The sequence below is a fragment of the Panicum virgatum genome, chromosome 5N (assembly GCF_016808335.1).
Source record: "Panicum virgatum strain AP13 chromosome 5N, P.virgatum_v5, whole genome shotgun sequence".
In the NCBI taxonomy this organism is placed as follows: Eukaryota; Viridiplantae; Streptophyta; class Magnoliopsida; order Poales; family Poaceae; genus Panicum; species Panicum virgatum.
The window spans coordinates 61,114,137-61,184,483 of record NC_053149.1 but is presented as its reverse complement, the minus strand read 5'-3'; the positions used below and the strand labels follow the sequence as shown (position 1 = coordinate 61,184,483).

General features: G+C 46.2%; 5 protein-coding genes across 7 annotated transcripts in view; 2 read left to right on the top strand and 3 right to left on the bottom strand.

Annotated features, from left to right (window-relative positions):
- Positions 1–791, bottom strand: part of LOC120675025 — an 11,153-nt gene extending 10,362 nt beyond the window's left edge. The window contains exon 1 of the mRNA XM_039956114.1: positions 417–791. Within this exon, the coding sequence (XP_039812048.1) occupies positions 417–512 (96 nt within the window). The 5' untranslated portion in view covers positions 513–791. The remainder of the gene's footprint in view (positions 1–416) is intronic.
- A 15,276-nt stretch (positions 792–16,067) lies between these two features.
- LOC120675838 (beta-glucosidase 5-like) lies at positions 16,068–20,342 on the top strand. 3 transcript variants are annotated; one of them, XM_039957047.1, is made up of 13 exons: positions 16,068–16,333; positions 16,526–16,589; positions 16,724–16,782; positions 17,164–17,239; positions 17,326–17,397; positions 17,516–17,603; positions 17,683–17,941; positions 18,156–18,271; positions 18,350–18,564; positions 18,728–18,756; positions 18,949–19,051; positions 19,484–19,589; positions 19,810–20,342. In XM_039957047.1, exons 1-13 carry the CDS (start codon positions 16,202–16,204, stop codon positions 20,039–20,041), a joined length of 1,551 nt encoding a protein of 516 aa, XP_039812981.1. In that variant the 5' UTR covers positions 16,068–16,201; the 3' UTR covers positions 20,042–20,342. The 3 variants fall into 3 exon arrangements, with proteins under 3 accessions (XP_039812981.1, XP_039812982.1, XP_039812983.1); XM_039957048.1 differs by having other exon boundaries at positions 16,069–16,333; positions 19,484–19,571; XM_039957049.1 differs by having other exon boundaries at positions 16,093–16,333; positions 16,682–16,782.
- A 1,321-nt stretch (positions 20,343–21,663) lies between these two features.
- Positions 21,664–24,668, top strand: LOC120675839 (vacuolar protein sorting-associated protein 36-like). Its single transcript, XM_039957050.1, has 8 exons — positions 21,664–22,361; positions 22,440–22,640; positions 23,235–23,328; positions 23,414–23,471; positions 23,654–23,723; positions 23,927–24,062; positions 24,306–24,390; positions 24,468–24,668. The coding sequence occupies exons 1-8, from the start codon at positions 21,726–21,728 to the stop codon at positions 24,523–24,525; spliced, it is 1,338 nt and encodes a 445-aa protein (XP_039812984.1). The 5' UTR covers positions 21,664–21,725; the 3' UTR covers positions 24,526–24,668.
- Positions 24,669–25,060: 392 nt separating this feature from the next.
- On the bottom strand, positions 25,061–28,385 carry LOC120675840 (ADP-ribosylation factor 1). Its single transcript, XM_039957051.1, has 7 exons — positions 28,152–28,385; positions 27,641–27,796; positions 27,133–27,203; positions 26,839–26,958; positions 26,407–26,525; positions 25,958–26,039; positions 25,061–25,422 (listed from the first exon to the last, which is right to left on the bottom strand). The coding sequence occupies exons 2-7, from the start codon at positions 27,786–27,788 to the stop codon at positions 25,417–25,419; spliced, it is 546 nt and encodes a 181-aa protein (XP_039812985.1). The 5' UTR covers positions 27,789–27,796; positions 28,152–28,385; the 3' UTR covers positions 25,061–25,416.
- Positions 28,386–36,148: 7,763 nt separating this feature from the next.
- On the bottom strand, positions 36,149–39,955 carry LOC120675024 (AP2-like ethylene-responsive transcription factor At1g79700). Its single transcript, XM_039956113.1, has 7 exons — positions 39,546–39,955; positions 39,367–39,449; positions 39,122–39,130; positions 38,382–38,479; positions 37,775–37,899; positions 37,062–37,138; positions 36,149–36,741 (listed from the first exon to the last, which is right to left on the bottom strand). Exons 1-7 carry the CDS (start codon positions 39,791–39,793, stop codon positions 36,149–36,151), a joined length of 1,233 nt encoding a protein of 410 aa, XP_039812047.1. The 5' UTR covers positions 39,794–39,955.
- Between the last annotated feature and the right edge of the window lie 30,392 nt (positions 39,956–70,347).

Sequence of the window (70,347 nt, the reverse complement as noted above, 5' to 3'; positions counted from 1 at the left end):
AACATCAATAGCAGTGTTAAAAAAATCGATCAAACAACTATCTATTAACAACCTGATTCAGCAATCGTAAGTTACAAAATGGCAGCAGCATTAACGTGTTACCCAATCTGATGTACCCTAGGGTCCATAGACCTCTCATGCAATCAAAGGGTGAGAGCAATGAGTTCTCTATAATCAGATACAGGAAACAGAGTGCCAAGCTATCATCATTTAACCAACAAATACAACTTGAACGCGTGGACTAATGAGCCAAAGTTCACCGCAAACTTGTTAAAATTTTCGCAAATCTGAGCTAACTGCCTAACATTCCTATAGATGGGGAAAATCCGGCGCCTCCCTGGCAGCGATCCGCGAAGCTGAACATAATAGATGCTCCAATCAGCTTAGCAACGAAGCAAACGGGCGAGAGGGGTTACCACACTGTTGCAATTGATACACTTGCGGTTGGGCGGCAACTTCATGAGGCCGCGGATGATCTTCTCGTTCCTCTCCTCCTCCCTCCTGCTCCCCATCGTGCGCCGCAGAAATCAAACAATCCACCCAGAAAAAACCTAAGGATTCACCCGAAAAGGCCGCCCGGAAATTTCCACGGGCCCGGGCAGAAATCGGCGAGCCCTAGCTCGATTGGGGCCGCGATTCGGACGCTTGTGGGGGATTGGAGGGGTCGGCGGCTAGGGTTTTGCGGAGGTGGAGAAGAGGAGGAGGAGGCGAATGGGAATGGCGGCGAGGGCGAGCCTCGACAGGATGGGAGGGGAGAGGAGAGGAAGGAATGGCTGGAAGCCGACTGGTCCGGGGCCCCTTTTTTTCTAACGTAGGAAAATGTTTTTTTACGGGTTTAGGGAAAAGGTTTTAACGGCGTGGACCGTGGTCACGTCAAATTGGTTTCCTGCGAGGACGACGGCAAGCGAAGTACGCTCCGTGCCATGCCCTAAGCATAACGGTCAAATGCGACCATTTTTGTCTGTTTCCTTCGGGATCATGATCGGCAAGCTGTACATTTTTTTTTTTGCGGGTGATCGGCAACCTGTACATAACGGCCAAAGATTAGCATTTCAAATTGTTCTTATCGGAAAGGAGTTTCTTGAATAAAGTGTATTGTTCATAAAAAAATTGTTAACAACAAAATAATAAGGTGTATTATACCTCTTCCGTCCTATGAGTAGAAAAGGGATGGAGTTAATATATAGAACCTGCAAGGTGTTTATAACTTGGAATGACAAGTTTTATAGAATAAAATTTAAATACCCGACTGATATGCCTTTTACTGAGTATGTTTTCCCAAATAACTTAGATAACCTTCTCTCCATACACCAGTTCAAAATTCGAGTGATGAGTAGCCAACACACAGCTAAACATCCATCATGCATGTACCACATAATTTAGCAAATAACACAAATAATGAGCAACAGAGTGTGGCACCTGGATTTTTGTGGAAATCTCTTGTGCAAAATACTAAAGGTGGCAATGAGCAAGTAACCTACTACAAAGTGACAAAAAAGAGGGGTAAGCCAATAAGATTACGTCGGTACGCTATAGTAGGGATACCCACTCCTACTGCAGCAAGGAGGGGCCTGCGTAGTTATCCGTAACTACTCCCAAAGGACAGAGCAGCCAGGCCCCATGGGTCAGGCTCTAACCTCACCAGGCTAACGGCCCCGGACCCGTTTCCCGCTTGGGATAGGTCCGGAGACGCCACGTGTCCCTGGAGAAGGGAAGCTCTGAGCTGCCAGCCGGGGCCTCGGACCCCCCATAGGGGTCCGGGACCTTCGCACCCATCCGGACCTCCCGTGCAGTAGAACCAACATACCGCCGGGGGGTCCGAAGCCGCCACGTGTCCCGGAGGCACGGGCGCGGGCTCAAGCGCGAGCCTTCCACTGGAAGACTTGCCCTACCATCGCATTCAATACTGGTGGTTGAGGCGTGCTCTGCCACCGCGGCACACGGGGCAGCCTTTGTCAGGCCTCACTATGCACCGCGTATTACCAAGGTACACAGTGCAGCCGCCTGCGCCGCACCCGCGTAGAGCCCGTCTGCTGCATTAATTGGATACGACGGCACGGCGCTTTTCCATCATGCCACCTACGCCGCAAGCTACGTAGCCCGTTCAGCTACGTAGCAGGCGACGCCGCTACCTACGTCTGGCGCCGTTCCGACAAGATAGCGCCTGGACATGCTGAACGGGGGACTCCAGGAGCAGGCAAGGGAATCCAGGAGAGAGATCCCCTCCGCCTGCGACGCCGTAATGTATGAATAGTACAATTATTCTATACCGCACCAGTTGGGCCCCCCTGTCGGGGACCCAACGGACATGTACGCGTCCCCTTGAGATATAAAAGAGAGGCGCTCGTTGTACAGGACAAGGACGGGAGATCACACATTCAGGCTCGCCCAAGCTCTCGCGGGCTCTCGCGAGGCAAGGAAATACAACACACAGTGGACGTAGGGTATTACGCTCCGGCGGCCCGAACCACTCTAAACCCTGGGTGTTCGTCGTGTTCTTGAGCGAGATTGAACTAGCCACTAGCTAACCCCCGAGTACTCACCCTCTGGGCTTAGGCGGGTGCCTTCCGCCACCCGGCTGTGCTTTGCCACACCACGACATTTGGCGCGCCAGGTAGGGGCCGCAGGCTGGTTTCAGTTCAACGCTTGCTCGTCTCCATGGTTCGTGTGGACGACGTGGAGATGACTGAGGGTGTGGCGTCCTCCACGCCACACGCCTCTCGCGTTCCTGCTCCAGGGGCAACTGTGCCCGTGGAGCAGCCACCGTCGGCGGCGGCGCGTGCTACTCGCCGGCAAGAGTCAGGGCGCCCGTCGAGGGCCCCCTCACAAGCTGCGAGCGGCAGAGCGCTGGCGGCAGCTAGAGAGTTGCTTCGCAACCCTCCGGCTGCTGCAGCCTCGCCAGACGCCCTGAGGCAGTGGCGGGACGACGTTGACCGTCTCCTCCATCTGGCTCAGGCCTCCCCCAGTTCTGCAAGGACTGAACAACGACCTCCTCCTGGCAATGCGGTGGTGCCATACCACCAGCGCCAGGGCGGTGCGTCGGCATCTGTGCGCTCCCCCACAGTGAGGGGTGCACGAACAGAAGACCTGCGGGCGGAGCTCAACCGCAGGCGCGCGGGTGAGGACGCCCGCATCTCTGTGGAGAGGGCGCGCGAGCGCCGTCTCAACATCGAAGGCCGCAACCTCAACGCCGACTTGGACGTGGTGGCGCCCAAGCCTCCGGTGAACGCCCGGATACAGTCGGGTGTCCCAGTGGCCGGGGTAGGCTGTGCTGCGCTGGCGGAGCACCTTCGCGTGGTCGCCTGGCCGTCCAAGTTCCGCCCGCACCTGCCGGAGAAGTACGACGGTACCACTAACCCGTCAGAATTCCTGCAGGTGTACGTTACCGCCATCACAGCGGCTGGTGGTAACAACGCCGTCATGGCGAGCTACTTTCATGTAGCCTTGTCTGGGCCAGCCCAGACTTGGCTCATGAACCTTACTCCTGGGACGATCCAGTCCAGGGAGGAGCTCTGTGCGAGGTTCATTGCGAACTTCGCCAGTGCGTACCAGCAACATAGTGTAGAGGCTCACCTCCATGCCGTGAGGCAAAAAACCCAGAGAGACACTCCAGGCCTTCATCTCGCGCTTCACCAAGGTACGGGGCACCATTCCTCGTATCTCCGATGCATCTATTATCACTTCTTTCCGTCAGGGGGTACGTGACGAGAAGATGCTCGAGAAGCTGGCGACGCACGAGGTGGAAAGTGTTACCACGCTTTTCTCCCTGGCAGACAAGTGTGCCAAGGCCGCTGAGGGCAGCGCATGGCACTCAGCCCCCCAAGACGGAGACACCAAAGCTGGTGGCTCCGGTGCTACCGCTCAGGGCGGTAGCAAGAAGAATAAGAACCGGAGTCGCGGGGAGCCACATCCTGGCAGACCAGTTGTTGCGGCAGCGGCGCCGGCAACGGCGTCAGCAGCAGCGGCAGCGGCTGGGGGCCAGAACACGCATGGCAAGCGTCCGCGCCCGCAGGGTGGCAGTGGAGGTTCATGCCCGGTGCATCCCACCGCTCGCCACAGCGCCGCTGACTGCCGCGAGATCCAGAAGCTCGCGAAGCGGGTCAGTGGGTGACGTGAGCAGTCCTCCAAGGACGGCTCACCTCCTCCTCGCCAGTGGCCTAGTAAGGAGAAGGCTTCCGACAGCGGGGCCGCGGCCGGGGAGAAGGAGCTGGGGTATCAATCCCCCGCTTGAGAGCTGAAGGGTGTGTACCACGACGACAACTCCGACTCCGACAATGATGACCACCGCAAGAAGTTGTACGTGAGGTACGGCGGAAGCTGGGAGCTCGTTTCCCGGCGAGACATGAAGACCCTTTGTCGAGAGGTCCTTTCAGTGAAGTCGGGGGTCCCGAAGGCGGCGCCGCACCAGAAGTGGATGAACACCACCATCTCTTTTGGGCCATCCGACTGCCCAGAGAATATGGCTGGGGCCGGTGTACTACCTCTAGTCACCGCCCCTGTCATATCTAACGTGAGGCTCTATCACGTGCTGATCGACGGTGGGGCTGGCCTCAACGTCATCAGCTATGCAGCGTTCAAGCAGCTGCAGATCCCGGAGTCCAAGCTGACTCCCTCTCGCCCATTCTCCGGAGTGGGCCCACATCTGGTGTTCCCTCTGGGGAGCATCACACTGCCGGTTACGTTCGGGACCGAGGAGAACTTCCGCACAGAGAGCGTTCTGTTCGATGTCGCGGAGGTGAACCTCCCGTTCAACGCCATCATTGGTCGGCCGGCACTCTACCGCTTCATGGCCATTGCTCATTACGGGTATTTGGTCTTGAAGATGCCTTCCCCTGCCGGTGTCCTCACCGTGCAGGGCGATCGCACCGCTGCCGTCGCTGCAGTTGAGAGACTGCATGCTCTGGCGACAGAGGCTGCACGTTCCGAGGAGGACCCATCCCCCTCGCAACCCAGGGCGCCTGCAAAGGCACCTAGGGTTCAGCCGTCTGATCCAGACGATGTTCCCGTGAAGACGGTGCAGATTGGAGCGGATTCCACCAGGACCACCCGCATCACGGGGAACCTGGAGGAGAAATAGGAAGACGCGCTCATCGCTTTCCTCCGGGCAAATGTCGACGTGTTCGCCTGGGAACCGTCACAGATGCCCGGCATCCCCAGGGAAGTGATCGAGCACAATCTAAGGATCTACCCTGACGCCACGCCGGTACGCCAGAAGCCTCGGAAACAGTCCATGGAGCGGCAGAACTTCATCCGTGAAGAGGTCTGCAAGCTCCTACATGCTGGTTTCATCGAAGAGGTCCACCACCCCGAGTGGTTGGCCAACCCGGTCGTCGTCCCAAAGGCCAACGGGAAGCTTCGAATGTGCATCGACTACACCAGTCTCAACAAGGCATGTCCTAGAGACCCCTATCCTCTTCCACGTATCGATCAGATCGTGGACTCCACCTCCGGGTGTGACCTTTTGTCTTTCCTAGATGCATACTCTGGTTTCCACCAGATTCAGATGTCTAGAGAGGATAGCAAGCATACTGCTTTTGTAACAGTAGATGGGCTTTATTGCTACATTGTCATGCCGTATGGTCTGAGGAATGCCTTACCCACATTTGTACGAGCTATGAACAAAACCTTCTGTAATCTAATTAGAGATATTGTTGAGGTGTATGTTGATGACATTGTGGTCAAGACTAAGGTAGGGTCAACACTAGTGCATCTTCAGCGTCTCGGCAGGGAAGCTGTTGGGTTTCCTGGTCTCACATCGAGGCATCGAGGCAAACCCAGCCAAGATCAAGGCGATCGAAGCGATGAGGCCTCCCGGCCGCATCAAGGACGTCCAGAAGCTTACTGGATCTCTCGCCGCTCTTAGCCGCTTCATATTGAGGCTGGCTGAGAGGGCCCTTCCCTTCTTCAAGCTATTGAGGAGGTCCGGTCCATTTTCTTGGACTGAAGAAGCTGAACAAGCCTTCCAGTAACTGAAGCGGCATCTCACCTCGCTGCCAATATTGGTGGCTCCAGAGCCAGGTGAGCCGTTGTTTCTGTATCTTGCTGCGTCTGCGGAGGCGGTCAGCATGGTGCTGGTCGCCGAGAGGACGGAGCATGCTCGCCAGAGGGACACCAGGGTCTCTCCGGCCAAGGATGGTGAGCCGGACCCCGGACACGGGGGCCTGTCAGCCTCACCTCTGCCTGAAGCTCCGGAACCCGGACAAGGGGGTCCGGAGGAGCCTCGTACCAGTGGGAACCCAGAACCGCTGGGGGCCCAAGGACCTGACGTGGAGGATAAAGGCGAACCGGACCCGGTCACCAGGGTCCGGACCATCCAAAAGCCAGTCTACTACGTCAGCGAAGTCCTTCACGAGGCAAAGGCCAGGTATCTGGAGACGCATAAGCTTATCTATGCGATACTTATTGCATCCAGGAAGCTGCGCCACTACTTTCAGGCACATCGAGTTGTCGTAGTGACCTCTTACCCACTAAGAGCGATCCTGCACAACTCCAACACCACGGGCAATATCGCCAAGTGGGCAGCAGAGCTGGCTGAGTTCCAACTGGACTTCCAGCCTCGCCACGCAGTCAAGAGCCAGATCCTGGCTGATTTTATAGTGGAGTGGACTCCTTCCCCAAGCAATTCTGGAGGTCCGGACTTCAACGCCGGACCCCCAGAGCCGGGAAACAGGACACCAGTCTTCTCCGGGCCCCACTGGACACTCTTCTTCGACGGGTCCGCCCGCGAGAAGTGGGCCGGAGCTGGTGTGGTTCTCATCGACCCAAACGGAGATCAGCTGAAGTACATGGTGCACCTTGAATTCAAGGCCACCAACAACATGGCGGAATACGAAGCCCTGATCTTTGGCCTGACACAAGCCCTCTCTCTGGGGGTCCGGCAGCTTCTGGTGAAGGGGGATTCTCAGCTAATCATCAAGCAGGTCCGAGAGGATTGCGGCTGCAACAATCCCCAGCTCGCGGCATACCTCATCCACGTGAGGAAGCTCGAGAAGGACTTCGACGCCTTGGAACTGCAACATGTTCCCCGCAAACTCAACTCAGCAGCAGATGATCTCTCCGCGAGAGCATCTACCTGGGCATCCGTGCCCGAGGGCGTCTTCGAAAGACGGCTGCTGAGACCTACCGCCCAGCCTGCCGAACTGGGTGAAGGGGATCAAGCTAGCACCTCGAAGCTAGCGGTCCCGGCGGCATTCCACCTATGGTGCCCGACCTGGGCTGTGTGCTCTGTTGAGGATCCTGGAGACCTCATAGAGCCACCACCACCTGCTCAGGGAAGCCCCGATGCATGGATCTCCGAGATCCGGGGCTACCTGAAAGATAACATCCTCCCTGATGACGATGTGTCCGCTGAGCGCATAGTCCGATTGGCTAAACGCTACGCGGTGGTAGAAGGGGATCTCTACCACCGTGGCACCAATGGTGTCCTCATGCGGTGCATTTCCCAGGAAGAGGGCTGCGAGTTGCTCGCGGATATCCATGGAGGCGAGTGTGGAAGTCATTCCTTATCTCGCACGCTTGTTGGCAAGGCCTTTCGGCATGGGTTCTACTGGCCGACAATGCTCCAGGATGCGACTGAGCTGGTGAAGTCCTGCAAAGCATGCCAGTTCCATGCAAAGCAAATACACACACCGGCACAAGCTCTGCAAATGATTCTGCCCTCATGGCCATTTGTTGTGTGGGGCGTAGATATCCTAGGGCCATTCCCCCGGGCCGTCGGCGGGTACCGGTTCCTCTACGTCGCCATCGACAAGTTCATGAAGTGGCCGGAGGTTACCCCGGTGGTGAACATCACCAAAAAGTCAGTAGTCGCATTCCTCAAGTCCATTGTGTGCAGATTTGGCGTCCCAAACCGCATCATCGCGGACAACGGGACCCAATTCAAAAGCAGACTCTTCCAAGAGTACTGCGAGGACATCGGCATCCAGCTATGCTTTGCGTCCGTAGCACATCCCCGCAGAATTAGGCAGGTTGAGAGAGCGAATTTAGAGATCCTCAGGGGACTCAAGACCCACACCTACAACAGCTTGAAGAAGCATGGTGCCAAATGGGTTGACGAGCTTCCGTGCGTACTATGGGGCAACCGGACAACACCCAACCGAGCCACCGGGGAGACTCCATTCTTCCTGGTCTACGGGGCTGAAGCATGCCTTCCCCCAGAAATTCACCTGGGCTCGCCACGGGTCCAGGCTTTTAACAAGTCCATGCAGGAGCAGCTGCGGCATGACGACGTGGACTTCGTTGACGAGCGAAGGTGGCAAGCAGCAATCCGAAATGCACGCTACAACCAGGCGCTCCGGCGCTATCATCAACGGTTCGTGCATAGTAGGGAGCTCCGGGCTGGCGACCTCGTCCTCAGACGGATCCTGAACTGAGTGGTGCTCCACAAACTTTCCCCCAGCTGGTAGGGGCCCTTCAAGGTCACAGAGGTATGCCGGCCCGGATGCGTTCGCCTCGCCACAGAAGATGGAGTGCCGCTGCCCAACCCATGGAACATAGAGCATCTGCGTAAGTTTTACACCTAGGCAGAGCAGGGAAATAAACTTTTCCTTTGTAATAAGATAGAGTTAGCGTGCGGCCCAGAGCGGTTGGGGTCCACCCTCGTAAACCCGACCTCTGGCATCCATCGCACCGTCGGCTAACGCGCGGCTCAGAGCGGTAGAGGTCCGACCTCGTAAACCCGGCCTCTGGCATCCATCGTGCAAGCCATGTACATCAAGTTGCAAAGGAAAAATTTACCCCAGTTCTGTCTTTGTGTCAAAATTTAATTTCGCACTTCAATTCTCGAAGATTTTACTTTTCTAACTTTCGCGCGGACTTCCACTTTTGTCGCTACACCCAAGATCTGTATTGAGTTGCTGGACTGCCGTCCAGATCCGGACCCTCTTGCTGCTGTAGAGGGGTCCGGACTCCTAGGGACCAGCTCTGGAGAGGGGATGCTTGTTTCCTGGGGTGGTACGGAGTCCTGTGTAGCCGCTTAGCCGGTTCCGTACCCAAAGCCTACACACTCCACCACCCTGTAACGAGTGCCTTAGTACCCAGAGCTGGGTAATTAGGGGCCCGGACCTCGTTCTAGCCCAAGGGTTGGCTTCCTAAGTCCTAAACGGCATGTCCAGCTCCATATCTCAAAGGATCGAGTACGACAAAATGACCTCACCCACTGCTGGGAAGGGTCTGGGGCGTCGAAGCCAGGTCCGGAAAGATCGTGTTGTGTTCCTGGAGTGGTCCGGAGCCCTGTGTAGCGCCTTAGCTTGGTTCCGCACCCTAAGCCTACACCCTCCACCACTTTGTAACAAGCACTGAGCTAACTGGACCTGTGCATCTAGAGCCCCGGACCTGGTACTAGCCTGGGGCCGGTCCGGGATAAGTCCCGCGGGCCTACTACTAAGCTGTAACTTTGAAGTGCTACGCAGGTCAAGCCTTGACTAGTGGTAGCCAGCCTCAAACCATTGAGCCTACCTACCAGGGGGTCCCGGCATCCGCTTTAAGGTTTCATGCAGATCGAGGTCCAATTTCGATGGTAGACAGACTCAAAACAACTGAGTCTATCTCCCAGGGGGCCCGGGGCGTTTGCTTTGAGCCACAAACCAGATCGATCCTGCATACATCGAACAGCTAAGTTGCAGTATCATTGCTTTCATACAAGCGAGTTTGATTCTTCTGTCTGTAGTTTTTTCTGCTACATAGGGAAGAGAATAACACGCTCGCTCGGCTTGCAAACTATGCTACACCTATGCCCAAGGACACTTGCCCAACCTCATACGGGGGTCCGGAGTGTCTTCTATGGCTCGAGTGGCAGATAGGTCCAGACACCTGAACCTATCCGCCAGGGGGCCAGGGCACCGGGGTGCTGTATACCAGCAATGGACAAAAAGCTAAGTTGAAGTTTTCATCTATTCCAAAATTTCAACTAGTACAATGTTTGTTACATAATGCAAAAGATACGAAGGTACAATGCCCAGCTCAAGGCTCTGCAGGCTCCCGCTTGAAGTAGGCGGCGATGAAGTCGACGACCTCCCGCACGCTGTCCCGAGCGGCGGCCTCCGTCTCCACTACAGGACCGTCGACCACGGGCGTCAGTGAGATGGCCGGGTCGTGGCTCCTGAGGCAGGTCAGGATGTGCTCCGCCACCATCCGGATCAGCTCGCGGCCCTCGGCTTCAAGCCGGCCAGCAAGGACTGGCTCCAGATGCCGGAGCCTATCCGAGGCGGAGTTCAGCACTGGGAGGGCGTCAGCTATCGATGCTGGCAGCTCCGCCACTTGGATTGGGCTCAGTCCAAGCGGCACCAGTGCTAAGCTCGCTTTGGACGCCTAGTCAGCAATTTGCTGGGCCCCCGCGCGTTGGTCCTCCTGGAGCTTCCGGACCGCCTCCTGGACTGCCTCCTGCACCCGGGTGTACAGAGCCGCCTTGGCAACCTCCATCTCGCGGGACCTCTCCTCGAGCTCGGCCTTCCTCTTCTCCGCCCACTCCTTCTGCTTCTTGAGGGAGTCCCGCTGGCGCCCAAGTTGCTTCTCCGTGTTGGTGGCGTGGGACTCCCGCCTATCGAGGGACTTCCGGTCCTCCTCCAGCTCCGCCTCGGCAACAGCCAGCTTGCTGGCTTTCTCCTGCAGTTGCTCGCGCCGTCCCTACAGAGTCGCAGAAAGATTGTCGAGCTCCTACCTCCGGACCTCGAGACTCTGGCTGTGAGCCTCCAGCTCGGACTGCTGGGCCGCGAGGCGAGTCTCGAGTTCGGACCGCTGAGCCGCGAAGCTGACAACGATACTGCGAACTCCCAGTCAAACACCTTCCGAAGGTTGACCCGGTAGGCCTCCTGGTCGGCCTTGAGTTTGGACCGAGCTTCCGCAACATGGGAGGCTTCAGCTTTCGTCTGCGCCTCCAGGCGGGTGTGCCAGTCGGAGAGGCGCTGGCGTTCGCTCTCCAGGGCAGCCCACTCCTGCCGGAAGGCCGCCTCAGTGGAGGAGGTTGCCTCCATTATCAACTCCCGGACCTGGACCAGTACCCGGGGAAGCGGAGTCGCTTCCTCCTCCGTGGGACCCTGCAGGAGCTGCCTGCCAAAGACCACCTCCAACTCCTCATCTGCTACAGGATTGGAGCTGGAGGTAGGAACTTCCGGCACAGGCATCGGGGCCTCAGTGGCCGTCGTGCTTGCCGCTGCAGCGCTTGTCGCCGTCGCGCTCGCCGCCCCTGCGTCGGGTGCGGCTGCGCCCAGCACCGGCGCCTCCACCACCGCTGTGTCGGGTGCGGGTACGCCCAGCACCGGTGCCTCCGCCGCCGCTGCGGTGGGTGCGGCTGCGCCCAGCACCGGTGCCTCCGCCGCCGCTGCGTCGGGTGCGGCTGCGCCCAGTACCGGCGCCTCCGAGCCTGGCTGGGACCGACTGTGGCGGCGCTACTGGCCACGGCCTGCTTGCCCTTCGTAGTGGGCCCGGCCCCCACGTTGCTCGGCGTAGCTTGATCCCCGGATGCGCCAGGGATACGGAGCCCACGGTTCGGGTCGCCTCCGGTCTGGCGTGGGGCCAGCCCCCCGTCGTCAAGAGTTGGCAGGGTAGCCAGCACTGCCACCCTCGCAGAGTCCTCGCAGAGGGGGACAACACCCTGGGGGAGGATTAGGTTCTCCGGGATGAAGGTGTCCCCCGTCACCTCTCGCACCAGGACCTCCAAGGCTTCCTGGGTCAGGTCGCTCCCCTCTCCGCGGTGGGTCCTGCTGTAGTCGTTGAGGCCGGTGAAGCTCCAAGCAAGGCGCGGCCACTGCTTCAGGGGGCGATCCGGCGCTTCAGGAAATCTCCGAGAATGTGCCACGAGGTGAGGCCGCTCTCCGCCAGCGACCTGATCTTGCCCAGCACAGAGTCGAATTCCGGCTGCAGGGACGGCTTGGCCCTCCAGGATGCTCGGTCGGTGGCGGGTCCCTCGGTTGGCAAGGCAAGGCGCTCGTTGGCTTCGGTGGTGGCGATCACCCAATCCTTGCACCACTCCTCCCACTTCCCGCCAGTAAGGCCGGGAATGTAAGGCGTCGGCGGGTCGCTCCTTGTCTGGAAATAATACGGCCCCACCTCATCCTTCACCCTCCCGGACTTCACCAGTATGAAGAAGTAGCGGAAAAGGATGACGCAGGGCTGCACTCCCACGAACATCTCGCACAAATGCACGAAGATGGACGTCAGGAGGAGGGAGTGGGGCGTCAGGTGCTGAAGTTGGAGGCCGAAGTCTTCCAGCAGGAACGAAGAGATCGGCAGCCCCACGCCGGTGGAAATGTGCGAGGTGAATAGCACAAACTCCCCGGCGCGGAGGTTGCCAAGGGGAACCGAGCTTGCTCGAATCCCCCAAGCAGTCTCCTGGGCACTCCATCCAAGCAGGCGGCGCACCGTGCTCAGCTCCTCCTCGGACTGGAAACGACGGGGATGAGCAAGGGATGACATTTCTCTGTGGAGGTGGGGAGAAATCTGTGCGGGGGAGCAAGGGGCAAGGAAGCTCGAAGGCAAAGGGGCGCAAAGGTGGAAGGAAGAAGGCAAATGCGGGAAAGTAGCCGCGGTATGCGGTTCACCCCGTTATAAAGCCTGACTCAACCAGCGCGCCCCGGAACCGTCACCGAAAACCAAGCGACGCCTGCACCTGGTGTTGACTGCCCAGTCCATGACAAGGGGGCCCAGGCCCGCCTGTCAGGTGGGGCGGGTAACAGACAAAGGTGTGAAAAGGCGGGATCTGAACCGTGCGCGTATTAAGCGCTGGCGTGGCCAAGCTTTTCGGGAACTGCGCCGGTAGTAAATATCTCGTTTATCCCGCCGCAACAATGCCGAGCGTCGCGCGCGTGACTAGGTGAACCACTGTATGTGGGGACCATGAGTCAGTAAGCCGTTGCGATGCGATGAGGCAGCAAACAACCCGATAGATCGTCAAAACCGGTCAAGACCCCTGCAGTAAGAAGCTTCAAGCTATGCAGAGCCAAATCGCAGTAGTGGCCCCACCTGCGGGTTCGTACCTCCCCCGAGGTGAGCCCGGGGGCCACTGTCGGTACCTTGTAGCAGGGATACCCACTCCTACTGCAGCAAGGAGGGGCCTGCGTAGTTATCCGTAACTACTCCCAAAGGACAGAGCAGCCAGGCCCCACGGGTCAGGCTCTTACCTCACCAGGCCAACGGCCCCGGACCCGTTCCCCGCTTGGGATAGGTCCGGAGACGCCACGTGTCCCTGGAGAAGGGAAGCTCTGAGCTGCCAGCCAGGGCCTCGGACCCCCTATAGGGGTCCGGGACCTCCGCACCCATCCGGACCTCCCGTGCAGTAGAACCAACATACCGCCGGGGGCTCCGGAGCCGCCACGTGTCCCGGAGGCACGGGCACAGGCTCAAGCGCGAGCCTTCCACTGGAAGACTTGCCCTCCCATCGCATTCAATGCTGGTGGTTGAGGCGTGCTCTGCCACCGCGGCATGCGGGACAGCCTTTGTCAGGCCTCACTATGCACAGCGTATTACCAAGGTACACAGTGCAGCCGCCTGCGCCGCACCCGCGCAGAGCCCGTCTGTTGCATTAATTGGATACGACGGCATGGCGCTTTTCCATCATGCCGACTACGCCGCAAGCTACGCAGCCCGTTCAGCTACATAGCAGGCGACGCTGCTACCTACGTCTGGCGCCGTTCCGACAAGACATCGCCTAGACATGCTGAACGGGGGACTCCAGGAGCAGGCAAGGGAATCCAGGAGAGAGACCCCCTCCGCCTCCGACGCCGTAATGTATGAATAGTACAATTATTCTATACCGCACCAGTTGGGCCCACCTGTCGGGGACCCAACGGCCATGTACGCGTCCCCTTGAGATATAAAAGGGAGGCGCTCGCTGTACAGGACATGGACGAGAGATCACACACTCAGGCTCGCCCAAGCTCTCGCGGGCTCTCGCGAGGCAAGGAAATACAACACACAGTGGACGTAGGGTATTACGCTCCGGCGGCCCGAACCACTCTAAACCCTGGGTGTTCGTCGTGTTCTTGAGCGAGATTGAACTAGCCACTAGCTAACCCCCGAGTACTCACCCTCTGGGCTTAGGCGGGTGCCTTCCGCCACCCGGCTGTGTTTTGCCACACCACGACAATTAGGAGGCTTCAAATCCACAAATTTCAATCACAAATGACAAAACCCTAAACCCCTTAACGTATAAACTATTTGAAGAGGTCTCTCTAAATAAGTCTAAATGGAGAGCTCTTCTCTTTTTCTTTTTTTCTTTTTTTGGAAAGGAGCCATGCACTATCCCTCATAGGCGTATCTAGCGGGTGGCACAGGTATGGTGCGGCATAATCTAAGCGAGTGCGCATACTCCCTTCATCCTAAAATAAGTGTATTTATAAAGCTTAAAATTTATCCCAAAATAAATGCATCTACAAATAGAACAAATTAACTCTAGTTTTTTTATTCGCTCTGTTCGTATCAGCCAACCAGCAGTACTTTTCTTGCACAACAAATCAGCACCACCCACCAACCACAGCTAGCCAGCCGAACAGAGCGACTTTCTCTTCACTCGAGGTACAAGATTACATCTTTATAGGGGTATATATATGCATTGATCTCTTCTCTAAAATTTTAGAGAAGTGCACTTATTTTGGGACGGAAGAGTAGCCTTCGCCTCCTCCGCCCGGGTCTGTAACCCTAGTCCCTTCCTCATGAAAGTTAGGATTCCGCCCAGCACACTCGCTCCACAACTCATCCACTCCCCTGCCCCCCCGGCGCTCCTCGACGATGGTGCCATTGCGACCTTGCCCTGACGCGTCCTGACCCAGACAGGCAGATGACCATACCTGCGGGCGTCAAAACCTGGCTTTGCTCCTAGCCGGCTGCCCGATGCCCAGTCCATGGCGACCTAGCCGGTGCCCTACTTCAATTCTGCTATACCTGCTAGTGAAGTGGCGAGGCGAGCAGCTCTACCATCTGCTTGTTTTGCTTGTTTTGTGCATGTTTTCGGCAAATCTCTAACCTTAACTTTTCGTTAATGTAATCTAAATTTTTAGCTAGTTCTTGTTAGATTTTTTATTTACGGTTGCTAAATGGATTTTACCGATTCACATATGAAAATTTTTGGTTCGGCATACCCCATGCAAAAATTCAGGCTACGCCACTACTATCCCTTGAACTGCTAAAAACAGCAAGCGACTCCAACGTACTCCCTCCGTCCCAAAAAAACAAGTCATTCTAGGATTCAAAATTTGTCCCAAAAAACAAGTCGTCTTACCCTATTTTGAAAGTGCATATGCATGCAAGAATCAATTAGTGCCAAATATGGGAAATAAATAGGGGCAAACATGGTCATTTTACTCTTTTGTTAATTTGTTCTAAAATTTCTAGGATACCTTATTTTTTGGGACGGAGGGAGTAAACCACACCGGCACCAAAGCAATGGGCAGTCCGTCAGTCCCGCTTACCTCTCCGCTCTCTATACACGATACTGCCGCAGTGACATCGAATGCTCATCAAAAGATGAGGCCGACGAGGCTTGCATGCACATCATTGCTAACCAATTTTAGTGCAAGTTTGAATTGATATTATTTTGAAGCTCTTATCGAGATGAATATAATAATATAATCGTACTTTGATTTGGATGTATGGTTAAAAAACTATTGATTTTTTTTAGAGCTGAGACCGATATGCATTTAGGCAAGAGAGTGGGTTATTTTCTAACATGGGCAGGCGCGCTCAAGAGGAGGTGGGTTTATTTTCCATTTCGATATGCAACTAGATAAAAATGGAAAAGTGTGGGGCTCCTCCCTTAGTGCCAAACGGATAGGCTTCTCCGTATAGTTATCTCCGCCTCTTAAATACTAGTAAACCGCTAAAACGTGGAGCTCACAGGAGAAGATCAGGTTCAGTGTACCTTTCTCCTTTTCTTTGTTTTCTTTGCAAAATCTTCCCCTATCTATTCCATGGATTCGACTGCTAACAACTGATACCCTGATTGATCATAGCTCCGAATAAGCCACGCGAGTCGTCTCTACGATTTGCGACTGACATCGACGTGGCATGCGGAAGTCTAGTGGCTAACTGCTTGCTGCGTGTGACAGTGACACGAGTCGCACTGATTGCACTATCTATCTGGTGGGGGGCAGCAGGGCGCCGCATACCACACAAGCGCCGAAGCGCGCGTGCCAACAACAAGCGAAGCCTGCCGACGAGTGCCGGCAGCCCGGCACCTCCAATACTCTCCCTGAGCGCCATAAGGATAGACATGGCTGCCGCCGTCGCCGCCGTCTCCCTCCTGCTGTTCCTCTCCGCCCAGGGCGCGGCTCCCGTTCTTGGCTTCACGAGGGGGGACTTCCCCGAGGATTTCGTCTTCGGATCCGCTACCTCTGCTTATCAGGTAACGGATGCTCCGATCATTGATCAATGCTTCCGTGCATGGAACTCAAGTTTTTTTTTTTGAAACTAAGACTCAAGGGGTTTTCTTTCGTGCTCCACTCGAAGCCGATTAAGTTGGTGTATCCGCGACTCATGGATCATCTTGGCACCTATCCTTTACTCTTTTTTTGATGATCTCTACTGGCTACTGCAGTATGAGGGTGCTGTTGCAGAGGATGGCAGGAGCCCAAGCATCTGGGATACCTTCACTCACGCAGGTCCGCTTAATTTTCTGCAAATGAAGAAATTAAAACTGGACATTAATGTCAATGATTCATGTCAATTTTATTGATTTAAGCTAACCGTGCAGCTTGATGACGTATTACGGATCATGTTTTCATCTCTGTAACAGGGAGAATGCCGGACAAAAGCAATGGCGATATAGCCACCGACGGGTATCACAAGTACAAGGTGAAAAATTGGCTAAACCTCCCTTGTTTGCTGCCGTCAAATCCTAAACAATTATCTACTCTGGATCCTTCCCTAGCCTATAGACATGTAGAGCACGATCTCTCTGAACTTTTCTTAACTGCGGGGCAATTTTTTTTTGGTTGATAGAGCTGGGGATTTTTTAGTTTGCCTAACACACTAACCTTGTGCCGTTCTCTAAATACATGTTTAAGAACATTTAAACTCTAAATATAGAAAATTATTATCCTTATTCCTAAAAATATAATTCATTGTTTTAAGCAATATTACTACTGAAATTTGGAGGGTCAATTTTTCAGCATTAATTCTGAAACGGAAATGCTTGATTTGTCATTTTCCTTACCTGACCACCTGATGTTTCAGGATGATGTCAAGCTCGTAACTGACACTAACCTGGAGGCTTATAGATTCTCCATCTCCTGGTCCAGGCTTATACCAAGTAAACCGTTTTTTGTATTAAAAAATTACTGTTGTTCTAAGCAATTCAGGATGTTTATTTAAACTTTCTTGAATTGAAATATACAGAAGGAAGGGGAACTGTCAATCCAAAAGGGTTAGAGTACTACAACAATCTTATAGATGAACTAGTGAGACATGGTAGGTCAATTGCAGATAATCTTCAAATAGTTTTATTCTGGTAAAACATAAACATATTTCATGACAGTAAATCAATAATGTGAGCATTAGCAATAGTGATAATTATTTGGTTCTTCAGGTGTTCAAGTCCACGTTATGATGTACCAGCTGGATCTCCCTCAGGTTTTGGAAGACGAGTATGGTGGATGGTTAAACCCCAGAATTGTGTAGGATCCGGTGACTTTAGCTGTTACAGATACTTTCCAAGAATGAACTTCTGATTGCCAATGGCACTGCATAATGCAGGGAGGATTTCACAGCATATGCAGATGTGTGCTTCAAGGAGTTCGGTGATAGGGTTTCGTACTGGACTACTCTGGATGAAGTCAATGTCGCTGCAGTCGGGTCGTATGATATTGGACAAATCCCACCTGCGCGATGTTCTGATCCATTCGGAGTAACAAAATGTACAGTGGGGAACTCAAGTGTGGAACCATATATAGCAGCTCATAACATGTTATTGGCACATGCATCAGCTACCAGACTGTACAGAGCAAAATATCAAGTGAGTAATCTTGTGCCTGAAAACAGCACTAGTGTTATAGCATTAGCAATTTGTTGACATCCGAGATTGATCCTTATAAAGAGATGTCACATTTTGCTCATGAGCCAAGGCGTTAGTTTTTCTTCTAACTACACCAATACCATTCCCTTTGGTTTCTCCAATTCTATTATCAGATTGAGTTTCTAGGCACCTATAAAATTATTTTGGCTTGTAGGCTGTGCAAAAAGGAGTTGTTGGCATAAATATATACACAATGTGGCCATACCCATTAACAAACTCCACTGCCGATTTAGAAGCAACTCAAAGATTTCGGGACTTCTATTTTGGCTGGTATCTTTTCGACTCCTGTTGCATCAGAAATGTGAAACACTTACAGAGCTAATGGGAAATAAGATGTATGGATTGTAGGATAGTAGAACCCTTGGTGTTTGGAGATTATCCACAGGCAGTGAAGAAGAATGTTGGTTCTCGCCTTCCATCGTTCACAAAAGTACAATCTGAAGCCATCAGGGGTACTCTAGACTTCATTGGAATAAATCACTATTATTCTTTCTATGTGAACGACCGCCCGTTAGAAAAAGGCATCCGCGACTTCGCACTGGACATCTCTGCTGAGTATAGAGGTAAAACAATTCGTTGGTTAATACATGATTATCATTTACTGCTCATAATTCTGTTATATCCCTGGGTTTTTTTATCATTTATTGATATGTTTGGAACTTATTTGCAATGCTACAAAATTGTCGAGCCAAATGGTACATCTAACAAAACAATTCTCTGGAGCAGGTTCAAGAACAGATCCACCCATTGGTCAGGTAAAATTTCTTGTCGACAATTATTCAGAGACACTGATGACTTCACCTGTTTCAGACATTATGTTGTGCAGTTAGGTTTATAATGCGAGAGATTAGATAAAAAATCCATTGAAAGATCCTCTTATTTGAAATGATTAATATTTGGAACTTTTTCAAAGCTGTGACAGATACAGCCTTTTTATTTTATTGCAGCACGCCCCAACATCCATTCCGGCTGATCCCAAAGGATTGCAACTTTTGGTGGAGTACCTGAATAAAGCCTACGGGAATCTTCCCGTTTATATCCAAGAGACAGGCATGTCTATTTCCCTGCTTTAGGTCTCGAAAATTTTGGCTCAGATATTCTAAGAAATGCCTTTGAACCATTATGCAGATATCTGTTCCCGAAAATAGAAAAACACTATCCAGACATCAATGCATCCCGTATATGCCATATTTTCTAGAACATATACTTCATCTGGTCAAAATACTTGTTTTTTTTTCTCGAACAGGTCAAAAATACATAATGGATTTTACTTTTCACATCTTCATGTGCTACTTTGATCATCAATATAACAAATTTATGAGATTATCTAGGTATTGTTTAAGGCAAATCTTCCATATGCTTTATATGTTTCCTGGTAATTTAAAAAGTTATTGACAGTTAAAATTTTGAAAGGTTTGGTCGGATCTTGTCCATCGAGTGCATTTATTTATATCTTCTTCCCTCTCTCCTTTCTTTCTTCAGGCTATGCGACCAAAAATGGTAGTCTCCATGATACTGACAGGGTCGATTACATGAAGAACCACATAAGGAGCACATTGACTGCACTAAGGTGTGAAATGTCAAATCAGTAAGAGGATTTTATGGTCCTTAGATGGTACCTAAATTTTAACTCGATTTAGCAGCTTTCTGAGGATGATAAAAAGGCACAGCCACAACTCACAAAACTCAGAAATATCATATCAGTCCGTCGACAGATTTCATGAATTGTTCAGACAGAACCTTCTTTTCAGGAAGAAGTATTGTTCCGATAGATCATAGATTTATCCTTAACCTACCTCCCTCTGCAGGAACGGAGCCAATGTGAAAGGCTACTTCGCGTGGTGCTTCATGGACGTCTTCGAGTACCTTACAGGATTCAAGTCGCAGTACGGCCTGTACCGCGTCGACTTCAAGGACCAGGTGCTTCCAAGGCAAGCTAGGCTCTCTGCTCGCTGGTACTCCGAATTCCTCAGGAACAAGGAGATCCAGATCCGTGAAGAGAATGAGCTAGACGATGCAGGATCGCACGCTCAGCAATGACTCGTGTAGTTCACTGCGGTGATTTATCATTTCTCAACATACTATGGCAGCCTTCGGAAGAAGAACCATATTTTATTTAAGTAAAATAAAAACTGGCACTCTGGCAGGAGTTTTACCAGATTTGCGTTAATAAAGAAGCAGGGGACTTACCAGATTGCGTTAATAAAGAAAGAGGTTTACATAGGCCTAGAGACTAGAGAGAGATGGAAAAAATTGTACATGAAACGACACATGACAGGTTAGCGCTTCAGTCGGAGTAGAAAGAGATTTTGCTCTTGTAATTTGATCAGAGCTCAATGCATCCATACTCCTCGTAAAGATATAGATAAACACGGTCATCGTCCTAATGTCGCCAGACACAACTATTTAAATCCTAGCTCTCTATTGTTAAAATGAAATCTGATATCGCATCTATTGTTCATAGGGTAATAATGTCTGCATTTAATCAAATTTGGTGCGAAAACCAAGTATAACTTGAATAGTTTATAAGCCACCGTGATTGCACCCTTCCCACTAAGAATCGAACTCAAGGTTTAGGTTTCTTATGTGTCTTATAAAGTTATAATATGGTTATTTATTTATTTAATGGTAAGTGATATGGACTGATAGCAAGGCATTAGCTTATCATGATTTCACCAATCTTAAGATCTATTTTATGAAAAAACAATTTTAAGATCTATCAGCCGGATGTCCTTTAGATATTTATAGCGGCGGTAATGTCCGTGTTTGTGAGCACCTGGTTTGTACTTTTTGTGCCAACTATTTTCATTTCAATTTAGCACATCTCAGTACTTAATTCTTTACCTACGTTTTATAGCTCCATCCCGAGCATATACTTCTTTTTCAAATGGTTCTTGAGTGCAATTTTGGCAATGTCTCCTTCTACATCTCCTCTGGCCTCTTTTGTTGTGCGCGACCATGACTCACAAATACGATTTGAACTACCTTTTCCACAGCCCCAGCATAAAAGTCCCTAATTCACTAGTTTGGCATCCTCTTCCTTATCATCAATTGTCAACATCCATAGTTCCATACTAAATGATTGCGAGGGCCAGAAGACCGAGAAACCCAATGATAAAGGCCCTGTTTAGTTCCCAAAAACTTTCAAGATTCCCCGTCACATTGAATTTTTAGACACATGCATGGAGTATTAAATGTAGTTTTTAAAAAATAACTAATTGCACAGTTTAGCTGGAAATGATGAGAAGAATCTTTTGAGTCTAATTAGTTCATGATTGGATACTAATTACCAAATAAAAACGAAAGTGATATAGTAGCCAAACCCAAAAAATTTCGCGAACTAAACACGCCCAAAATTGCTATCTCACTGTTCTTACAAAGGCGCAAAGCGTATCTTCAAAGTTCAAACGAATGCAAAAGTGAGAGCGTCTTCCGAAAAAGAATGCAAAAGTGAGAGCGTCCGAATGCTTTTCTCTAAAATTTCTAATCAGGTAAAATCACTGTTGATGTCCTTAGAGAAGATAAACTAAGCACAAAACTCCAATTTCAAAACAAACCCAAAGTGAGGAACTCGAATATCTTCCACAAAAGTTTCACTGACATAGAAGGAACTGCGGCGGGGAAAAAAAACAAACAAATTGCTCTGTCCTGGTTATTCTTCCTCAAAGTTTGATGATTGGCCCGGCCCAAACCCACTGCAGTGCCGCACCAGATCACCGTCGCCATGTCCGCCGCCGCAGCCGACTGGCTGCCGTCAGCGTCCGTGACGGCCTCCGGCCGCCCGGTGCTGTCCGCCGGCGAGGTGGAGCGGAACCTACTCCCGCTCGTCGACCTCGAGCCCGAGGAGAACCCGCGCCTCGCGCCCCTCCGCGGCTGCCTCCTCGCGCTCACCTCCCACCGCCTCATCTTCCTCCACGAGCCCTCCCGCTCCGCGCGTGGGCTCCCGCTCGCCACCGTCGTCCACGCCTACCCTCCGCACCGCAGGCACAACCACAACCCCCTCCGCTCCCTCTTCTCCTCGTCCTCGTCTTCCTCGTCGCAGCACCACCGCATCCGCCTCCAGATCTCCATGCCGCCCGCGCGATCGGAGGTCGTCGCCATCGTAGTGACCTGCAAGGCTGACGTGGATGTCTTCTTCGGGAGGCTGCTCGAGGCCATCCGCGCGAGGGCCTGGGAGATGACACCCGCGGCTGCTCCGGCGAGCGGCGCCCCGGTGGCGGAGGGGGCCGCGCCGGCGGAGGACATCGCGATCCGGATGCCCGTTGTTGGGGTCTCGGGGATATTGCGAATGGAGCAGGAGTCGTGGGAGAGCGCTGGGCAGAACTTGCAGGATGCCTTCCAGGATCTCAACGCCCTCATGGTTCGAATTGCATAGCTATCATCTCAGATCGATTACCATGGTCTAATCTGAACTCAATTATTATTTTCCCTGGTCCAGAGCAAAGCTAAGGAAATGATGCAGCTAGCAGAGAAAATGAGGCTAAAGCTATTAACAAACTCATCAGCTGAATCAAATTCCAATGACGAAGAGATGGGTTCTAAGCAAGACATGCAGGATTTGCTATTGAGTGTTGGCATTGTGTCTCCTGTGACGAAAGAAACTGCTGGTGCTTTGTATCATCAGCAGCTGTCACTACAGGTAGCTTGCACTTGCTTGTTTATGCGGTTCCAATTTTCTTCATGTAAGAATTAAGTTATTACTGATCGTTAGCTTTATTTGGACTGCCAATTGGCTTTCGTAGTGCATGAGTTTTGTAAGTTGATGTAGGTTGGACCAAATATTCAGTTTAGGACTTCATCGCCATATGGCTTATGCACAGCATTATATTACAGTATAAACTGCTTGATAATCATGTCTTCCTCCATTCGCTAGGAACCTTAACTTCTATATGCCTAGGCCATTTTACCATGTGTCAGCTATATGCCTAGGCCATTTTACCGAATTTAGCCAAGAGCTATGGCTTTATCTTCATCAATGGGAAAAGGGTACATTACATGAGAATCTCTAGGATATTATCATTTATTATCACATCAATAATCAAGAAACTGTAAGATTCACAGTCTTGTATATTCAATTGCCAGGAAGGTAGGGATAAAAAAATTGTCCATGCCTTCAGAGTTTCCTTCTAATCTGGGAGACGTGGTTGCACATTCTCCTCTTCTCCTTAAGCTGCGCTATACTATGAGTTAGATTTGTTATTTATTAATGATTATTTTGTCCGTTCATTGCCAGCTGGCGGACTTTGTAAGAATACCGCTTGAGAAAGCAGGGGGTATGATGGCACTAGTCGATGTCTATTGTCTCTTCAATCGTGCCAGGGGAACAGGTCTTTGTTTTTTCTATTACTAATATCTAAATAGAATTCCCTTGGTACCCGTGTTCTGAAATCAGTTTTGTTTATTTTTTTGTAGAGTTAATCTCACCAGAGGATCTTTTGCAAGCGTGTTCGCTCTGGGAGAAAGTTGATGTGTATGTATATGGTGCTTTTGATGATTACTAAACTACCAAAAATCTCTAGTTTTCTGAACAGAATCTAAACATGATGGGAATAACAAAGAGTAGTTAGTTTAGTAACTTTCCAGCTGGCTCATCACCAGCCATTGATCACGGTTTTGATGTTTTGCTTATAGATGTTGATTTGTAATGAGCAGCCCAGTCATGCTCAGGAAATTTGACAGTGGAGTGAAGGTGATCCAGACCAAGACGCATAGTGATGAAGAGGTAAACCATTGCAACAATAAGTATTAATGCATACTGAATGGCCACTAAACCGCACATTGCAGATAATCAGAATTGACTCTGTTAGTGGGTTATCGTTAACCGCCACCACTATTTTCTGCACCTGTCTACATTTGTACTACCACTAGCATTGTTTTTAGCACTAGGCACTAGTAGGCGCTGATCTTTTTCCTCAACAAACATAGGTATTTGCAAGAATCTCGTCACTTGCTCAAAAGCCAGATGCTCTTCAGAAAGGGATTAGCCCAAGTGATGCTGCTTTTACTCTGGGAATTGCACCAGCTTTAGCAAAGGAGCATCTTCTAAATGCAGAAAATAAAGGTATGATATGGCCTATACTTACTCTATCCTAAATTATTAGTCGTTTTAGCTTTTCTAGGTGCATAATTTTTGCAATGCATCTAGATATATAACATGTCTAGGTGTATAGTAACATCAATGTATCTAGAAAAGCCAAAACGATTAATAATTTGGGAGGGAGGGGAGTACCTTTGAAGTATTTTCAATTTTGCAAGTTATGTGTTTGATTCAGAAATGAAACTTAACTACCACTGTTTCTCTCAGGCTTGTTGTGCAGGGATGTCAGTCCAGATGGATTCCGCTTCTTTGTCAATTTGTTTAATGAGATTGATGCCCAAAGTATTTATACGTGAGTAGGATCACACCTTGCCTCCCTGCAGGTTCCTTTTGAGAGATTATGCCTGTATTGATTTGTGTGTTTTTCAGGCAAAAAACACATGGACTGTACCACGCTTGGATCTCTGTTGCCATGGCGTCTCAGTGACACTGGTCTGATCAGCTGGAGCATATTGCTGCAACCTTTTGAAAACGTTTGATCAAAGTATTGGCTGAATATCCCACCATTGTGTATCATGTAACACACCTAAAGACGTGATGTAACACATTCATGTATTTTGTTGAATGAAAGAGAATTTGAGTGCGATGTACTCTCTCTCTCTCTCTCTCTCTCTCTCTCTCTCTCTCTCTCTCTCCTCTCTCTCTCTCTCTCTCTCCTTTGGGATTAGATTCATTAGAATACACGAGGATTGCGTAAGTGCTTCCTTCCATGTTACATAATGTAAGCCACGCATTCGGCAGGATCCAATCACTACGTGGTAGACTGGTAGTGTTGCCTTTTGATCTCAGAAACATTTAGCAATTCATACCAGGCACAGCGCTGAATTGGCAGAACAGAATGTAACTATGTAAGGCAGGCGTGTTGATTGCCATCTCCAAAAAGAACAGGAAGCATCTCAAAAGAACAGGATGTTTGCGGTACATACCCACCAAGATGCAACAGTGAGGGGCAAAAGTTAATGTACACTTGTACAAAGCATCTCGGATATGTGATCCAACAAAAAATCTAGCAATCCACATCTGGCATAGCAATGTATCGGCAAAGATCTATGGCAAAGTATGTAAATTTAATTTACCACACATCTCCGAATATAAGTACACATGATTGACAGAGTCAGTTCTGTGAAACTGGACAGGTGATAATACCGAGCCAAAAACAAAAACATACGAATCTGGCACTAGCCCCTCAAAAGAGAGCTAGTTTCTTTTTCTTCACAAACACCCACACTATCTATTGTAGATTGTATAATTATAATATGTAATAAGGCAGCAATAAGTTCAGACATCTTCCTCTTCCTGGGAGCCCTGCCGAAAAGCTTCAAGCCTGGGCAAACAGATGGAAAGAAAATACTGTCAGTTTCCAGCAACAATTTTTTGAAGTCAAGTCACTGACAGCTATAGCCGGTCATGTACAAGGAATTCGATGCTATGCAGAAATGCTAGTATGGTGTACAGGTAGTGTATAACAGAGGAAAATGTCTGTCCAAGATAGTTCAACTTTGTTCTATGCCTAACAAAACTGTTAAGACAGGCAGCTGGCCCCTTTGGTCCATGGGTGTCTTGCTGCACCAGGACTTTTGAGTCCTTTTACAAGCCTGGTTGATGGTTAGATAGGCGAGGATCTCCAGCGTTAATTCGGTTTCTATAAGCCAAACCCTAGGAGCCCTTGCCTATATATTAATCAATCTATTATCACCGTGTTCCAATCTCACTTACAGAAGCACTAAAATCCTGACTACTATAACAGAGCTACTATGCATGCCTATTTCAGCTTTGAACATATAATCAGAACAAGCCCAACATCTCATCGGAGTATTCAGGCAAAGCACAAACAAGTCATTAGCATACAGCTATCTTACCTTGTTGGCGATGTTGTTGGAAAGCCAATCAAGCCCCTCGTACAACCCTTCACCAGATGTAGCACAAGTGCTCTGGATGTACCTGCATTCCAGGGGATAGTTTTATTAATATTTGCACAGATATATCTTTAGATTCCAGAAAGGCAACAGTGACATTGACAATTATTTGAGGACTGTCAAATACAGCACTGCAATGTAGATAAAGATTCAGCCCAATCACAGTATCTCAAGTGGTGTGAATTAATGCAACATTGGTGGGTCCCAATGAAAAGATTGGATAATATTCATATATCTTCACATCCTATAGAAATGATAATTGAAACAAAAACACTTCAAATATACGATGTACTTTATACTTACAAAACATGTCCAATACAGACTCCAACAAATTTCAGAATGTCAGGGCAACTTCAACCATGCTATGTGAAGATGAAAATAAAGTTTCTTACCAGTGCCGCTGGCGCAGGGAATGCAGGCCAAGCTTGTCAGTAATTTCAGCAGCATTCATAGCATTAGGAAGATCTTGTTTGTTTGCAAACACAAGCAGCACAGCATCACGCAGCTCATCCTACAACATAGAAAGATATCTAAATCATTAGGAATTAGGTCAATTAGATTGGATAAAGGAGCAGAAAAGTTCTACCCAATAAGCACTTTGAAGGAAACAAAAATCTATGAATTCAGCAGCAGAAAAAAAGCATGCATCATAAGCTTGCTCAGAGGGCTCTAAGAAACTTTGTTTGGCAAGCCAATTTTAATATCCAAATTCATTATTGCAATATTCTTGAAACCAAAACTTCTTTTTTTGAAATAAATAAATCTTTTATAGACTGGACATTTGCAAAGTGGAACTTTTTACTAAAATAACACTAGCATGTTACCTCATTCAGCATCCTGTGGAGCTCATCCCTAGCCTCAACAACACGCTCCCTGTCATTGCTGTCCACAACAAAAATGAGACCCTGCGTGTTCTGGAAGTAGTGCCTCCACAGGGGCCTGATCTGTTTTGAGTTTTTGGCACAAAGAATCAATAAACAGCTAATCCACTGAAAGTTTTTTTTAGAAAATAATAATGCTATGGATCTTGACAGCAGAAACTATTTGCTAAGAGTTCAGATTATGATAGTCCATTTGAGATATAGCTCAATTATAAGCACATTCAACTATTTAAGTACCTTGTCCTGGCCACCAACATCCCAAACAGTAAAGCTAATGTTCTTGTACTCGACAGTTTCAACGTTGAATCCTGCAAATTTCAAAGATAAGCCACCCTGTAAGTTGTAGCAAATATATTTCATATTTTACCAATTTCAGATATACTAGCACGTGTTCTGTATGTCTTAACAAGTATTACCAATCGAATGTTCCTAAAAATATGATGTGTCCTTCAGAAGGCCTTCAGGTTTGTCAAGTTACTATTGTAACAAAACCTTTTTTACACGAAAATGAGTGAATGAAATAGAACAATGTTCAGGAATCATGATTGAGTTTGCTCGAGTTTTACATGGCTAAAACCATTATAATCGGATTACAGCAAACTGGGTAATTTTCTCAAACTGTCAGAAAATGTAAGCCCGAAATGTGAAATGTCACCATGTTTGAGTTTACAGTTCAGAAATTAAATGCGCTGTACAGTTACATCTTCCCGTGCAAAGGAGAGCATATGGTGGAAGAAGGGCTCACCGATGGTGGGGATGGTAGTGACGATCTCGCCGAGCTTGAGCTTGTAGAGGATGGTGGTCTTACCGGCGGCATCAAGCCCGACCATGAGGATCCTCATCTCCTTCTTGGCGAAGAGGCGGCTGAACAGCTTCCCGAACGAGAGCCCCATCTCTTCCTCTGCCACAACACAAGACCAAACAGGTTTCAGCCAACCGCGTACAGATCCACATCCACAGACACTCGCTTCGATTCCGACGCGCGTAAACAAGCACATCCCACAGAAATCCCGCAGAATGGATCCCAGGTCACGAGATCCAAAGCAAGGCGCGGGATCGAATCGGATTCGCGGAAAAAAAAAGCAGAGACACGCGAGGGGACATATATTCGCCAACGCTAGCGTGCAGCCGAAGCTGAATCATGCCATAGCGGGAAAAACGGCACCGCGATCGCCGGCCAAACGATCGGCGGGATCAGATCCGCGAGGGACGGGGCGGAATTCGTAACAGCACCAAGGAGAGGCAGGAGCACTCACCGAGACGGTGGCGAACGCCTTCCTCCTCCGCCGCCGCGCGAGCTCCCTCCCTCGCTCGATCCCCTTTGCCCCTGCGCCGCCGGGCTTCGGCGATCTGCGTGCGCGGATCGGCGGAGGCGGGAGCACCGGGCGGGAGCGACGACGCGAGAGAGCGAGCGAATGCGACGGGAGCCTGTGGCTGGCTGCGGCCTGCGGTGCGGTGCGAGCGGCTGGCCCGAGGCGGGCTGCGATAAAATAGAGAGGAGGAGCGCTCGCGCGGGGCCCGGCCGAATCGACCCGCGGCGGGCGGATGGAGCCAGCTCCTGACCGGGACGCTTCGCTGTGAGGCTGCCGTGTGGGGGGCTTCCAGGCATGGGCCCAAATGGAGGCTAGACAAAATGGGCTAGTGGCGTGTGGCGCGGTGCGGATTCGATCTTAGCCGCTCTTTATTCGGCGGGCCGGGAAGTGGGCAAGTTTGGGCCGTCTTTTTTATTTTTGTATTTTTTTTAAAAAATTTACAGAAATATATTTTTAGTTTTAGATTTTACAGAACTATACCTCTACCGCCCAGCAGGGGGTGGCAGGGGGCCTACCGCCCCCCTGCAGGGCGGTAGGCCCCTATATGTAAATAATTTTTTTTTGCGTAGAGGTCCTTGGCGGGAGCTTGCCGCCCCCCTGCCGGGCGGCAGGCCCCCTGCCACCAACTGGTGGGGCGGCAGGGGGCCTGCCGCCCGGCAGGGGGGCGGCAGGCTCCCACCCCAAATATAAAACTCCGCCCCTTCCCTCTGCGCCCTCATTTTCTGCCCACGAGATCCAGAGAGGGGAGAGGGAGAGAGGAGGGGTGAGGGAGGTAATTCCACCGGCGAAGCCCTGCCGGATTTTGGATCCAAACCGCAGGTAACCAATATTTGTCAACTTTGTCATTCTAGATTTTTTGTATATTTAATTTTATGATTAGTATTTTTTATTATTGTAAGCACTTAGGGTTCGGATTAGTGATTATAATTGAAGCCATAGTATATTTGTAGATATTAGATTAATTAAAATGAAGTCTTTGCATGGCCAGATATGTCGAGCAAAGTGGCATTTCAAGTTCATTACGGTGACTTCTATAGAATTACTCATGATTCCTATGGAGTAAATCTATCAGCATTGGAAAGAAGACAGTGCAGTCTAAATAAACCCCTAGAGAGGAGTTTTGAGTCCATACAGAAATGTCTTCACAAGATGTTCAATGTGAATCCAAAGACCCATTTGCTTACGGTTCATACCTTGACTTCCTGGGAAACTAATGGGGATTTCTGGGAGTTGATGCATATAAGTAGTACGGAAAAATGGCAACATTACATGCACGCAGCTCTTGAAAGTGGGTGGCCTCTCGCAATGGTAATTCAGATTCACCAGAAGACCGGTGATTTAGGTGAAGGGTCAACACACACAACATCTGACTGCAATGAAGAGATGAAAGAGGATAAAGAAGAAGAGAATATGCAAGCTCCAGAACCAGAACCACAAGGTTTAGCAGATGAAGGCGAGCGGATACCTGGAATTGTGGAGGACATGGAGAAAGAAGACTAGGACGCACAAATAATAGAGCAATGTGGGGACTCATCGGACGATGAGGACGATGAGCGCTTCCCAGTGCTAGGTGAATGGCGTAAAGAGGGTTTTGGTAATCTAGTGGTACAAGATATTAGATGTCCGGAGTTTGAATACAGAGTGAATAAGATCATACAAGGGGCAAAGTATCGTACCATTGAGGATGTGAAGGATGCTGTGAAGCTCTGGGCTGTATCTCTGAGGAAGGAATTCAGAGTACTGAAATCTAGCAGCAAAGAATACGAGGTGAGATGTGCAGATAGAGACTGTACATGGCGAGTGCATGCATACAAGGGAAAGTTCAAGACACACTGGGAATGTTCAATTGTTACACCACATACTTGTAGATTGACAGGTGTTGTGGGACATCATCGTAATATCACATCAACTTTCGTGGCTAAGAAGATGTATGGGGTGATTCTTGACAAAATGGATTATGAGCCTGCATTGATAATTAGGGACATTGAACAGAATTTCCAGTATGTGATCAGCTATGCAAAGGCTTGGCGGGCTAAACAAAAAGTATTTGAGATGAGGTTTGGCACTTATGAAGTATCATATGACAACCTACCTCGTATGCTTGAAGCAATTGTGCACAGAAATCCTGGAAGTGCTTTTGATACATACAGTGTACCGAGCTTGTCAGGGGGGCCAAGTATTTTGCTGCGAGCTTTCTTCTACATTGGAGTATGTGTGAGGGCATTCATTTATTGCCTTCCTGTTCTGTGTATTGACGGCACTTTCCTGACAGGGAAATATAAGGGAACAATATTGACGGCAATCGGAATTGATTGCAACAAGCAGATAGTTCCCATCGCCTTTGCCTTTGTTGAGAATGAGAACACAGAAAGCTGGTACTGGTTTCTTGAACGTCTGAAGATTCACGTTATTGCTGGAAGGCCTAATGTTTGCCTTATCAGTGATAGGCATGCAGGTCTACTTGCAGCTATAAGGCAGCTCCAAGAAGGTAGTCAATTTTCACCTCCTATATGGCCAGATGTTGTCAATAGGTGGTGTGTGAGGCATATGGCTGCTAACTTTTATGAGCGGTTCAAGAATAAGGATCTGATGAATTTGTTCAAGCGATTGTGCACTCAGAATCAGCAGAGGAAGTTTGATGCTTTGTGGGGTATAATTGATGACATAAGCCCTGAATTGCTTAAGAGCCAGGCCTCATCATCCAGCAGGAGACGTTCTACAGATTTATTAGTTGGACATGCTAAGCCATTTTCACAGTGACTTGATGGTGCGCCTAAAGAGAAGTGGTCGCTTCTGTATGACACAGATGGGAGACGTTATGGGATCGAGACGACCAACCATGCTGAATGTTACAATATGGTAATGCGTCGTGTTCGTGGATTTCCTCTTGTTGGAATTGTTGAGTTCATCATGTATGGATGTATAAGGTATTTTCGGGAGCGATACGCATCAGCCGCTCCCTTACTTAATGATCCAGGAGTGCATTTTTGCAGAAGGGTCAATGAGTACATGGAGAAAAAATTTGAAAAGGCTCGATTTCACTCAGTCATATCGATGGGCACAAAGGAGCAAAGATTTGAGGTATCATGCAGGGACAGGACCGGACAGGGTGTCCGCAGACAAAGGGTAATTCAAGAAGTTTTGATAACCATTGACGGGAGGGTGTTCTGCCGATGTCAGAAGCCAAATGTGCATCACTTGCCATGCTCCCATGTCATCGCCGCTTGTTCTGTATCTGGGTTAGATGCTGCTTCCTATGTTTCTCAATATTTCACAAAAGAAGCCGCAACACAGACTTGGTGTCATGAGATATACGGCATCGGCATTCTAGGCCCATTCACTCAAAAAAATCCCCATCCAATTCTCATCCCTGATGCAGCTACGAAGCGGGGCATAGGCTGACGGCAGACACGTCGGATCCGGAACGGAATGGACGAGTCCGAGGCTGGAAAAAAAAAGTTGCAACTTGTGTGGAGCGGACGGTCACACTTACAAGAAGTGCCCACAGCTTTTAGTACCCACTGCTGCTGCCGAGGCTGGACCTTCCGGGAATCCGACAGATGGATCAGCTCCACCTACAAGAATTCGCCGCATCTAGTTGTGCATGTAACAGCTTGCAATGTATTTGTGTGTACGAAACTAAATATATTATGTCTTTGTCTCGAATTTGGTTGTAACGAATGAAACCTTCAATGTAATATGTTATGTGGTATTTTGTTTAACGTTCTATTTATATTTCGTTCATTGTATCTTATGTGGTATTGTATTATAAATATAATCATTACAATCAAACATAGCAAACATATAAGTATTGCAATTAAAGGTACAGGCGTCCCGTCACAATTTACATCACAATCTAAAACTGATGTCCATCATATGTTACAGATCATGTCATGAAATCATCTAAATCGTCATCACAGTTGACAGATGGTGGTGCTGTAGGTGGTGCAGCATTACTTGACGAACCTCTCGACTTTCCTTTTCTCTCTTTTCTGGTTCTAGGTTCATGTACAGGGGGAGGAACATCAGGTGTTCGAGGCCATGATTTGGGGGCATGAAGTCATCCATATCGTCATCCCAGTTAACACAACTAGGTGCTCGAGGTGATGCAGCATGACTTGACGAACCTCCGGTCATCTGTTCTTGCGGAGGCCGAGAACTATCACCCGAAGATCTTTTCCACCTCCTTCGTCTAGTTTGCAGCATAATTCCACCGAAGATACATACCAATTTACGGAAATTTGGTATCGATTTGTTAATCAACTCCGTGTCCTCGGGGTAATCCTAGCATATAATTACACAAAAATTTTACTATTTCGTAAATATGGATTACAAATAACGGATGTGATTAGAATTAAATAAGAGTTACCTTAATGTGCATCTCATACACCTCTGGCCGCATCCATATCTTACAAGTAGTTTGTAAGAATCCAATAACATAAGGATGATTCGCTAGTTCACATACCCTCATGTATATCTTCCGACGTTCTAGCAGGTGTTCCTTTAAATCTTGCATTGTAATACCTCGAAACAATGTCAAATCTTTAAACTCAACTAATTTGGACAACACCATCTCTATCGTACCATCCGCTAATAGATCCAACTTCTTACTGATTAAAGACGTGTCATGATCTCAAGAAATATACTAGATTTTTCTTCGGTCCATGAAAATCCAACAGAATTGGAGGCAGCCATTGCCTTATGCTGCAATAACAATAAGGTACTGTCATTCTAAGTTTACTATTCTAGATTTCACTATCCAAAAACTAAATCTATTCTAATTCATAATTTTTTTAGAAACAATTCTATAATAGTTGAGAAATATTGGTTACCTGCGGTTTGGATCCAAAATCCGGCAGGGCTTCACCGGTGGAATTACCTCCCTCACCCCTCCTCTCTCCCTCTCCCCTCTCTGGATCTCGTGGGCAGAAAATGAGGGCGCAGAAGGAAGGGGCGGAGTTTTATATTTGGGGTGGGAGCTTGCCGCCCCCCTGCCGGGCGGCAGGCCCCCTGCCGCCCCACCAGTTGGCGGCAGGGGGCGGCAAGCTCCCGCCAAGGACCTCTGCGCAAAAAAATATATTTTTATTTACATATAGGTCCCTACCGCCCCCCTACTGGGTGGTAGGGGTATAGATCTGTAAAATCTAAAACCAAAAATATATTTCTGAATTTTTTTTGAAAAATACAAAAATAAAAAAGACGCCAAGTTTGGTTTGATCTGGGCTGCTAGTTGGATACGAGGCTTCAGGCGGCCCGCCCTAGCTAGAGGCGCTTTTTTCATTTTTATATTAAAAAACAAAATTTCAAAAATATATGCTGAATAGGGAAATTTTCAAAAATGCAGTGGGCGACAGGACCTAAATGTAAAAAAAATTTACATTTAGGTCCTGACGCACAAGGTGCATTAAACAGTGAATTCGTAAAATCGATATAAAATCATAGAATAATAAAAAAAAAATACAAACTCAACTGTTCTGGATTCTATGAAACAAGATCTACAACTTTTGTTACATAAAATTTTTCATTTGATCAATGTATCTTGCTCTATTTTAAATACCAGTTTAATGCACTTTTATTTAAATATCAAGATCCATTCATTGGATGTATGTCATCTTTGGCCAGAGTGTTGCATATGATGAGAATAGGCTTTTAAAAAATTGGTAGGCCCAGAAAACATTTATAGAATAAGTTTTTAAATTAGATCTTGCAATATATATAGTTTAAATGAGTTATTTATCCATGCTGCTATACTGAGTATTAGAAGCCATAACTTTTACAATACCATTATTTTATTTCCTAAGAGCTATAAAAAAAGTTTGGTAAATTTTAGATAAGCACAACTAGACCAAATGAATTATTTCAGATTTTTCTAGGTACAAGAACTATTTTTCTTGATTTAGATACATTGATTAAATGAAAAACTTTATGTAACAAAAGTTGTAGATATTATTTCATAGAATCCAGAACAATTGAGTTTGTATTTTTCTAATTTTTTGATGATTTTATATCGATTTTACAAGTTCACTATTTAATGCGCCCTGGGCGCCAGGACCTAAATGTAATTTTTTTTACATTTAGGTCCTGTCGCCACCCTGTCGCCCATTAGGGGGGGCGACAGGCACCCATTTTTGAAAATTTTCCTATTCGACATATATTTTTGAAATTTTGTTTTTTTAAATATAAAAATGAAAAAAAGGCTGGCTAGAGTGCCGCATCTTGTTCTTTTGACCGGTTGTCGAAATTGAGTCGGCTCCTTTTGGTCTTTTTTGTTCTTCTTTCTGATGACTCGTTCTCTTTTTATTCCCAAAAAAAATCTGGCTAGAGTGCTCTGGCGTGGGAACACTACGGGAATGTTTGGTGTTTGCTAGTCTAGGTAGACATTTTGCATCTCTGCCTGCACACGCATGGGCCGTTGATGAACCTAGAGTGCCCACCTCGGTGGCTCGGTTACTTCTAGGCAGGTGTTTTGACTGGCTACAATGTTCCTTGCTCCCTCCATCTTGAAATGTAGGGTATTTTAAGTTTTTACAAATGGATTATTAAGATAGAAAAAAGACGCATGTACCTATTATTAGTGCATTGTTCATTTACTCAATTGCTTAATTTTCAGTGTCCTCAACAAAATAAAGATATTAGCATGCCTTTTTTATTCCTCAATTCACCACAATTGATTTTTTTTTCAAAACTAGCATCAAAACCAAGAAAATTAGCATATATTTTTATTCAAAGAACTCTAGGATACCTTACATCTGGTACAAATTTTGAATTCTCTAATATCTTACTCCCTCCGTCCCAAAAAACAAGTCATCCTAGAAATTCTATGACAAATTAATAAAAGGGTAAAATGATCATGTTTGCTCCTATTTACTTTCTATATTTGACACTAATTGATTCTTGCATGCATATGCATTTTTTAAATAGGGTAAAATGATTTGTTTTTTTGGACAAATTTTGAATCCTAGAATGAATAGAATGACTTTTTTTCGAGACGGAGGGAGTAGATTTTAGAACGATATTCCAGAACGGAGTAAATATTAAGGTCATGTCTATATTCTTCTAACTTATTATAAACTGCTATAGCAGGAAGCTAGTTTATATTCAGTTTGTACTCTTTTTATATGCTGTGTGGTTGAATTGAAAAACCAGACTAAAAGTTAAGCTATTTAGATCAAGGGAAAATTCGATTCATGCCACCACAACTCCGTGAAATTGGGTTTCACGTTGAAAATCATGCCACTCAATGGCATGGATTTCAACATGAAATCCAACTTCGTGAAATTGTAGTGGCATGGATCCAACGGACCCTTAGATCAACTAGAGCCTTTTTGAACAGCTTTCTATTAGCTCGATGCAAACGAGGCCTAAGGGACCTTAAGCGTCCACACATGCATTCTTATCAAATCAACCACATGGAGAAGTCATTTGACACGAACACACATTCAAAAGCACACGAAATAGAGTAGCAGAAACATGTCATTTCAGTTGATCAGTATCTACAAGTAGCTAGCTAGCAGCTACTACAAGCAGATCATGTGCATCGCATCAGTCAGACCACACGAGCACTTGTTGCCACGGCATCCTACTTGGACAACCCGATACGGCAGCGTAGTGCGTGCGCCGTTAGCCGACAAGTTACAAGTTACAATGGCTTCCACAGTGGATCATCCCAAAAGCCCGAGCCCTCCCATTTTCACATGGAGCTCCCTTTCACATTCCCCCAAAGGCCAAAAGGATCGAGACCCGAGAGCGAGAGCCGAGAGCTGCCACGCCACCGCATTTACACGCCAAAAAAAAAACACATGCTTCATCGCCGGCAACACCTCGCCACCAAACCAAAATGCCACCCAACCCCCCAGGAACCGGCACGTTGGCACGTAACTACACGACCGGTGGATGGGAGGACCCGGAGGAGGGAGCGTCCGAGCGTGCACGCCCGCGCATCACCACCAGCGCCCGGACGCCAGCGAGCTGATCGCGGCGGCGGCGGGGGGTTGGACCTCTCCCCCCTGGCCCGGGCCGGCCGAGCCGAGCGCCTCGAACAGGGTCTCGATGTCGTCCTCGAAGCCCACGTCGTCCGGCAGCGGCAGGCCGCGCAGCAGCTGGGGGTCGTCGGACGGCCAGCCGAGCGCGCGGGCGCGGCGGGCGGGGTACCGGGCCTCGAAGTCGGCGGGGTCCATGCAGAGCGCCGGCAGGATCTCGGCGATGGCGAGGTCCACGTCGTCCGCGTCGCGGAGCACGGGGCCCGGCGGCAGCGGCGCCAGTGGACCGGCCAGCTCGTCTTCGGGCTCCGGCTTGGGCGTCAGAAGCGGCTCCGGAATCGGATCACCAGCCTTGGGCAGCAGCAGCGGTGCCTCCTCGTCGACGGGCTCGGCCTTGGGCTTCAGAGCCGGCTTCGGCTGGGCCTTGGGGATCGGCTGCTCAAGCTGCTGCAGGTAATCCGTGTAGCTGCTGATGTCGAAGTTGGTGATCGCGGCGTGGCCCCGCAATTCTAGAGCTGCGAGGTCGTAGGCCCGGGCTGCCTCCTCCTGGGTCCCTGCACGCAACGAGAGAAGATCCAAGGGACCAGCCAACAATTCAGAAGTACATTCCGTGGGCCTTCACAGAAGCAGCCAGCAGAAGAATGCAGATATTAGAATTCAGAATGCAGATATCAGAATTCAGAATGCAAAAATGCAGATATCAGAATTCAGAATGCAAAAAATGCAGATTACAGATTACTACTAGTAGTAATAGGGACAAAGGTATTGCCAAACGGATAAGAATGCTGAATGCAACTGTGTGGAATGATTTTGTAACAAAAATGTCGTTTCTTGAGATCAGTAGCAGTTGAAGAACAAGGAAAGAGACAGGTACCGAATATCCCCAAATAGAGGTACTTCTTGCAGTTAGCATAGCCTATCCTGGCCTCCCACTTGCCAATGCGGTGGTGCCTGCAAATCCAAAGTTCTCATCCGTTCTATCATTCGCCAAGAAAACAATTCCGACTTGCAGGAAGGGTGACAAGCGAACAACAAACATTTGCAGTTCAATTGAAGATAAGCGAGAAACTTCATCCTTGTTAGGCCCTGTTTAGTTCCCACCCCGTAAACGTAAAAAAGCCATAAACGCAAAAAATTGAAAAGAAATCTTACTAATTTGAAGTACTAAATAAAGTCTATTTACAAAAATTTTTATATGGTTGGGCTGTAAATCGCGAGACGAATCTAATGAGCCTATTTAATCCATGATTTGCAACAGTAATGCTACAGTAATCATCCGCTAATTATTGATTAATCATTGATTAATTAGCATCATTAGATTCGTCTCGCGATTTACAACCTATCTGTGCCAAAAGTTTTATAAATAGACATCATTTAGTACTTTAAATTGGCAAAATTCTCACGCAAATTTTTTTTTGCGTTTACATATAAAACGATCTAAACACACCCTTATTACCCTTAGTGACATTGCACAGCTAAAGAATCACTCGAGGAAGATGCATCGGCCAAAACTGCTGAGCCAGTGCTTGATTGGATGGATACAGAGATACAGGTGGTGGTGCAAGCCACGTGTGCGTGCGAGCTTACTTGGCCACTCCCCTGTACTCGGAGGCGCCTCTCGAGAAGGAGCTGCTCCTGCGCCGCAGAGCGGCCAGGTACGCCTCCCTGGTCATGCGCTGCATCCTCTCATGCTCGTGCCTGTACAATTCCAGCTGCATTTATCGTTCACAGAGAGAGCTTAGAATGGGAGTATGAATTAGGCCCCGTTTAGTTCGTTTTAACTGTAAACGCAAAAATTTTTTGCGTGAGAATCTTGCCAATTTAAAGTACTAAATGAAGTTTATTTATAAAACTTTTTGCACAGATAGGTTATAAATCGCGAGACGAATCTAATAATGCTAATTAATCCATAATTAAATAATAATTAGCGGATGGCTACTGTAGCATCAATGTTGTAAATCATGAATTAAGTAGACTCATTAGATTCGTCTCGCGATTTACAGTCTAACCATGCAAAAATTTTATAAATAGACTTCATTTAGTATTTCAAATTAGCAAGATTCTTTTTCACTTTAATGCGTTTACGACTTTTTTTGCGTTTACAGGGTCGGAACTAAACATGGCCTTAGCAGCAAAAGTACAGTACTGAGAAAACAGACAAGGAGAGATGCATGACACTGAACTCTGAACTTACCGGGAAGTTGAGTTTGCATTCTGAGGACTCTGAGCCCCAGTACTTGAGCGCTGCAAGATCGTAGGTGTGGGCTGCTGCCTCCTCATTGTCGAAAGCTCCTGCAGGATACAAGATTAAGGCTGTGTTTAGTTGTGTAGCTCCTGCCAAGATACAAGATTAAGGCTGTGTTTAGTTGGTGAAATTTTTTGGGTCTGGTTTTGTAGCACTTTCGTTGTTATTTGACAATTAATGTCCAATTATGAACTAATTAGACTTTCATCACGTCATTTACAGTTGAACTCCGTAATTAATTATTTTTTTCAACTGCATTTAATACTCCAAGCATGTGTCCGAAAATTCGATGTGACTAATACTGTAGGAAAAATTTTGGCAAGGCCTAAGGATTTGTATTCCTATGTTCTTGCATTTGTAAAGGTAAAGCCAGCTATGCATGTGTCCGATGGTTTTGTGCCATCGTTTCTGAATGTTCAGCATACAAGGGGACACACAAAATGCAGTCCTTTCAACTTTACCCAAAAGTAGTTTGTTCAGGGGAAAAAAATTTCACCCAAAAGATACCTTTTCCCCCACACTCGATTGCTCTTTTGTCGAAAATATTGGAGAAGCTAGTTGCAGGTTCGAAAATCGAAATCAATCCGAACAACACAACAAATTCCAAATAATTTGTGAATCATAGCATGGAAAAGTTTGTGAGCCTTTTCTGGATGTGAGACAGAGAGGATCTTGAGTTCTTGACTCACCAAGATAAACTGTTGGAGGCAAGCAGACCATCAGACATGAAACATCCGCACATCACACGGACGCCGAGGCAGCCGAGCACAAATCCAAACACGCAAAAATTCAGAAGAAACAGAGAACAATGTCAGGCATTTTGCTACAACTTCAGGCCCCAAATGATCAAATAAATGATTATGGGAGAGGGACCGGAGAACAAACAAAAGAATCGCATTTTTTCTTCAGCTGCACACAAGAACAAATACTTCACCTTGCCTGCCCTTCTTGCTCTTGGCCGGAGACCGAGCGTGCCTGTCCCACAGGTGGGCCTCGAACTTCCCCGTGGCCCGGTGCCTGCATCAACGAACACGGCGACGAGTCTCTCACTCAGAAATCACAAAGCTCGTCGCCGGTGAAGGGAAAGATGAAGCCTTTGGCCGATCATGCCACCTGGTGACGCCCCTGTAGATGGAGCTGTTCTTCCTGAGGATGGCAACGGCACCGCCGGCGGCGCCATTCGTGGCCCTCCTGCGGTTGCTCCTCTTCTTCTTGCCGCCGCACTTCGGCGGCCACGCCGCCGGCACGTAGCACGAGCCCGACGAGGACGCGGCGGAGGACACGCAGGAGAGCGAGGAGGAGGAGGAAGCCCGAGACGAAGGGGAAAGCGGGGTGGCCGCGGAATGCGGCCTCGTCGTCATGGCGAGTGGCCCAGGGTTTAGCCCGACCCGGCCGCGGTCTCGCTTTCTTGGCCTGTGATCGCTCTCCCTTCGCCTTTTGTTTGAACAGCTTGGTGGAAAACAGCAAGCGTGCTGACAGAGTGGTGTGGGTGTCTGCAGTCTGCTTACTACTACTAATGGGAAGAAGATCCGGGCCGGCCGGGGCAGAGCAGGTGAGCCTACCTATATGGAGGTGGAAATGGCTCACCACACCACTGCTCTTTTGGGGGAGGGATTAACCACGGATTTTTTTTTTGGGTTCGATTAACCACGGTTTGTTTCACCGAGAGCTGGCTAGTGCTGTACGGTGAAAAGCAGAAATGGTTACTGAAACAAAACCAGGACGGCCAGCTGGGCCCAGCGATCAGCGGCAGAGCCGTGCGTCGGTGCGTGGAGAGGACAGTGCGGGGGACTGGAAGGGTTGGAGCAGGGCTTGGTGGGTGCGCGCGAGACGCATCGCCTGCGTGGGTTTATGTGAGCGCCGGCGCGGTGACACTTGGCCCTGAGGCCACGGCGTCACGGCGAGGGATCTGAGCTTTTTGCGGTCAAGTCCTGGAGAAGTTTGGCGACTGTGCTGCAGGGACACGCACGGTCGCAAGCAGCCAAACAAGTCTCGTTACAGAATGAGGAGGGGCCGTGCTGCGAAATACGAGCTTGGACGGGGCTCCACTGCGAAAGAACCCGAGCTCACTCGCTGCGAGTTCATGCGTGCACCCAATGGGTTCAGAGTTCAGAGGGAGCGAGCTCTCTTGGCCTCGCGAGCAGACACGTGCGCCGGTGTGGGTGCGTACGTGTTGTTGACAGGAGGCACGACCATGCTTTGTACAATTGTAAGTTGTAGCAGGCTAACACCTGTGTTGGGGTGGTCACATCACATCCTACAAGCATGGAAGTAAAGCATACCTACCAATACCATGATCAAATACCCTGATCAAATGCTTACCGTAAAGACCTGTAATCACCACGTGGATCGAGTCCAGATTTATATGAGTAGCTTTAGGATGAGTAAAAAATTCATAGAACAATGGGTTGATCGGCTAAACATACAAAAGATAATAAATTTGTGGACTAATTTTTCAATGTATTTTGTAGTATCCGTTGCATGTGTCCAAATCCTACAAACTCAGTCCTTGTTTAGATGCGAAAAGTTTTGGGTGCAAAATACTGTAGCACATTCGTTTATATTTGATAATTATTGTCCCGTCATGGGTTAACTAGACTCAAAAGATTCGTCTCGCAAATTATAGTCAAACTGTATAATTAGTTATTTTATTTAGCTACATTTAATACTTCATGCATACGTTCAAATATTCGATGTGATGGAAAATCTTATAAAATTTTGAAATTTTAAGTGCATCTAAACAAGGCCTCGAGATTCTATTGCAGCGAGCAAACTCGCCACTAACATATTGGGTTCTTATAACACGCCTTCTTTAAAAAAAGAACATACATCTTCGACTCATGCCATGTTGGCCCCCCCGACTCATTTACATGAATCACTAGCTTCTTTTCGGATTATATTTAAGAAAAGGCACCCACATTTAGGTTCGATTAGTTTCTTTAAATGCACGATGAAAATATGCTTTGTGCATTAATTCTGATATTGTAGGTGTTAATATATTTTTCTAAAAATTGATCAAATTAGAGTAGTGTGCTGAATGATAGGATTGCATCCCATCTCCAGACGTCGGTAATCGGGCGAGCTTCAGGCCACAAACTAGTCACATCCGGCAAAACGAGCTCTTAACCATAAACAAACCATAAACAAATCAAAATGAATAACCTTGGTTGCACCCTGTTTCAGTTGATTTATAGTTTAGATAGAATTAATGGGCAAGATAGAAATATATTGGATCCATTATTGATATTGTTTTGTTGATCGGCCACATGCAGTGCGAGGGGAATGATGGTCAGACCGACTCCCTATCTTTGCACATTATTTTTGGATAGTGCAAAGAAAGTAAATTATTTTTGGATAGTGCAAAGAAAGTTGCAGCTTCAAACTCCTCAAAGAGGACTTGGAGGAGTCTGTTTACAATCGTACGTGCAGCAACACGCATCACGACCACCAATCTCGTGACAATCTGTTGTAAAATTGGTATGCCCCAACGAGACACATTTCTGCCGGCAGCTGTCAGGAGTGCATCGTACAGGCAGCCTTGCGCAATCAGCTACAAAATGAAAAGCAATGATCAAAGCCAAGTTTTGCCGACTCGTAAAATGATAAGAACAAAGTAGTTGAAGTACCCCAACATGATATGTGTTGGAATTTGGTTCATTTATGGTCCATTCAGGAGAATTCCAAAGCAACATATGGCTAGTTGGTTTTGTCCCATACTGCTAGTACAAGTAAGTGGACAACAATTTAAAAATATTAGAGTACTTTCCATGCGTTGAATGGAACAGCCAAAAGATGGGGTGTGTAAGGCTTTGCTAAACACACACCAACACACGCGCGCGCGTATCCGCGTCTTTTCGCGTGTATATCCGCGTGACTTGTGACAATCAATCTGAAACAATTGCTCCACCAGAACCAAATAGTGAACCAGTTTCATCCGACGAAGATAATGATAAAATCGATGATACTTCTAGCAGAAGTAAGAGACAAAGGGTTGCGAAATCCTTTGGTGATGACTTTATTGTTTATCTTGTGGATGATGTGCCAAAAACACTTCCAGAGGCTTATGCATCTCCTGATGCAGAGTATTGAAAAGAGGCAGTCCATAGTGAGATGGACTCCATCATGTCCAATGGGACTTGGGAGATCACTGATTGTCTAAGCGGGTGCAAACCAGTTGGATGCAAGTGGATCTTTAAAAAGAAAATGAGGTCTGATGGTACTATTGAAAAGTACAAGGCAAGGCTTGTGGCCAAGGGTTATACACAAAAGGAAGGAGATGATTTCTTTGATACTAACTCTCCAGTAGCTTGGATTGCAACAATTAGAGTACTGCTTGCATTAGCAGCTTCCTATGGTTTACATGTCCATCAAATGGATGTAAAAATAGCTTTTCTTTATGGAGAGTTAGAGGAAGAAATATATATGGAGCAACCAGATGACTTTACTGTCCCTGGAGAGGAGAACAAAGTGTGCAGATTAATAAAATCATTATATGGCCTAAAGCAAGCACCTAAACAGTGGCACAAAAAATTCGACACCGCTTTAACATCTGCAGGATTCAGCATGAACGAGGCAGATAAGTGTGTGTACTACCGTTATGGTGGGGGTGAAGATGTTATATTGTGCTTGTATGTCGATGACATACTTATATTTGGGATTGTTCTTGTATGTTGATGACATACTTATATTTGGGACAAGCACTACTGTGATTGATGAGATCAAATCTTTCCTATCTCGGTGTTTTGATATGAAAAACTTAGGTCCAGCAGATGTAATTCTGAATATTAAGTTGATCAAAAAGGAGAATGGGATTACATTGACTCAATCCCATTACACAGAGAAGGTCCTTAGCCGTTTCGGCTGTGCAGACTGTAAGATCGCTCCAACTCCCTACGATGCAAGTGTGAAACTTCGAAAATTCAAAGGAGAGAGAAGAGATCAATTGAGATATTCTCAAATAATTGGATCCCTTATGTACTTGGTTGGTGCAACCAGACCAGACATCTGCTATGCTGTGAGTAAACAGAGCCGGTTCACATCAAATCTAGAAGATGATCGTTGAAAAGCCCTAGAATGAGTGTGTCGTTATCTGAGAGGTACTTCAGATTATGGAATTCACTACTCGGGATACCCACCTGTGTTAGAGGGGTATAGTGATTCCAATTGGATCTCTGATGCGGACGAGATCAAAGCTACTAGTGGCTATGTATTTACTCTAGCGGGTGCTGTGGTAGAGTGGAGATCCTACAAACAAACAGTCTTGACAAAGTCAACGGCTGAAGCAGAACTTGTAGCACTAGAGACGGCCACTAATAAGGCTGAATGGCTTAGAGAGCTGCTTATAGACTCGCCTTTGCTTGAGAAGCCGGTACCACCCATCCTAATGTATTGCGATAACCAATCAATCCTAGCTCAGGTTATGAATGCAAAGGATAATTCCAAGTCCAACAAACATATTAAGCGGAGCCTTAAAATTGTGAGAAAAACAAGAAACTCCGGAGTTATAGCTATGAGCTATGTGAAAAATAAAAATAATATGGCAGATCCTTTCACAAAGAGATTATCACGGAATGTGATTTCTGTGATGTCTAAGGACATGGGTATGAGGCCCATTTGAGTATGTTACACCACAATGGTAACCTATCCTATGTGATCGGAGATCCCGTGAAGTAGGAAATTGGAAGAACAAGTTGATGATGTAACTCAAAGAGTACATTAAAATAATAAAAATATACCCATGTACAAATGACAACTATAGTACTCTTTACTGCTAGGAAGGATGGCATTAAGCTTTAATATTTCCCCATTGAAAAGATATCAGCCAGCAGGATATTCTTGAAGGGGAACATCTACGTGAGTCTATCTGTAGGTCGTAGTTCTTGAGACAGGACGCTCTCATTAAAAACTCACTAAAAGATATGGAGCAGACCATTAATGCTCCGATTAGGCGAAGTTGTTTTGGCAGCGTAGTATCAGTTGTGATTTCAGGTGAAGTTTGACCACGTATGACTGAGAATTCAAGGCCTAGTCCATTCTTCAGTTGTGGGAAGATGAATTTTGTTATTCTAGGTATTAGTTCAACCCGTACGGGTCTCATACCGAAAGACTGGTATATTAACGATGATACATCACAGTGAATCTTTTCGTTCATTTCTTACTTTGGAATTGGTGGGGGATTGTTGGAATTTGATCCATTTATGGCTCATTCAGGAGAATTCTAAAACAACATGTGGCTAGTTGGTTTTGTTCCATATTGCTAGTACAAGTAAGTGAACAACAATTTAAATATTGGAGCACTTTCCATGCGTTGAATGGAGCAGCCAAGAGATGGGGTGTGTAAGACTTTGCTAAACTCACACCAACGCACGCACGCGCGCACGCGTATCCGCGTCTTTTCGCGTGTATATCCGCGTGACTTGTGACTTGCGACGTGCGATTGTGTGGCTGTAATTCAGCCAATATTTTGCCACTTGTGTCTCTCACATTTGAACCATTGTGCAGTGATTATGCGCTAATTAATACCCGATTAATTCCATAATACCCAATAAATTATCATGATCATCCTGAATTCGTTTTAATGACTTTTATGGGCATCATCAAAGAGATAACGGCTCCTTGAGGGCAGCCGCATCTATATAAGTGGACTGAAAGTATTCAGGTGGGATACTCTCAATTCCCAGCCATTTCTTCCACTTCCTGCTGTGCTGTGTCGTCGAGCTGCTAGATCTTGCCGGCCCTTCCCTTGGCGTGCACTGAGGAGAAGGATAAGCGGTATCTCTGAACCCTTGCCGTCGTGAAGCCTGCACGAGAGACGGCAATAAGATTTCTGGGCAGCACAACTGCGCGACCGCTCGAGCCTGTTCGACTACGACACTGCTACAATCTGCACTGCATTGTCTCTTCACGAGGATGGAGCGCTGATCGGTAAGAGTAATCGAATTTAACATGAGTATGTTTCGGTTCATTTTGCTCTGTTAGTTTTCAATTATGCTTGAGATAGTAGTAGCATTGTTATTATTATTTTGCCTCAAATTGAAATCTGGTCTCTATAAATGCAAATTTCCAACATTCTAGAAACCTTATTTATGCGTTTATTGTAATACAGCAATGGCTGGTCCTTCGGATGCAATGAAATCTGAGAGGTTTGCCGGTGGTAACTTCCAGAGATGGCAGACTAGAGTCAAATTTTGGCTCATGTCTATGAAACTGTGGTGGGTGATCCATCCAGTTATGCCATTCACGGTTGAGCAGACCACGACGTTTGCGGGTGATAGTGATAAGGCGCTTGAATGTGTCTTATCCCTATTGTCAGATCAGTTGGACGATCTGTACATGGATTACACAAACCCCACAGAGTTGTGGGATGCACTTGAGCGCAAATTTGCAGTCTCAGAAGGTGGTCGCTTACTCTATACCTATGTGCAGTTCTATGACTTCAGCGTTGATGCTGCAAAGTCAATAGTTGCACAGGCACATGAGATGCTGCTACTAGTTGGGGAGATTGCAAGTTTGGGCCATCCTTTGCTGGACAGGTTTGTGGCAGCGGACATTATTGCCAAACTCCCTGCATCTTGGAGGAATTTTGCCACAACCCTGAAACACAAACGAGAGGATATGTCCACCGAGAATCTGATTATAGCTCTCGATGCGGAAGAGAAAGCAAGGGGCAAAGGATGCTCCAGGAACATCCGCTCAAGGTGCAAGTGCAAACATCATAGTGAACAAGCCCACCTACAAGGGTAAGGGAAAGGGCAAGATGAACTATGGTGGAAATCCTAAGAAAACCACTAACTTCAAGAAGAAACCTGAGAAGGATGAAAAGATCAGATCATGTTTTGTGTGTGGCAAAGAAGGGTATCTTGTGAAGAACTGCCGCTACCGCAAGGACCGAGATGATGGCAAGCCTAACAAGAAGGTGAACGTCATCATAGGCAACGGCGATGAGGCCGGTGGATCTTGGTATGGTAATTTTCCAGTTGATTTTTTGGTACTTCAATCTACAGATTGGTGGGTTGATACTGGTGCAAATATACATATATGCTATGATATATCCTTGTTTACTTCTTACCAGGGAGAGCGGACTTCCTCCGTCTTGATGGGAAACAGATCTGCTGCGTCTATTCTTGGTGTTGGTACGGTCGAACTGAAACTGAGTTCAGGGAATATTGTCCACTTGAAGAACATGCAACACACTCCGTCAATAAACAGGAACCTCATTAGCGGGTCTTTGCTATGTCGAGATGGTTTTAAGTTAGTGTTTGAATCCAATAAAGTTGTAATTTCTAAATTCGAGAACTTTGTTGGTAAAGGCTATGAGAGCGGAGGCTTGTTCCGCTTAAATACTGTTGATCCAAATTTCCATTTGAATATTGTATCCATGAATAAAGTTTGTGAGTCCAATGTGTGGCACTCTCGTTTTTGTCATATCAATTTTGACACCATTGCTAGAATGTCCAGATTAGAGTTTATTCCGAAATTGGAAGTAGTCAAAGGATTAAAGTGCCAATCATGTGTGCAAGCAAAACAACCTCGAAAATCTTTCAAGGGTTTAGATGAGAAGAGAGACTTGGCACCATTGGATCTTATTCATTCATATCTATGCGAGATGAATGGATTGTTGACTAGAGGAGGCAAGAGATATTTCATGACCTTAATAGATGATGCTACACGTTATTGCTATATTTACTTGCTGAAAACTAAAGATGAAGATTTTCACTACTTTAAAATTTTTAAGGCTGAGGTTGAGAACCAAATTGAGAGAAAGATCAAGCATTTACGTGATGATCGTGGAGGAGAATACATCTCCAATGAGTTCTCTCAATTCTGTGCTGAACATGGTATAATCCATGAGGTCACACCACCATATTCACCTCAATCAAATCAGGTGGCTGAGAGAAAAAAATCGAACACTTACAGACTTGGTAAATGCCATGTTAGAGAGTTCCGGTATGTCCTATGAATGGTGGGGGGAAGCTATTTTGACAACAAACTTTGTCCTTAATCGAGTTGTGATAAAGAACAAAGATATCACTCCTTATGAGGGATGGAAAGGGTGAAAGCCTAATGTCAATTTTCTGTGCACGTGAGGTTGTTTGGCGAAAGTCAATATACCAGCACCGAAAAAGAGAAAGTTTGGACCCAAAACGGTTGATTGTGTGTTTTTGGATTATGCCCAAAACAGCACGTCTTACAGATTTTTAGTTGCGAAATCAGATTCTCCTGATGTGAGCATTTACACAATCATGGAGTCACGTGATGCTTCATTCTTTGAGGAAGTTTATCCAATGAGATCAGTAAGCAATAGTGAAACTCAGATTTATAATCAATCTAAAACAATTGCTCCACCAGAACCAAATAGTGAACCAGTTTCATTCGATGAACATAATGATAAAATCGATGATACTCCACGCAGAAGTAAGAGACAAAGGGTTTCGAAATCCTTTGGTGATGACTTTATTGTTTATATTGTGGATGACGTGCCAAAAACACTTCCAAAGGCTTATGCATCTCCTGATGCAGAGTATTGGAAAGAGACAGTCCATAGTGAGATGGACTCCATCATGTCCAATGGGACTTGGGAGATCACTGATTGTCCAAGCGGGTGCAAACCAGTTGGATGCAAGTGGATCTTTAAAAAGAAAATGAGGTCTGATGGTACTATTGAAAAGTACAAGGCAAGGCTTGTGGCCAAGGGTTATACACAAAAGGAAGGAGAGGATTTCTTTGATACTTACTCTCCAGTAGCTTGGATTGCAACAATTAGAGTACTGCTTGCATTAGCAGCTTCCTATGGTTTACATGTCCATCAAATGGATGTAAAAATAGCTTTCCTTTATGGAGAGTTGGAGGAAGAAATATATATGGAGCAACCAGATGACTTTGTTGTCCCTGGAGAGGAGAACAAAGTGTGCAGATTAATAAAATCATTATATGGCCTAAAGCAAGCACCTAAACAGTGGCACGAAAAATTCGACACCACTTTAACATCTGCAGGATTCAGCGTGAACAAGGAAGATAAGTGTTTGTACTACCGTTATGGTGGGGGTGAAGATGTTATATTGTGCTTGTATGTCGATGACATACTTATATTTGGGACAAGCACTGCTGTGATTGATGAGATCAAAATTTTCCTATCTCGATGTTTTGATATGAAAGACTTAGGTCCAGCAGATGTAATTCTGAATATTAAGTTGATCAAAAAGGAGAATGGGATTACATTGAGTCAATCCCATTACACAGAGAAGATCCTTAGCCGTTTTGGCTTGGAGGACTGTAAGATCACTCCAACTCCCTACGATGCAAGTGTGAAACTTCGAAAATTCGAAGGACAGAGAAGAGATCAATTGAGATATTCTCAAATAATTGGATCCCTTATGTACTTGGCTGGTGCGACCAGACCAGACATCTCCTATGCTGTGAGTAAACTGAGCCGGTTCACATCAAACCCAGGAGATGATCATTGGAAAGAACTCGAACGAGTGTGTCGTTATCTGAGAGGTACTTCAGATTATTATTGACACCAAATTTTAGCACGTGTCAAGGAAGAGTGTTGCAAAGGATTAAAGGTTATGCGCTGTACGATCGGTTGATTCAGATGGACGATCGTGTGCCACGGTCAAAGATCTTGCTGACCGGAGAGGGAGGAGTTGACCAGATATTTTGACTTCAATTTGGCAAGAGTTATCTTATTTTTTGAAGTAGTTTTTATTCCCTAGAATAGAATCGTGCTTTGCCGTAATCGACTAGGATTGTGTTAGCATGGGGTATAAATATGGACCCCCAGCCATTGTAAAAGTTTGATACACATCCAAACAAACAAACTTTACTACTTGCAATTTACTTTCTCGTCGGCGACTTCACCATCTTTTTTCTTTCTGCGAGCTCTTTTAAGCTGATCAAGGATGTCTCACATTCGAGCGACTTGGTTTGCTGGTAAGTTTTCATTTACCGAGTAAATCTGAGCTTTAGCTTCCGGGCGCATCGTTGTCGCTTCGCTCAGATCTATTCAAAATTTACCAAATTTACCTAAGCTTTGATCTCTAGGCGCATCGCTGTTTTTTTGTTTAGATTAATTCACAAACTACCTGGTTTAGTGATCTATTTAATCGGCTGTAAGCTCCTTGTTTATCACGATAAACCTTGTAAAGCCGATTAGATTGAATCATAAGCTTTGTTTTGTCCAGATCCATACATTCGTGGGTTTGTACATTGTTATCCGGCATGCGTCGGCTTTAGATCTAGCCGCCTCAGTTGCTCATCGGCATCGGCAGTTTATTGCCAATACGTAATAGATTGTTTTTATTACACGCTCATCTTACACGATCTTTTGTCGCCTTCTGAATCGGCAGGGCCTTGCCGATACCCCGCGAAGAGTGATTCGGAAATCCAGCCGATACACTCTTGAATTTGACGGTTTGCTGTTTTCTTGTCAATTTACAGGTCAAATTGACTGGCACATTTGGTCTGCATTCTGAAGCTTGGCGAACCGTGCCTTCAGATTCCAGTGTGTTGATTTTGCGTCAACACATCTTTTGGCACGCCCGGTGGGACAAGAAACATCAAGATGTCAGAGAAGGTAGAGGTATCTGGAAATAATCAGATCCCGATCGATAAAGAGAAGTTGAAGGAAGAACACAAGGCAGAACTTAAAGCGCTTACAGATGCTTTCGAGCAACGGTGCCTTTTATCCTTCAGCACCAACAGAAGTGGAGAGGTAATAAAAAAATTCAATTTCCCCACTTTTGTATCACATGAAGAGTCACAGAAGGAGGACAGGATGATTCATCAGATGAATCAGGCGATTGGACATGCTTTCGCGAATCATGCTCCAATCATAGCCAACCACATCCACAATGCTGTGCTCAAGATGCTACAAGATAGAGGGACACCTGGCTTTATGGGACCAGCTTATTATCAAGGTAGTCAGATGGTCTTCTCTCCTGTTGGATCGGCTACTGGAACGCCACAGATTGACCCCCAAGCTCAGGCAGAAGGGAAAGTCTTAGATGTACAGCCGATTAGCACTGTAGCGACAACTCAGATCCTCCAGTGTACATCAATTCTACACCGATAGCTACATATGCACAGGGAAACTTCATGTCAGGATACCCAACTGGTTGGAATCTAACTACTGGACTTGGTATGCCTCCGGAATTCATGATTCCATCTCAATCAAAGCAGCCAAGTACATCGGCTTCTCAGCCAATGAACCAGCAAGACAGTGCGTCGGCTTCGCAGCGACTCAATCTCAAGATACCGCACCAACGTCACAACCAGCGGTTACACCTGCGTCAGTGCCTTTGCCAGCAAATCCAAGCAACGTGTCGGCCCCATGGCCGACATCTCAACAACAGTATCTGGCGATGATGCTGCAACCCAAGTCTCCTACAAAAGTCCTGGCAAACAGATTCCCTCACGCCAAAGGAGTCACATGGGTTTTCCAAGATCTTGCGACTGGCATGCTGCGCCATGTGAATGTGCCTAATGTACCTAGCTTTGCATGGCAATAGCTTAATCAGAAGACGGCGCAGAATAGTCATAGCAATGAGATGGTGTTGTACCAATCACCATCCAATCAATCCCCTCAGCAAGCTACACAGACTCCTTCGGCTGCTCAGCCGATGACCTCACCAAATGTCCAGCCAGCATCGGCAACCTTGCCGTTGACTCCACCTGCACCACAGGCAGTATCAGCTGGTGGTCAACAAATCGACTGGGCATCCAAGATTGCTGAAGTGATGAGAGATCAGTTTGGTTTGAAGCCAAAGCAGTAGAATCTGATGTACAAAACTCCATATCCAGCTGCTTATGATCAACTGCCATTGCCCCACAAGTACATGCTTCCAGATTTTACCAAGTTTTCAGGACTGGGGGAAGTCTCCACAGTGGAACATATCAATAGATTCATTGTGCAGTGTGGAGAGGCAGCTCAACACGACGCATTAAAAGTGCGTCTGTTTTCTATGTCTTTGTCTGGATCGGCCTTCACATGGTTCACTACATTGCCAGCCAACTCCATCATATACTGGGCCGATCTGGAGAAGCAATTACACCAGTTCTTCTACTCTGGTGTAGAGGAAATGAAGTTGACTGATTTAACCAACCTGAGGGAAAGAAATGATGAATCAGTCGCTGCCTTCATTCAGAGGTTCAGAGATGTCAAGAACCGGTGTTTTAGTCTAGTTCTATCTGATCAACTGTAGCGAAAATGGCCTCGCATGCCATATTTCAACATAATGTTTTGGCGATTGATGACACACACAACACTTGGACTAATATGATTATTAAGATGACCATTCTCAGGCTTTTAGGTTCAAGTGATGACAAAGAGAAGACATGCGTAGCTAGGCCCGAAGGGCCGCCCCTACGGTGGTTCCGCCCCTATGATGTAAGTGATGACTCCTCCTCAAATGATGAATCCGATGTTGAAACCGATGAAATTAGTGAGATGATGACACTCCTCCATAATCAACAAGAATATCTCACTAAATAAAAACTCTCAAGGCTAAAGAAAAACTTCATGCTTCATTTGTCTCAAGATATGAGAACTTGCTAAAAATACAATTTGTTAGTCAATGAGCATGAAGAGCTTAAAATGAAATATGAGAGTCTTGAATCTAAAAGTGAATCATCATCAGATAAATCTTTTCCTTGCAATATTCCTTGTGCTATTCCTATCATCAAGGTAGATGCGTCTACCTCTTGTTATCTAACCCCTTGCAATGAGGATGTGATTGTAGAAACATGTGATGATCTCATTGCTCAGGAAAATGATGAGCTCAAACAAGAGGTAGAAAGGCTAATGGCGGACTTGAGGCGGCTCAAAGGAAAGTACACTCAAGAGCAAGTCCAACCTTCTCAAGATAACACCTCCACGGGCGTGAAGAAGCTTGAGAAGGGAGAAACCGTGACTTGCTTCAAGTGTTGCAAAGAAGGCCACAAGTCCTACCAATGCAAGGAGAAAGAGGGCAAAGCAAAGGACAAAGAAAATGGCAAGCCCAAGAACTTGAACAAGAGCAAGAAGGGACACAAGAAGGCTAAGGAGATCAAGAAAAACACATCTCCATACTTGAAGGCTTCATACATATACACCAAGCCCACCCACAAGAACAATCAAAAGAGCAACCACTACATACTTGAAAAGAAGAAGAATGACAAAGTGGTAGCTCATGTCATGGGGTGGAGAACATATGGATGGAACCGGCCTATTTGGGTGCCCAAGGATATTATTCATACCATGGATGGCTCTCAAAAGGTTTGGGTCCCTAAGACTTAGGCACCAAACAAGTGCTACGGGGAATTTGGAGGCTTGGCAAGGTTTGGGATGCATAAGTAGGGATGCATCATGCAAAGTTGAATTAAAGCCAAGTTGTGGATTAAAGATTAGTGACCCAAATTTCCCTCCCCTACATATGAGGTAATGAGCAAGGTAAAAGGATGATCTCAATTTCATTTGATATCCTTCATGCATCATTGTAGCTCAATGCCTCTCTAGGATTGCATGATCCTATCTTTACTATTGGTATCTTTCATTTAATATGCAATCCTAGACTATCATATGGTAGTTTGCTTGTACTAATAATTATTCTTGAAGCATTCTACATGAGCTTAATCTTGGTGTGAAATGCACCACTCTTGCATGGCACATGCACTTCAAAATGGTACCACCTTCCACAAATAAAATCTTACAAGTGGTATCTCAAATTCAACAAAGGTATGTTGTTTCAATTGGTGCCATGTTTTTCAAGTTGTAGAGTTTGATCCCCACTATGTGAAATACAAGTGTATACATTTGGTTAGATAATTCAAACACTATTGCACACATTTAGGGGGAGCTAACTCTATAGCTTGTGTTTTTGTGACTAACATACTTTCAAAGTGATATTTGTTGTAGTCACACTCCCTTAGTCCATATGATAATACACTCAATCATTCGATATCAAGATGATGCACATTGCAATTAACCTTACAATTGGTATCAATTGATCAAGAAAGATTGGACAAGGGAAAAAGACCAAGCCATAACTCCCAAAGGTTAAAGAGATAAATGATATAGGGAGCCATGGCTAGGTAAAACACCTCTCACCAAGTTAATTTATTTTGCTACTAATGCTCTTTGTTGCTAGTGGTTATGAAGCTTTTAGGTGTTTGATGAACAAGGGGGAGAAATGTACCCTAAAAGCAAGCAAATAGTTTGGAGTAAATGATGCTATTAGAAAGGGGGAGGAATGGAAAATGCAATGCAAAAGGATGCATGGTGATAGGGGGATGTACTTAGTCAATGTGGGGGAGAAGTGCAATTTGATGATCCCATGGACTAAGGTACAGAATTTTCATTGCTCATATGGTTCAAACCACACAATTGTCTTACATTGGCCACAAGGCAATTGTTTCACAATTGCTATCAAGCCGGAAGCATTTATTCCTATGGGCTAATCAAATGCCGGTGACTTTTTAAATGAGCATTGAAATGTCATCCGAGCAAGCTAAGTAGTTTCTAACTTTTCAAATTAGTATTAATTTCATATTCTTGTAATTCATATTGCTTGCTTTGGTTGTGTTGTCATCAATCCCCCAAAAGGGGGAGATTGTAGCGAAAATGGCCTCTCATGCCATATTTCCACATAATGTTTTGGCGATTGATGACACACACAACACTTGGACTAATATGATTATTAAGATGACCATTCTCAGGCTTTTAGGTTCAAGTGATGACAAAGAGAAGATAGGCGTAGCTAGGCCCGAAGAGACCGTGAAGAAATCCAAGTCGAAAAGATCAAGACGAAGACAATTTGCTATCACCGGTTAAATCGATGATGAGCAAATTGCACTCATCGGTGCAATGAACTTGGCACCGGATTAACCGACGTTGGGTGTTTTACAATCATCGGTGTAATGGACTTGGAGGCCGAAGAGACAGCAGGAGTTTTACAGGCACCAGTTAAACCGACAATCAAGGCAAAGTGAGCGTCGATGCAGTTGTCCAGAGACTCCATTTTTCGAGGGGGTTTCTGAGCTTGCACTCACCGGTTAAACTGACGATGATTTCAAGAGCGTCGGTGCAATTGATCAAGTAGCCGTTGGAGCAGTGACGACTAAATTACTGGGAAAATACACTCACCGGTTAAACCGGTGATGACAAAAACTGAGCGTCGGATCAACCGGCGTTAAGGGATTTTGTCAGCCTTTTCCCAATGGCTAGTTTGAAGGGTTGGGCTATATATATGCCACCCCACGCCTCATTTGTGTGTGCTGGAGTTGCTGAAGCCTACTACACTTGAAGAACACCTCCAACCACCATAGAGCATCATTGTACATCATAGAGGCTTAAGCACACTTGTGAGAGTGCTTAGTGCTTGTAATAGGGATTAGTTCTTACGAGAGCTCCCTTGAGAGAAGCCTTGCTGCTGCAACCATCTTGTGTACTCGTCGTGTGACCCTCCGACTTGGTGTGGAGAGGCAACGACACTTTGTGCGGGGAAGGAGACCCCTCTTGGTGAGAAGCTCCGATAGTGAAGACGGTGCCGTGGGTGACGCTTCGAGAGAGACGGTGGCGGTGGCCTTGTCTTGGTGACTTGGGGTCACTTAGCCTTTGCTTGCTGGGAGCTTTGGTGGCGAACGCAAGACGGTGATCAAGCGGAGAGACTCGGCATCACACTTGTTCGTGTTGGACAAGTGGCCGTGGACGTAGGGAGGGACTTGGTGTCCTAACCGAACCACGTTAAATCGTGTATCTTGGTGTCTTCACGGGAGTTTGCATATTCTCTCCCTTACCTCTTTACTTACCGTATTACATTTCCGCATTTACTCTATCTTGCGTGCATTTACTTTCCTAGTTAGTTTGATTAGGATTGGCTATAGGTTGCAAGTCTTTTAGGGAAAAGTAGAGAGTAGCATAGATAAACCTTAGTCATAACTAGCATGTGTAGGACGTGTTAGGTTTATCTTATGTAAATAGATTGAGCCCTAGGATAGAAAGCGATTAGCGATCCTATTCACCCCCTCCCCCTCTAGAGTCGGACACCCCGGTGATCCTTACATCAACAGCTAGTACAGGTTGCCTTCCAAGGACTCCTGCCACACATCAAGGAGAAATATGCTTCTCAGGAGTTCTACAGCATCAGCCAGATGGCCAACAAGATGACAGGGGAGGCGAGACCGTATGAGCAAAAGAGAAGCAACTTCCAGAAAAAGTTAACTTTGTTGACTTCTCAGATACTGCTGACTCAGATGATGATCAGATGGTGGGATTGGCTGAATGGGTTCAAAACAATAAGAAGCTGATCTCGTGTCCTTTCGGTAACAAAGAACCCGAGAAGTATGGGTTCGATGTTACCAAGGCTGATCGGCTGGGGGGCAGGACCATGCTACGTGATCCTACAGGAGGAAGAATTTCTGCTGATGAGCGGGTTGAACAAGCTGCTGCTGCTCAAGTTCCCGATGAGTACCCACACCGCAGAGATCCGAAAAGAGTGTTTGTTCATGATAACATTGATCGGCCTCGATGGTGCCCAGGAAATCTGACCAGATCACAGAAGAGACGAGTTCAAAGGCTACGTCAGACAGAGGCACTAAAGGAAGATGAAAGAAGAGAGGCTCCTAGGAGGGGAGTCAGATCTGAAGTCTGGCATGTCAAGCCAAAAGCCAATGAAGGACAACAATTAGAATCATCGGCCACATCCGTTAATGTAACTTTCATGCTTCTACCGATCCAAGCAGTCGGTTCTCCCAACCGTTCCTAATGGATGAGTTCCTAGAAGATGAAGGGAAGTTGGGGCACAGGTTCACATCGGCCGATGCATTAAAGGAAGTAGATATTGGAGATGGAGATAAACCAAGGCTGATGTTTATTAGTGCTAAGTTAGATCCCGAGTATAAGCAGGAGTTAGTGAAGCTTTTGAAAGAGTGCAAAGATTGTTTTGCTTGAGAATATTATGAGATGCTAAGTTTGGATCGATCTATTGTTGAACATCATTTACCTATCAAGCCTGGGTATCGGCCACATCAGCAAGGTTCAAGGCGGTGCAATCCTAAGATCTTACCAGATATAAAGGCCGAGATCACAAAATTAATAGAAGTAAAGTTCATCAGGCAATGCAGATATGCTGAATGGATACCTAATGTGGTTCCTGTATATAAGAAGAATGGGAAGCCACGTGTGTGCATTGACTTCAGGAATCTCAATAAAGCTACGCCGATGGATGGTTACCCAATGCCAGTTGCCGATATGTTGGTAGATGCTGCTGCTGGACATAAAGTGATCAATTTTATGGATGGGAATGTTGGGTATAATCAAATATTCATGGCTGAAGAAGATATTCATAAAACTGCATTCAGATGTCCAGGGCTTGTCGGTCTGTTCGAATGGATTGTCATGACTTTTGGTTTGAAGAACGCTGGAGCAACATACCAGAGGGCCATGAATTACATTTTCCATGAAATCATCGGCAAGATTGTTGAGATTTATATTGATGATGTTGTGGTGAAGTCCAAGGGGTACCAAGAGCATTTAGCCGACTTACGCAAAGCTTTGGAATGTACTAGAAGACATGAATTGAAAATGAATCCTAACAAGTGTGCATTTGGTGTGTCGGCTGGACAGTTCCTTGGATTCATGGCGTAAAAGAGAGGGATCGAGATCAGTCAGAAGACTATTGCAGCCATTAACAAAGTAGTGGCTCCGGAGACAAAAATTGAACTTCAATCGTTGATCGGTAAAATTAATTTTATTCGGAGATTTATTGCTAATCTATCCGGTAAAATACAGTCGTTCAGTCCTTTATTGAAGTTGAAGGCCAATCAGAAGTTTGTATGGGGAGAGGCACAGCAAAAGGCATTGGATGAAATCAAACAGTATCTAAGATCGCCTCCTGTGTTGGTTCCACCACAAAAGCACAAGCCGTTTAAGTTATATTTATCAGCTGATGAACGTGCTATCGGATCGGCCCTTATTCAGGAGTTTGAGGGAAAAAAGCACGTGATATATTTCATCAGTAGAAGACTCTTGGATGCTGATACTAGGTATTCTCCTGTTGAAAGATTATGTCCTTGCCTATACTTTTCTTGTACCAAGCTTAGACATTATCTATTATCGGCTGAGTGTGTTGTGGTGAGCAAAGATGATGTTATTAAATACATTCTTTCGTTGCCGATTCTGAGTGGGAGAATTGAAAAGTGGATTCTGACCTTGTCTGAGTTTGATTTGAGGTATGAATCGGCTAAAGCAGTTAAGGGACAAGTTATGGCCGATTTTGTTGTTCAACATTGTGGTCCAGAATTGGGAGTTGTTGATCTAGTTCCATGGACATTATTCTTTGATGGTTCATCATGTGGAGTTGGATCTGGTATTGGCATTGTTTTGGTGTTGCCTCGGGGGGCAACATTTGAGTTGTCTTTTCCTATCGAAGCTACTGCTACTAACAATCAGGCTGAGTACCAGGCTTTACTTAAAGGGATTCGGCTGTTGCAAGAAATCGGAGCTGATGCAGTTGAAATATTTGGGGATTCCATGCTGGTGGTTAATCAGTTGATCGGCATATATGAGTGTAAAGATGATGTCTTACGAGTTTATCATGATGAGTGCTGCCGATTGCTGAAAGAATTCAAGAAAGTGACCATCGAACATGTACCCAAACTTTACAATGAAGATGCTAATTGGTTGGCATAGCATGCTTCTGGTTATCGGCCGATAGAGGGTGTGATGACTTTGGAGTTGCCTACTAATGATTGGAGGAAAGAGATTGTAGAATATTTAGAAAGTCCCTCCAAGAAAGTAAGCCGAAGAACCCGGTTTTAGGCGACTAAATATGTGTTTCTTGAAGGGGAGTTATATTATCGGACGATTGATGGAGTCTTACTCAGATGCCTTGACAAAGAGAAAGCTAAGGTCTTGGTGGGAGAGATACATGAGGGTGTCTGCGGTTCCCATCAATCGGCATACAAAATGAAGTGGGTGATTAGAAGAAATGGATACTTTTGGCCAACCATGTTAGAAGATTGCTTCACTTATTACAAAGGTTGTCAAGGGTGTCAGAAATTTGGAAATGTGCAGAGAGCATCGGCATTGGCTATGAATCCCATCATTAAGCCGTGGCCATTTAGAGGATGGGGAGTTGATTTGATTGGACAAATTTATCCACCATCCAGCAAGAATCACAAATTCATATTGGTAGCGACAAATTACTTCACCAAATGGGTTGAAGCAATTCCTCTGAAGACTGTGACGTCCAAAGAAATGATTGAATTTGTGAAGGAACATATTGTTTATCGAGCGACTTGGTTTGCCGGTAAGTTTTCATTTACCGAGTAAATCTGAGCTTTAGCTTCCGGGCGCATCGCTGTCGCTTCGTTCAGATCTATTCAAAATTTACCGAATTTATCTAAGCTTTGATCTCTGGGCGCATCACTATTTTCTCGTTTAGATTAATTCACAAACTACCCGGCTTAGTGATCTGTTTAATCGGCTGTAAGCTCTTTGTTTATTATGATAAACCTTGTAAAACCGATTAGATTGAATCATAAGCTTAGCTTTGTCCAGATCCATACATTCCTGGGTTTGTACATTGTTACCCGGCACACGTCAGCTTTAGATCTAGCCGTCTCGGTTGCTCATCGGCATCGGCAGTTTATTGCCGATCCGTAATAGATTGCTTTTATTACACGCTCATCTTACACGATCTTTTGTCGCCTTTTGAATCGATAGGGCCTTGCCGATACCCCGTATAAGAGTGATTCAGAAATCCAGTCGATACATTCTTGAATTTGACGGTTTGCTGTTTTTTTGTCAATTTACAGGTCAAATTGACTGGCACGCTTGGTCTGCATTCTGAAGCTTGGCGAACAGTGCCTTCAGATTCCAGTGTGTTGATTTTTGTGTCAACAATTATGGAATTCCCTACTCGGGATACCCACCTGTGTTAGAGGGGTATAGTGATTCCAATTGGATCTCTGATGCGGACGAGATCAAAGCTACTAGTGGCTATATATTTACTCTAGCGGGTGCCGCAGTAGCGTGGAGGTCCTGCAAACAAACAGTCTTGACGAAGTCAACGGCTGAAGCAGAACTGTAGCACTAGAGACTGCCACTAATGAGGCTGTATGGCTTAGAGAGCTGCTTATGGACTTGCCTTTGCTTGAGAAGCCGGTACCACCCATCCTAATGTATTGCGATAACCAATCAATGCTAGCTCAGGTTATGAATGCAAAGGATAATTTCAAGTCCAACAAACATATTAAGCGGAGCCTTAAAATTGTTAGAAAAATGAGAAACTCCGGAGTTATAGCTGTGAGCTATGTGAAAAGTCAAAATAATCTAGAAGATCCTTTCACAAAGAGATTATCACGGAATGTGATTTCTGTGATGTCTAAGGACATGGGTATGATGCCCATTTAAGTATGTTACACCACAATGGTAACCTATCCTATGTGATCGGAGATCCCGTGAAGTAGGAAATATGAAGAACAAATTGATGATGTAATTCAAAGAGTACATTAAAATAATAAAAATATACCCATGTCCAAATGACAACTATAGTACTCTTTATTGCTTGGAAGGATGGCATTAAGTCTTAATGTTTCCCCATTGAAAAAATATCAGCCAGCAGGATACTCTTGAAGGGAACACCTACGTGAGTCTAACTGTAGGTCACAGTTTCTTGAGACAGGACGCTCTCATTGAAAACTCACTAAAAGATATGGGAGCAGACTATTAACGCTCCGGTTAGGCGAGGTTGTTTTGGCAGCCTAGTATCAGTTGTGATTTCAGGTGAAGTCTGACCACGTATGACTGAGAATTCAATGCATAGTCCATTCTTCAGTTGTGGGAATATGAATTTTATTATTCTAGGTACTAGTTCAACCCATACGGGACTCATACCGAAAGACTGGTATATTAATGATGATACATCACAGTGATTCTTTTCCTTCATTTTACTTGTTTCTAAAGACCCATTTAGTTCCAATGATATTATAATTCTTGGGACTCTCAACTAGATCCCAAACTTGATTCCGGGTGAAATTATTCATTTCTTCATGCATAGCTTTTACCCAATCTGGATCTCTCAAAGCTTCATCTACACAGTTAGGTTCAAGAAAAGATACAAAAGAATAATATTCACAAAATGAAGCAATGCGAGATCGAGTTTGGACACCCTTACTAATATCACCCATGATTTGATCCACGAGTTGATCATTTGTAAGAACATGATGAATTCTTTGAGGAACAATAGGCTCTTGAGTTGATGTAGAGGGTGAACTAGATGAACCCACTTGATCTTGTACTTGAGAATCGTCATTGCTTGAATCTTGTACAATTAGTTGTGCTTGATCATTTGAGATAGAAGTTGAAGGATTAACTCTAATAGAGATAGAAGGACCATCTTCATCTTCATCTTCTTCTCTTGGTCTAACATCACCAATTGACATATTTTTCATAGCATTTTCTCAAGCCATCACTTCTCACATCATCAAGATTTTCTTGTTCATTATGAGACCCATTGGTTTCATCAAACTCCACATCATATGCTTCTTTAACAATACCATTGGTTTTATTGTAGACCCGATAAGCCTTACTACATGATGAATATCCAAGAAGAAAACGCTCATCACATTTGCTTTGGAACTTTGATAACCGAGTTCCCTTCTTGAGAATATAGCACTTACAACCAAACACTCTAAAATATGAGATATTTGGCTCCCTTCCATTAAGCAATTTATATGAGGTCTTGTTATGAAATCTATGGCAATATAGTCTATTTGAAGCATGACAAGCCATGTTGATTGCTTCGGCCCAAAAGCTATCCGAAACATTGTACTCGGAGAGCATTGATCTTGGCATATCAATCAAGGTTCTATTTTTCCTCTCAACAAGACCATTTTGTTCCGGAGTGTACTTGGTTGAGAATTCATGCTTGATTCATTTATCATCACACCATTCCTCAACTCTTGTGTTTCTAAATTCACTTCCATTGTCACTCCTCACTTTCTTCACCTTGAGCTCAAATTCATTCTCGGCCTTTGTTTTGAATTTCTTGAATATGTCATATGTATCGGTCTTGTCATGAAGAAAAAAAATCCACGTATATTTTGAGTAATCATCCACAACAACAAGACAATAGCAATTTCCTCCAATGCTTCTATATGTTGTAGGACCAAATAAATCCATATGCAACAATTCCAATGGTCTCTCGGTAGACATAACACTCTTAGTGGGATGAGAATTTGCAACTTGCTTTCCGGCTTGACAAGCACTACATAACTTATCTTTTTCAAATTTCACATTCTTCAAGCCAACTATTAAATCATGTTTTATGAGTCGGTTGAGTTGTTTCATGCCAACATGACCAAGTCTTCTATGCCATAACCAACACAAAGATGATTGAGAGAACAAACAAGTAGACAAGTTTGCTTCTCTAGTAGGAAAATCCACAAGATATACATCCTCATGTCTAAATCCCGTAAAGGTGTGATCTTTTCCATCCAAACTAGTAACTACAATATCATGTTTAGTGAAATTACACTTATAGCCAAAATCACAAAGTTGAGTGACTGCTAAGAGATTGAACTCGAGAGAATCAACTAACAATACTTTTGAGAGAGAATGATCACTTGAGATAGGAATTGTACCAAATCCTCTGACTTTGCCTCGGCTATTGTTACCAAAGATGATGTCACTATAGCCAACCACATTATCACCTAGATAGGAAAACATCATTGGATCTCCGGTCATGTGTTGAGTGCATTCACTATCAAGCACCCAATGTCTTTCTCCGGACTTGTAATTCACCTACAAAAGAGAAGTAACTCTTTTAGGTACCCAAATTTTCTTGGGTCCTTTGATGTTAGTGACCAAGGTTTTAGGCACCCAAATGGCATTCTTTTTAGCACCATATATAGGTAACCCAACATATTTAGCACTAACACAACCCTTAGAATCCTTCATAAGAATATAACTAGAATCAAAGGATATGGCTTTGTTGTTGGTGCAATTCTTCTCATTATGGCCCATCTTTTTGCACTTTTCACAATATGGCCTTCCATTTTTCTTCACAAATACGGTCTTGGTTTCATAAAAGGCCTTCTTGGCTTTCTTTGGAATATATCCAAGACCTTGCCTATTCAAGGTGAACTTTTGGTTTGACCAACAATGGTTGAATTTGGCTCTACTATCATAACACTTGCTCAAATCATTGGTCAAACAAATCACCTCCTTCTTCAATTTCTCATTTTTCAAGACAAGTGACTCATCACAAGAAGATTTATCATTTGTGCTACAAGAGGGGTTAGTAGAACTAGATACACAACATGATTTGCAAGTTCCACTACTAGCCCCCATGCTCAACTTAGCCTTGTCCTTGTGATCAAGCAAGGTGTTGTGAGTTTCCTTAAGCTTCTCATGAGTTTCTTTAAGATTCTCATGAGAGGTCTTTAGCTTCTCATATAAAGTTTGGAGTGAACCATACTTCAACTCCAAGTCCTTCGACTTTTCTTTTTCCTTGATCACAAGATCACCAGCGTCGGTGAGCATGTCTACAAGATCATCATATGAAAATTCTTCAAGTTCATCATCTTGTAATACCTTTGTACCACCTTTTGCCATAAGACAATATGGTGTGGAGAAGAGTGATGGAGCCTCCTTGATGGCGATCCCGGCAACTCCCTTGGATGGCTTGTCGTCATCATTATCATCATCATCATCATCATCATCATCGGAGCTTGCATTGGAATCCCACTCAATAAAATAGGCTTGGCCATTTTTCTTCTTTTTGATGAACTTCTTCTTCTTCTCATCATTTTTCTTGTCCTTCTTGTTCTTGTCATTTTTCTTGTTAGGACAATTGATGATGATATAACCCACTTCACCACATTGGAAGCAAGTCTTGTCAACAAAAGGATTTTTCCTTGATAATTGCCCTCTCTTGCCAAAGTTCTTCTTTCTCATCATTCTATTGAACCTCTTGACAAAGAGAGCCATCTCCTTATCCGATTTTTTTTTCTTGACAACCACTTTCTTTTTCATTTTTGCTATCTTGAGCCTTGAAAGCCACGCTTTTCTTTTTCTCATCAATGTCTCCCCCATGAGCTTCATCTTAAGATTTCTTGAACATGTCATGGATAAGCACTTATCCCAATATTTGTGGGGGAGTAGCGGTCTTCACATTTGACCTCTCAAACAAGGTCACAATTGTGTTATATCTTTCCGGAAGACATCTAAGAAACTTGTGATTAAAATCCGCATCCGGCACCTCAAATCCAAGCCCCTTGAGCTCATTCACAATATCATTTAGCCGGTTGAACATCTCGGCTACACTCTCATCCTTCTTCATTGCAAATTCACTAAATTTGACTTGAGCACATATAGCTTTGCCTCCTTTACACTTGATGTGCCCTCATGAATTTCCATGAGCTTCTTCTATATCTCATTTGCATTTGTGAGACTCTTGACTCTATTGAATTCACTCACATCAAGAGCACTAAATAGCACATTTACCCCTTGATCATTTAGTATCTCATTTTCCTCATCTAGGGGAGTCAAATTCTTTGTGTCTAGAATGACATATCCATCACTTACGACTCTCCATAACTTCCTACTCATGGCCTTGAGATGAGCCGACATTCTAGTCTTCCAATAATCATAATTATTTCCATTAAAGAACGGTGGCTTCCCAACATGAATCTCATTATCACTAGTCATTGTTCTACTCCAAGATGGTTAAATCCGTAATTAATGGAGCACTTAGCTCTGATACCACTTGTAGGATCAAGAACACCGACTAGAGGGGGTGAATAGGCGGTTTAAAAACTAAAACCACAAACACTAGAGAAATTTAATTAGTAACAAAGGAAGGCCCTATGTCATACTACACTATCTCTAGTTTGGGTTTGCAACCTAGGGTGACAACATACAATTCAAGCTCTAGTAAAGTAAAAAAAACTCAAAATAAATGCACGAATTGAAATGGGCAAGAGAAGTAACCGAGCTTGACACAAGATTTTAATCCACGTTGAGGTGGATTCCAAGAATGAACTGCTCCTCTATCAAGAACTTCTTGATCTTGAGACGGCTTGAATCAAGGAACCGCTCCACACCTCGATTCAACTAGAGTTGCTCTTCACCACTCCGGTGAGGTGAGCACAAGACCTCTCACAAACAAAATCGGGGCTCCTCAACAATCTCCTTGGAGGTGCTCCACGAAATCCACTTCTCCAAGTCGTTTAGGGAGCGGCAACTCCCAAGAGTAACAAGTCGATGACGCTTGCTTGAAGTTTCTCTAGTGCCATAAAGCTCAAACTCTTGATGCAATGCACTAGGATGTTCTCACACTCTCAAATATACAATCTTTAAGCAAGTGTGTGTGTGAGAGAGATGGCTTAGCTCTATAGTGTTAAGAATGTAGTCCAAATGGCCAAGAGAGCCTCCCAATGGCCGGGCATTGGGTATATATAGACATCCCCTCAAAAACTAGCCGTTACACTCTTTTCTGGGAAATTGCGGACCGTCCGCGGTTCAAAAACCGGACCGTCCGCCATTATAAACCAGTGAGTCAGAGTGCAATGATTGTATGTCAGAACTAGCCATTACGGCCCTGGCGGACCGTCTGCACCCTAGGGGCGGACCGTCCGTGGTGAAAAGAACTGACCCACCAGAGACAAACATTGTCTCTGGCACAACTTTGAAAATGACCGGCGGACCGTCTGCCGTTCAATCCTTTAGCCCAACCAAAGAAACAACCTCTCGCACAAATCTTGAAATGAGCGGCGGACCGTCCGCACCCTAGGGGCGGACCGTCCGCCGTTCAACTCACTTTCCCACCAGAGACGCAACAAGTCTCTGGTACAAGTTTGATTTGAGTGGCGGACTGTCCGTCCACCTGGGCCGGACTGTCCGCCAGCCAAGTTTAATTTCCTCCAGAGCCAAATATGCTCTCTGGTACAGGTGCGGACTGTCCGCACTTGTGCAGTCAGCTCTCAAACTCGATCTTTTTCAAACTTTTTCAAATCGTCGTTAGCCCTCATGCATGCATCTAGACATTTTCAGTAAAATGGCACTAAAGACCCATCAAGCACGAGTACACGACCCCTCTTGATAGTACGGCTATCTATCCAACAAATCCGGTCACTTTTCATCCACTAAACACCTTGTGACCGGTAAAATGCAAAAGCCCTATGTTATACCTTTGCCTTGAGCCCGAGCTTTGCACATCATCTCCAAAATGTTATCCGATCACAATCAAATCTTTTTCATCCATGGATCAACCTATGCTCATTATCTCAAATGAAATCGTTAATCCACAAACCGTTGTCATTAATTACCAAAACTCGAATTAGAGGCCTAGATGCTTTCAACAGCACCCGATGATCTCCGGAAGGTCCCGGAGGTCATCCAAAGCGCCCGAAGGTTACTTTGAACCCGAAGGTTTGTGGCACCTTCGGGGTAGCGTCTCGTTTATGAATCGGATAGGGAAGACAATTTGTACACTCCAACTTGTATGAAATGACCTTCGGTCCGGAATATTCGCGGAATATTCCGGGCAGGTAAAGGGCATTATAGTCATTATGTAATAAAGGTTAGGGGTTTAAATACCCCCCAACCAATATGTACTGGCCACGTGCTAATATGAAGGCGACTCTCTGCCCTTTGTCTTGCCCAACCTTCGTGTATGCTTGTTGATTGGGTGATAAGGAAGCCGAGAACCCAACAAGGGCGCCAACCGCGTTCTCAGCTCGAAAACCAACCCTCAATGGCACCACAAAAGAGGAAACCCACAGACCCTCCAGTGGAGGAAAATCAAAATGATTCCCGAGCATCCCAGGAGCACCCATCCACATAACTCCCACCACAGGAAACACATTCACTGAACACAGCACCCGAAGTTACAGGAGCTTTGGGGTCCAACCAGGATGAGGTCGCCATCGTGAGCCTCCAACTCCATGCCTTGGAAAGGCAAAAAGACATCCTCGCTAAACAGTTGGCCACGCAACAAAATGCGCTGCAACGAGCAAACCAGTTGGCCGAGGCCAAGCGCAAGGTAACGGCCATGCAGGCAGAAATTGACAAAATGCAGCAAGAATGTGCATGCACTCAGACCAATCATGAACAGCCCCCACAGCACCCTCCGATAGGGGCCTCCCATCAGAATGAGGTCCAGAACATTCGCACCAATCACGCCTTTGAAGAGCACTACATCACACCTTCGGCTGGCACATACGACCCAAACTCGCCACTCTCCGCAGCTTTGCAACACAAACCATGGCCGCTGGGCTACAAGCCAATTCAGGTCCCCAGATACAATGGTTCCGTGGATCCTACTCAGTTCATCATGGCCTACGAAGCAACCATATCTTCGGCAGGCGGCGACGGCCCCATTATGGCAAAATCCTTCATCATGGCCTGCGAAGGACCAGTGGCTAACTGGTACTCCTACCTACCCTCGAGCTCAATCTCAAGCTGGCCTCAGCTAAAGGCATAGCTTAGGCAAGATTTCCAAGACTTCGGGTGAATCGACCCAAACACCATTGAAAACTTTCAGTGTCTGCAAGGAGACAAAGAGCCACTCTATGAATACTTCCAAAGGTTCGTACAGAAAAAGGCCCTGGTTCCGAACTACTCAGAGAGAGATGCGATCGCCAAGTGCATCGCCGGCTTGCTACCCGGACAACTAGCTTCGCACCTGTCCAGAGTGCCACCCAGAACACTAAGCGACCTGTATGCAGAAGCAGAAAAATATGCTAGATCAAATGCAGACCACAGATGGAGGGTCGAACAACGAAGGTTAATGAGGCAGGCTGAAAAGCACAACTGGAATTATCAGAACAGAAACTCGCAGTTCGTGTTCCCCGTAGAACCTTCCCAAGAAAACAACCCTGAAGAAGATCAAGACCCATTCATGACTCCCCCAATCAAATCCCCCGAAAACCAACGCAACAGCCAAGGCCACAATCATACAGGACACAGAGGCCGTGGCCGCGGAAAAGGTCGCGGACCTTCGCAAGGACCAAAAAAGTTTTTCTGTCATTTCCACAGAAATGAGTCGGATCATACAACCAACTTTTGTCTTGAAAAAAAGAAAACATTAGAACGAATGGAAGTAGAAAAGAAGGCAAAAATGGTCAGCCACACTGCATGGTCAGGACCTTCGGCACCACCCTTCCCACCAGCACCTCCACTTTACAATCCAACCTTCCAACCCACACCTACTTTCTCCTATAACCCGTATCCAACCAACTGGCCCGCTCAGCCATCAACTTACCCCAAGCCACTCTCGTTACCTCCACCTCCGAGCCAACAGCAGGCTCAGGATGAACTACCTCCACCTCCTCCAGGTCAACCCCCAAAGCTCCCAAACACCCCCAAACAGCCGCACTGCCATCCTTCGGTATGATTATGCCCATATCCGGAGGCTCCACTCTCGAGTTTCAAAACAAAAGGCAGCACAGAGATTACTTCAGACAAGTCAACAGCATCCTAATTAACGGCCCGGCAAAGAAAACTCCTTGGTCTCACATGACGATAACTTTCTCAGAGGAGGACATGAATCTCAACAGCTACCCTCACACTAATGCGATGGTGATCGAAGCCAACATCCAAGGCTGGACCATTGGGAAAATACTAGTCGATACCGGCAGCTCCACAGACATCATCTTCTCAAGCACCTTCGACAGAATGAACATTGATATAAACCTCCTTCAGCCAGCCAAAATCCCACTAATCGGATTCGGTGGAAAAAGGGTCGAAGCTCTCGAAAAAATCTCACTGCCGGTATCCTTCGGCGACATTGCCAACCGAAGGACAAAACATATAACCTTCGACGTTGTCGAAAGGAACTACCCTTACCTTGCCATCTTCGGTCGAGGCCTCATCAACAAGTTCGAAGTAGTAGTACACCTGTAGCGAAAATGGCCTCTCATGCCATATTTCAATATAATGTTTTGGTGATTGATATAGACAACACAACACTTGGACTAATATGATTGTTAAGATATTTTAGTATCACCGGTTGAACCGACGCTAAGAAAATTACATACGTCGGTGCATTGACTTGGAGCACGTCTGGTAGTTTTGGTAACACCGGTTGAACCGACGCCAGGAAAGTTGAATACGTCGGTGCAATGAACTCAGCAGCTAAGGCAAAATCTATACACCAGATGAACCGACGCTAGATATTGGTGAACGTCGGTGCAGTTGTCCAGAGAGTTAGTTTTTCAGCAACTACACTCACCGATTAAACCGACGCTGCATCGGTTGATTACGTCGGTCGATTGAGGTAGCCGTTTAAGTATAACAGCTAGTTGGAAAATGCACTCACCGGTTAAACCGGTGATGACAAAAACGGGAGCATCGGTTTAACCGGTGATAGCGCTTTTTGTCAGCCTTTTTCCAACGGCTAGTTTGGGGTGTGTGGGCTATATATATGCCACCCCACGGCTCATTCGTGTGGGCTGGAGACTAAGCAGGCATACTACACTTGAAGAACACCTCCAACCACCATACAGCTTCATTGTACATCATATAGGCTTAAGCACACTTGTGAGAGTGCTTAGTGCTTGTAATAGGGATTAGTTCTTCCGAGAGCTCCCTTGAGAGAAGCATTGCTGCGGCAAGCAATCATTGTACTCATCGTGTGACCCTCCGACTTGGTGTGGAGAGGCAACGACACTTTGTGCGGGGAAGGAGACCCCTCTTGGTGAGAAGCTCCGATAGTGAAGACGGTGCCGTGGGTGATGCTTCGAGAGAGACGGTGGTGGTGGCCTTGTCTTGGTGACTTGGGGTCACTTAGCCTTTGCTTGCCGGGAGCTTTGGTGGCGAACGCAAGACGGTGATCAAGTGGAGAGACTCGGCATCACACTTGTTCGTGTTGGACAAGTGGCCGTGGACGTAGGGAGGGACTTGGTGTCCTAACCGAACCACGTTAAATCGTGTATCTTGGTGTCTTCACGGGAGTTTGCATATTCTCTCCCTTACATCTTTACTTACCATATTACATTTCCGCATTTACTCTATCTTGCGTGCCTTTACTTTCCTAGTTAGTTTGATTAGGATTGGCTATAGGTTGCAAGTCTTTTAGGGGTAAGATGGGAGTAGCATAAATAAACCTTAGTCATAACTAGCATGTGTAGGACGTGTTAGGTTTATCTCATGCAAATAGATTGAGCCCTAGGATAGAAAGCGATTAGCGACCCTATTCACCCCCTCCCCCTCTAGGGTCGGACACCCCGGTGATCCTTACAACACCAACTGTATATGTGCATGAAAATGCCAGCTTCAAGGGGCATCATTACTGTACGTGGCAATCAGCAACTTGCCCGGGACATCAAGCGAGGTGTAGCTCCAGGGCAAAGAAATGTCCATGCCCTCGAAACCGAGAAGAGCACAGTCACGGAGAAGCGTGACAAAGAAAAAAATAACCTTCAAGGAAGGGTGCGAAGTCAAAAGGGTACCCTTGGACAAACATCTTCTAGACAAAGTTGTGACAATCAGTGCAACACTCTCCGATGAAGAAGAAAAAGAACTTCTTGATTTTTTGAACAAGAACAAGGATGTTTTCGCCAGGTCAGCAGGCGACCTTCGGGGAGTTAGCAAAGATATAGTTGAGCATCGCCTGGATATCAGGCCCGGCGCCAAAACCAAAAAACAAAGGCCTCGCAAAATGTCCGATGAGAAGGCAGCCGCTGTCAAAATGGAGGTCTAGCGCCTGCTTGACGCGAAGGTTATCCGCGAAGTCAAATATCCAACTTGGCTCGCCAACACGGTGCCTGTTAAAAATAAAAACGACAAGTGGAGAATGTGTATAGATTTCACAGACTTGAACAAAGCTTGCCCGAAGGATGATTTCCCTCTCCCACGAATTGACAAAATTGTTGATGACGCTGCAAACAGCCAGTTAATGTCACTCCTAGATTGCTTCTCCGGATATCACCA

Excerpts from the sequence above, each read along its gene's own strand:
- LOC120675838 (XM_039957047.1), top strand. The coding sequence starts at position 16,202 with ATGGCTGCCGCCGTCGCCGCCGTCTCCCTCCTGCTGTTCCTCTCCGCC. Across the intron at positions 16,783-17,163 it reads ACGGGTATCACAAGTACAAG|GATGATGTCAAGCTCGTAAC; the intron begins GTGAAAAATTGG and ends CTGATGTTTCAG. Across the intron at positions 18,565-18,727 it reads CATCTCTGCTGAGTATAGAG|GTTCAAGAACAGATCCACCC; the intron begins GTAAAACAATTC and ends TCTCTGGAGCAG.
- LOC120675024 (XM_039956113.1), bottom strand. The coding sequence starts at position 39,793 with ATGACGACGAGGCCGCATTCCGCGGCCACCCCGCTTTCCCCTTCGTCT. Across the intron at positions 37,900-38,381 it reads AATGCAAACTCAACTTCCCG|CTGGAATTGTACAGGCACGA; the intron begins GTAAGTTCAGAG and ends CGATAAATGCAG. Across the intron at positions 37,139-37,774 it reads GAGTACAGGGGAGTGGCCAA|GCACCACCGCATTGGCAAGT; the intron begins GTAAGCTCGCAC and ends TTGGATTTGCAG.
- LOC120675839 (XM_039957050.1), top strand. The coding sequence starts at position 21,726 with ATGTCCGCCGCCGCAGCCGACTGGCTGCCGTCAGCGTCCGTGACGGCC. Across the intron at positions 23,472-23,653 it reads CTCTGGGAGAAAGTTGATGT|CCCAGTCATGCTCAGGAAAT; the intron begins GTATGTATATGG and ends TGTAATGAGCAG. Across the intron at positions 24,063-24,305 it reads TCTAAATGCAGAAAATAAAG|GCTTGTTGTGCAGGGATGTC; the intron begins GTATGATATGGC and ends TGTTTCTCTCAG.
- LOC120675840 (XM_039957051.1), bottom strand. The coding sequence starts at position 27,788 with ATGGGGCTCTCGTTCGGGAAGCTGTTCAGCCGCCTCTTCGCCAAGAAG. Across the intron at positions 27,204-27,640 it reads CACTACCATCCCCACCATCG|GATTCAACGTTGAAACTGTC; the intron begins GTGAGCCCTTCT and ends TGAAATTTGCAG. Across the intron at positions 26,959-27,132 it reads ATGTTGGTGGCCAGGACAAG|ATCAGGCCCCTGTGGAGGCA; the intron begins GTACTTAAATAG and ends AACTCAAAACAG.